The sequence below is a fragment of the Hibiscus syriacus genome, unplaced genomic scaffold, assembly GCF_006381635.1.
Source record: "Hibiscus syriacus cultivar Baekdansim isolate YM2019G1 unplaced genomic scaffold, ASM638163v2 tig00111390_pilon, whole genome shotgun sequence".
Taxonomy (NCBI): Eukaryota; Viridiplantae; Streptophyta; class Magnoliopsida; order Malvales; family Malvaceae; genus Hibiscus; species Hibiscus syriacus.
This window is the reverse complement of record NW_024063077.1, coordinates 305,170-377,258: the sequence shown is the minus strand read 5'-3', so window position 1 is coordinate 377,258 and position 72,089 is coordinate 305,170. Positions and strand designations below refer to the sequence as shown.

The following is a 72,089-nucleotide window of genomic DNA, read 5'->3' as shown; positions in this document are numbered from 1 at the left end:
ATTTGAAGAACTTACTCAAAATTAGAACAAGTTAATTATTTCCTTGTGTGTGTCGGCTGCAAATAAGGTTAAGGTTGAAAGGAATAGAAGAAATGGAAAGGTAAAAGAAAATATTTAAGGTATTAAAAGAAAGAAATGGTTGAAGACATGGAAAATGAAAGGATGAAAAAGGAAGAGGTGACTTACAATTCAAGAAACAACACTTACGGCAACCTTTCTCAAGAAACAATAAGGTTATCTTCTCTTAGTGTAGATGGCTTCTTTGATGTACTTGCAATGGTAGAGCACTTTCCTTGGATTTGCTTTCTTTTTCTGAAATTCTTCTTTTTCTTTTCTTTTTTTGAAATTTTTTCTTCTTTTTCTCTTTTCTTTCTTTTTGTACTCCAATATTTATGTAGGAGTCTTTTTTTTTTGTTTTGCACGCCAATGACACTTTTGTTGTCAATCCAACTATGCTCTGATTACCTCTTGATATAAGGTGATCTACACGCTTTGGTGGAATTGAGTAGATAGCCTTATTGTGTCCCGATCTAGGATTGACAAGTACTGATGTCCTTGAATTATAAGCTTGGGCTGCAATAAAGATAAGAAAGAAATACGATTAATATTGCAATAATAAATGGAAAAATAAGATAAATGATGAAATGAAAGAATAAGGATAGAGATGGATGCAGAATTGATGGTCTTGATGGATGAAGTTGATGGTGTTGATGATGAAATGGAGAAGGTGGTGGTGTTGTATCTCAAGCACGCCAAAGAGGAAACAATGCTAGGAAGCATAATTTCGATCTTCACAAACTTGCTAGAGGGGTGGTAGAAGTGTCTTCAACCCACTAGATATCAATCTAGGAATTTAAGAATCAAAATGGAAGGAATGACGCCACAAGTATATGAATTATACTTGCTTAATCGATAAAGTTCACAAAGAACTTTGAAGAGAAATTAACTCACAAGAGTATGTTTTATATATGAGATGAGATGATTACAAATAATGGCAAGCCTCTCAATTTATAGGAAATGAGAGGGCTTGGCCGAATGGTTACATATGGATTCGGCTAAGTACATATATCTATAGAAATACATGATGATTCAAGATGAAAGGAGAAGTCATGGCTTGGTGATGGTTCGGTTAACCCTTCATGAAGGGGCTTGATGGTTCGGCTAAGGGTGAGGAGACATCTAACTTGGCCGAATATGCATGCTTGTTCACCTTGGCGCCAATTCCCTCTCTCTGGCCGAATAGTGATGTGCCTCCTCATGTTTGGCGCCAAAGCTCTCATGTGCTAGGCATGTGTTGTGGCCGAATAGGCATAGAGCTCTATGTCATGTCTCTTGGTGATTTAAGCCTCCAATGGTTGCAATCTCTTCACCAACGTGCTTCTAGATGAAAAGGCATCTTCATGGGCAGCATCATTCATGAAAGGTCACAATGTTTGGAAAGATAACCTTTCACGTTTTAGTTAGTTTGGAGGTGAATGAGCTAGAGGTAAGCTAGCCATAGGTGAGTTGTAGCATGGTGAACATTATGGCAGCTCCTTGTGAAAAGATACCTCTTGAGGTGGTAACTATTTGCGAAAAGATACGATTTCAAAAATTTTGACTTAGGACATATTTGAAGTGTCCTGAGTGGTGATGATGTTGGTGCACCTCTCCAACTGAATCGAAGTCATCTTGCGGCTCAAATCTTAAGCTCAATCCAGCTATGAGCTCACGAGTCTCCGAACAACTTTTCACCAATAGTTCCTTACGCTCTCCTAAACATCCCAATGTAAGTTTCCTTTCTGTTATATGTTTCATTTAGCTCCAATATATCTCCCAAGTTATAGCAGAATGTGCCTACATACATAACATAAAGAATAAGTTAAGTATATGAACTATATTAATGTGTATAAGAAAAATATGTGTACTGTAGGTTATAATAATAACATATACATTATATGATACTGAATATTATTATTATAACTATAGATTATATGCTTAAATATCAATCAATGATGCTAATCATATCATATAATGAATGAATGCACATGTTTTGATAATTCAAGTATAGTATAATATGCAAATGTATGCTCATAATAATACATAGTGCATAAATGAGTAAATTTAAGATAAAGTAAGGTAGAACTCCCTTAGATTGAACTTTATAGATCTTCAATGATTTGAGTATGTCATGAAGAAAGTTAGAGCTAGACAGGATCACATCACATTACTAGATTAAGGTCCAAACAATTCAGGGAAGTACTCTTAACTAAGTGTCTTGAAGCTTTCAATTCATTCAACAGCTTAACACAATCCAACATTAAGTTGTGTAATGTTTTAATAGCTAAAACATAATTTAGCATATACACATCTTAATAATTGATGCACATTGCATGTTAAGAATGTTAGAATAGTCTCGCATTCATTTAAGCATGATTTATTACATTCATAAAATGACAGCATGCTTATTCATTCATTTGTTAGCTCATGTGCATTCATTTTTAGCTCCTAGACCTTATACATTAGTTTACATATGTTATATAATGATATTCTTAGCTCATGTCAAGCATTCATAGCTCACAAGGTCATAAACATGCACGACAGCAAGGTAATTAGACCATACAAGCTCAATGCATTTGAATTACCTTGTTTTCTTTGCACATATAGGTACATTGGAGCATGACACACATTAGGGCAACTTGATGGAGTATTTGGGATTCATACGCAGCTCGTGGAACACAATGGGAAGCTCAACTCAGCTGGAGGAGCTCAAGGCTAGCTAATCTCAGCTAGTTGGACTATTTGAAGACAAGTTGTTAAAAGTGACCTCAATTGTAGTTGAACATAGCTGAATGTGCTGTTAAGAAGCTTGGGAGATCACGGCTAAGAGCATCATTCATTATCATCCCTTATCTTGCTAGCTAACTAAACACATGCAAGCTTGAAGATAACTTAACTCACGCCCAAGGTTGCTGTCCATTCTTGGTCTTTATCCTATGCATAAGGTTGCGCCACAAGCATCCTAGAGAGTCATGTGCACGCCTTGTGACCAGCCAGGCCATGTGCTATGCGTGTGACCCCATTTAGGCACCAAGATGAATGGCCACATAACCATTCCGCCAAGGATCATTTCTCCTCCAAATTAGAGCCAACTTGAAGGGATTCAAGCACTATTCGCCAAGGATTAAGACTCCATATGCCAACCAAACCAGCACCTATGTTTTTATATTATTTATTAATTAATTATGTCATTTAGAAATGACACAAGGGTTGGCCGAACCACCATGTATCCATTCGGCCAAGTCCCTTCAAAATCTATAAATAGGTTAGTCATATTCATTTGTAAACACACCTTTCTTATAATTTAAAGTGAGATTATTCTATTTTCTTAAGTCCTTGTGACTTTTATAGACTTATCAAGTAATTTATTTACTTGTGGCGTCAACCCCATCTTCCTTTATACTTGTGGATCCTATCTCTCTATAGATGGTGGATCAAAGTCCTTTGTTACCACCCCTTAGAAAGATTTGTAAGGTTGGATATTTTCTCAATATAACATTGGTTCTTCCTTCGTCATTTTAAGATATTATCCTCACCAACCATCCTTTGTTTCATCAACCATACCAAAGCCATACCAATATACTTCCGCTACCATTTCTCATAACATAAATAGCCTACCATTTCACCTATACATCTACCACCAAACCATCTATTATAGTCATTCACTTATGCATGTTGTTTTGCTTCCTTCCTAGATCCACAATCAATTATAGGTAGGAGTACCATACATCAAGTGGTATCTGAGCTTTGGTGGAAGAAGCAACGTGCAACAACAACAGAAATACAAAAATAAGTGCAAGTGAAGTGCAAGAAAAGAAAATAAAAAAATCAACAAAGAAAATTGCAAGCACTTAAAGGAAAAAGAAAAGAAAAGAAAAGTTAAAGCACTCTTCAACAAGTCTCATCACCAAGCCAATTCAAGTAAGCCTTTAAAATTAATTGTGGTGATGGAAGGGTTATAAAGTGACTATGTGTAAGTAACCCCTTTTTTCTCTTCTTTCTTATTTCTAAGTCACCATTTTCATTATATTTTGCATTCCATTCCTACTAACCCTATTACAGCCGACGCACAACAAGTAAATTTTACTTGGTACAATTTTGAGTAAAGTTACTTAGAACTTGAGATAAAGAGATTGAGAAGAAAAAGGCTTGAGTGTGAGAGACTAGAAGATGGCTAGTAAAAGCCTTTAAGTCATAGATTGCAAACACGAGCGGATTGAGTGACATTCAAGTTTCATTGGAGTGAACTCGTGAGGCTTTGTCAGAGTATTATTTGGTAAGGTCCTAAACACATTTCTTTTTTTTTATTTTGCTAACATGTCTCTTCCATCCAACATCTTTGTAGTTAAAAGGACTTTTAACATTCAAAGTCAAGAAGATTAATAATGAGAGAATATCATCCATACAAAATGTCACGTGGGAGATAAAGTTTGTGTGGTGATCATTGATGGAGGACGTTGTACAAATGTAGCAAGTACTCATATGGTGGAAAAGTTAGGTCTAAAGACTTCCAAGCATCCTCATCCTTACAAACTTTAGTGGCTCAATGATGTGGGGGAAGCAAAGGTAATCAAACAAGTTGTTTTCCCTTTCTCAATTGGAAGATACAAGGATGACGTTCTTTGTGATGTGGTGCCCATGAGTGCAAGCCACATTATATTAGGATGACCTTGGCAATTTGATAAGAAGGCCACTCATGATGGGTTTTCCAATGAGTATTCCTTCCAACATCAAGGAAAGAAAATCATATTGGCGCCTATGCTTCCAAATCAAGTCTATGAATTTCAAGTGACCCTTAAGTCACGCATAGAAGAATGAGAAAAGGAAAAGAAGGCGAAAGAAATTCACTCTCAGAAGATGAATATATATGCCAGTTGAGGAGATGTTCAGAAACATTTATCAATAAAGAAAAGCTATACTTATACTTATGTATAAGGAAAGTTTTCTACTTACTAACCCTCCTGAAGGCTTGCCTTCTTCTGTCTCTACTCTTTTGCAAGAATTTGAAGACATGTTCCCTGAAGAAATTTCAGATGGATTACCACTGATTAGAGGAATTGAACATCAAATTGATTTCATTCCCAGAGCCACCATTCTTAATAGACCAGGGTACATAAGCAATCCCAAGTAAACCAAGGAATTACAAAAGCAAGTCAAAGACCTACTAGACAAAGGATATATTCGGGAGAGTTTAGGTCCTTGTGATGTACCGGTTTTGTTGGTGCCAAAGAAAGATGAAACTTGGAGAATATGTGTGGATTGTAAGGTTATCAACCAGATCACTATCAAATATAGGCACCCTATACCTCAATTGGATGATATGTTTGATAAACTTAGTGGAGCCAGTATCTTCTCCAAAATTGACTTAAAAAGTGGCTACCATAATATTAGAAAGAAGGAAGGTGACGAGTAGAAACCATATTCAAGACTAAACAAGGTTTGTATGAGTGGTTAGTCATGCCTTTTGGCTTAACTAATGGCCCTAGCTCCTTTATGCGTTTGATGAACCATGTATTTTAGCCTTATATTAGAAAGTTTTGTGTTGCTTATTTTGATGACATCTTGATATACAGTAAGTCCCTGAACGAGCATGTTGAACATTTCAGATCTATTAATAGTACTTTGAGAGAAGATCACTTATACGCTAATCTCAAGAAGTGTACTTTTTGTATTGAACAAGTTACCTTATTAGGCTCGTTATAAGTTCACGGAGACTAGCAGTGGATCCGGATAAGATTAAGGCAATTAATGAATGGCCAAAACCTATCAACGTCAGTCAAGTTCGGAGTTTCCATGGATTGCTAGTTTTTATAGGAGGTTTGTACCAAACTTCAGTTCTATTGTCGCCCCCTTAATAGAGATTATTAAGAAGAATTCAAACATCTCTTAGGGAAAAGAATAAGATGTAGCATCCAACGAACTCAAGGATTGTTTGACAAAGGCACCACTATTAGCCTTACCAAACTTTGAAAAGACATTTGAAGTTGAATGTGATGCCTCCAAAATTGGAATTGGTGATTTTTTGAGTCAAGAGAAGCCAATCGCTTATTTTAGTGAGAAAATAAATGGTGCAACCTTGAACTATCCAACATATGACAAAGAGATGTATGCACTCATTCGAGTATTAGAGACTTGGCAGCACTACTTGTTAATAAGGGAATTTGTTATACACTTACCATGAAGCATTAAAGCATATCAAAGGACAACACAAACTTAACAAGAAACACGCCAAGTGGGTCAAATTCCTTGAGTCTTTTCACTATGTCATCCACTATAAGAAAGGAAAAGATAACATTCTGGCAGATGCTCATTAACGCAAGTATGTTTTACTTAACACTTTGGATTCTAAACTCATTGGTTTTTCATTCATTAAAGAACAATATGCTACTGACTTGGACTTTAGACAAAAATATAAGTTACGTGAAACATGTGCTCATGACAAATACTACCAACATGAAGGATATCTTTTCAAGGAATGGAGACTTTACATCCCACAAGATTCCATGAGAGAAGTATTAACCAAAGAAGCACATGAAGGGGGACTTATGGGACACTTTGGCGTTGAAAAGATGCTTAGCATCTTGAAAGAACACCTCTTTTGGCCAAAGATGAAAAGGTACGTTGAAAAGGTATGTGAAAAATGCTTAGTGTGTAGAAAGGCAAAGTCAAGATTCATGCCCCATTGATTGTACATGTCTTTGTCGATACCAACCATACCATGGGTAGATATCTCTATGGACTTTGTTTTGGGTTTACCAAAGACCAAGAGTGGAAAGGATTCAATATATGTGGTGGTCGATGGGTTCTCTATAATGGCCCACTTATACCATGCAACAAGACCGATGATGTTGTCCATGTTACAAATTTATTCTTCAGAGAGGTGGTAAGGTTACATGGACTTCCTCGAACCATTGTGTCAAATAGAGATGTCAAATTCTTAAGCCACTTTTAGAGGACTTTGTGGAGAAAATAGTGAACAAAGACGGAAATGACAAGGCATAATTTGTTAAAAGACTCCATCAATAAGTCAAGGACAATATTGAAAGAAGAACTAGACAATATTGAAAGAAGAACTAGACAATATGAACAGCAAGTAAACAAGAGAAGGAAGAAGATAACTTTTGAAGTCGGTGATTGGGTTTGGGTACACTTTAGAAAAGAAAGGTTCCCAAATCAAAGAAAGACCAAACTACTACCCCGAGGAGATGGTCCATTTCAAATTGTGGAAAAGATAAATGATAATGCATATAAACTAGAGTTATCTGGTGAGTTTGGTGGCGTAAGTCCTTCATTCAACATCTCAGACTTATCAGCATTTGAGGATGGAAATGATTTGGGGACTAATCGCTTAAAAGAAGGGGGAATGATGTGATCACGCCTACCATAGATCTAGAAGTCTTGCCTCAAGGTCCCATTACTAGATCAAGGGCCAAACAATTCAGGAAAGTACTCTTAAGTAAGTGTCTTGAAGCTTTCAATTCATTCGACAATTTAACATCATCCAATGTTAAGTTGTATAAAGTTTTAATAGCTAAAGCATAACTTAGCATATACACATCTTTATAATTGATGCACATTGCATGTTAAGCAAGTTAGAATAGTATTGCATTCATTTAAGCATGATTTATTACATTCATGAAATGGCATCATGCTTATTCATTCATTTGTTAGCTCATGTGCATTCATTTTTAGCTCTTAGACCTTATACATTAGTTTACATATGTTATATAATGATATTCTTAGCTCATGTCAAGTATTCATAGCTCACAATGTCATAAACATGCACGACAACAAGGTAATTAGACCATACAAGCTCAATGCCTTTGAATTACCTTGTTTTATTTGCACATGTAGGTACATTAGAGCATGGAACACATTAGGGCAGCTTGGTAGAGTATTTTGGATTCATATGCAGCTCACAATCTGCTCACAAACATCATGGCAGCTCGTGAAACACAATGGGAATCTCAACTCAGCTGGAGGAGCTCAAGGCTAGCTAATCTAAGCTAGTTGGACTATTTGAAGACAAGTTGTTAAAAGTGACCTCAATTATAGCTGAACATAACTGAATTTGCTGCTAAGATTCTTGGGAGATCACGGCAAAGAGGATCATTCAACACTAGCCCTTGTCTTGCTAGCTAGCTAAACACATGCAAGCTTGAAGATAGCTCAACTCACGCCCAAGGTTGCTGTCCATGCTTGGTCTTCATCCTATACATAAGTTTGCACCACAAGGATCCTAGAGAGTCATGTGCACGCCTTGTGACTAGCTAGGCCATGTGCTATGTGTGTGACTCCAGGCACCAAGACGAATAACCACATAACCATTCCGCCAAGCATCATTTCTCCTCCAAATTGGCGCCAACTTGAAGGGATTCAAGCACTATTCGACCAAGGATTAAGAATACCTATGCCAACCGAACCAACACCTATGTTTTCATATTATTTATTAATTAATTGTCATTTAGAAAGGACACAAGGGTCGGCTGAACCACCATGTATCCATTCGGCGAAGTCCCTTCAAAATCTATAAATATGTTAGTCTGATTTATTTGTAAACACACATTTCTTATAATTTAAAGTGAGATTATTCTCTTTTCTTAAATCTTTATGACTTTTATCAACTTATCAAGTAATTTATTTATTTGTGACATCAACCCCTTCTTCTTTGATACTTGTGGTCCCTATCTCTCTATATATAGTGCATCCAAGTCCTTTGTTACCACCCCTTAGAAAGATTTGTAAGGTTAGGTCTTTGCTCAATATAGCATTGGTTCTTTATAGGTCATTCTAAGATATTATCCTCACCAACCATCCTTTGTTTCATCAACCATACCAAAGCCATATCAATAAACTTCCGCTACCATTTCTCATAACATAAATAGCCTACCATTTCACCTATACATCTACCACCAAGCCATCTATTTGAGTCATTCACTTATGCATGTTGTTTTGCTTCCTTCCTATATCCATAATCAATTAAAGGTAGGAGTACCTAACATCAAATAGTATCAGAGCTTTGGTGGAAGAAACAACATACAACAACAACAACAACAACAAAAATACAAAAAGAAGTACAAGTGAAGTGCAAGAAAAGAAAATAAAAAAATTGCAAAGAAAATTGCAAGAACTCAAAAGAAGAAAACAAAAAGAAGAAAAAAGAAAAAAGTTGAAGCACTCATCAACAAGTCTCATCACCAAGCCAATTCAAGTAAGCCTTTAAAACTGATTGTGGTAATAGAAGGGTTGTGAAGTGACTTTGTGTAAGTAACACCTTTATTCTCTTTTTTCTTATTTTTAAGCCACCATTTTCATTATATTTTGTTTTCCATTCCTACTAACCCTTTTGCAGCCAACGCACAAGTAAATTTTATTTGGTACAGTTTTGAGTAAAGTTACTTAGAACTTGAGATAAAGAGATTGAGCGGAAAAAGGCTTGAGTATAGGAGACTATAAGATGACTACTAAAAGCCTTGAAGTCTTAGAGTGCAAACACGAGCGGATTGAGTGACATTCAAGTTTCCTTGGAGTGAACTCGTGAGGCTTTGTGAGAGCATTATTTGGTAAGGTCCTAAACACATTTTCTTTTTTTTTTTATTTTGCTAACATGTCTCTTTCATCCAACATCTTTGTAGTTAAAAAGACTTTTAACATTCAAAGTTAAGAAGATGAACAAAGAGAGAATATATTCCATACAAAATGTCACGTGGGAGATAAAGTTTGTTTGGTGATCATTGATGGAGGAAGTTGTACAAACGTAGCAAGTACTCATATGGTAGAAAAATTGGGTCTAAAGACTTCCAAGCATCCTCATCCTTACAAACTTCAGTGGCTCAATGATGTGGGGGAAGCAAAAGTAACCAAACAAGTTGTTGTCCCTTTCTCAATTGGAAGATATAAAGATGAAGTTCTTTATGATGTGGTGCCCATGAGTGCAAGCCACATTATATTAGGACGACCTTGGCAATTTGACAAGAAGGCCACTTATGATGGGTTTTCCAAGAGTATTCCTTCCAACATCAAAGAAAGAAAATCAAATTGGTGCCTATGCTTCCAAGTCAAGTCCATGAATGTCAAGTGACCCTTAAGTCACGCATAGAAGAATGTGAGAAAGAAAAGAAGGCCAAAGAAATTCACACTCAGAAGATGAACATATATGCCAGTAGAGGATATGTTTGGAAACGTTTATCGAAAAAGAAAGCTATACTTATACTTATGTATAAGGAAAGCTTTCTACTTACTAACCCTCCTGAAGGCTTGCCTTTTTTTGTCTCTACTTTTTTGAAGGAATTTGAAGACATGTTCCCTGAAGAAATTCCAGATGGATTACCATCGATTAGAGGAATTTAACATCAAATTGATTTCATTCCAGGAGTCATCATTCCTAATAGACTAGCGTACAGAAGCAATCCCGATGAAACCAAGGAATTACAAAAGCAAGTCAAAGAACTACTAGACAAAGGATACATTCGGGAGAGTTTAGGTCCTTGTGTTGTACCGATTTTTTTGGTGCCAAAGAAAGATGTAACTTGGAAAATGTGTGTGGATTGTAGGGCTGTGAACCAGATCACTATCAAATATAGGCACCCTATACCTTGATTAGATGATATGCTTGATAAACTTAGTGGAGCCAGTATCTTCTCTAAAATTGACTTGAAAAGTAGCTATCATCATATTAGAATGAAGGAAAGTGACGAGTGGAAACTGCATTCAAGACTAGACAAGGTTTGTATGAATGGTTAGTCATGTCTTTTGGCTTAACTAATGCCTCTAGCACCTTTATGAGTCTAATGAGCCATGTCCTTCGGCCTTACATTGTAAGTTTTGTGTTGTTTATTTTGATGACATCTTGATATACAGTAAGTCCCTGAACGAGCATGTTAAACATTTAAGATCTATTATTAGCACTTTGAGAGAATAGCACTTTGAGAGAATAACACTTATACGTTAATCTCAAGAAGTGTGCTTTTGTACTGACCAAGTTATCTTCTTAGGCTTCATTGTAAGTTCACAGGGACTAGCAGTTGATCCAGAGAAGATTAAGGAAATTCAAGAATGGCCAAAACCTATCAACGTGAGTCAAGTTCAGAGTTTCCATGGATTGGCTAGTTTTTACAGGATGTTTGTACCAAACTTTAGTTCTATTTTTGCCCCCTTAACAGGGATTATTAAGAAGAATTCAAACTTCTCTTGGGGCAAAGAAAAAGATGTAGCATTCAACGAACTCAAGGATTGTTTGACAAAGGCACCACTATTAGCCTTGCCAAACTTTGAAAAGACATTTGAAGTTGAATGTGATGCCTTCGGAATTGGAATTGGTGATGTTTTGAGTCAATAAGGGAAGCCAGTCGCTTATTTTAGTGAGAAACGAAATGGTGAACCTTGAACTATCCAACATATGAAAAAAGTGATGTATGCACTCATCCAAGCATTAGAAACTTGACAGCACTACTTGTTACCAAGGGAATTTGTTATACACTTTGACCATGAAGGATTAAAGCATATCAAAGGACAACACAAACTTAACAAGAGACACACCAAATGGGTGAATTCCTTGAGTCTTTTCCCTATGTCATCCACTATAAGAAAGGAAAAGATAACATTGTGGTAGATGCTCTTTCACGCAGGTATGTTTTACTTAACACTTTGGATTCTAAACTCCTTTGTTTTTCATTCATTAAAGAACAATATACTACTGACTTGGACTTTGGAGAAAAGTATAAGTTATGTGAAACAGGTGTTCATGACGAATACTACCAACATGATGGATATCTTTTCAAGGAAGAGAGACTTTGCATCCACAAGGTTCCATGAGAGAAGTATTAACCAAATAAGCACATGAAGGGGGACTTATGGGACACTTTGGCGTTGAAAAGACACTTAGCATCTTGAAAGAACACCTCTTTTGCTCGAAGATGAAAAGGTACATTGAAAATGTATGTGAAAGGTGCTTAGTGTGTAGAAATGCAAAGTCAAGAGTCATGCCCCATGGATTGTACATGCCTTTAGCGATATCAACCATGTCATGGGTAGATATCTGTATGGACTTTGTTTTGGGTTTACCAAAGACCAAGAGTGGAAAGGATTCGATATATGTGGTGGTCGATAGGTTCTCCAAGATGGCCCACTTTATACCATGCAACAAGACCGATGATGTTATCCATGTTGCAAATTTATTCTTCAGAGAGGTGGTAAGGTTACATGGACTTCCTCGAACCATTGTGTCAGATAGAGATGTCAAATTCTTAAGGGATTTTTGGAGGAATTTGTGGAGCAAAGTTGGCACAAAACTACTATTTCTACTACATGTCATCCAAAAACGGATGGACAAACAGAAGTGGTTAATAGAGTTTTGTCAACATTACTTAGATTCATCTTCAAGAAGAACATCAAAACTTGGGAAGAATGTCTTCCACACGTGTAGTTTGCTTACAACGAACCATTCATTCAACAACCCAATATTCTCTATTTGAGGTAGTGTATGGTTTTAACCCTTTAACTCCTTTAGACTTACTTCCTTTACCTTGAGATCAAATAGTGAACAAAGATGGAAAAGACAAAGCAGAATTTGTTAAAAGACTCCATCAACAAGTCAATGACAATATTGAAAGAATAACTAGACAATATGAACAACAAGCAAACAAGGGAAGGAAGAAGATAACTTTTAAAGTCGGTGATTGGGTTTGGGTACACTTTAGAAAAGAAAGATTCCTAAATCAAAGAAAGTCCAAACTACTACCCCGAGGAGATGGTCCATTTCAAATTGTGGAAAATATAAATGACAATGCATATAAACTAGAGTTGTCCCGTGAGTTTGGTGGCGTAAGTGCTTCATTCAACATCTCAGACTTATCATCATTTGAGGATGGCAACGATTTAGGGACCAAATGCTTAAAAGAAGGGGAAATGATGTGATCACGCCTATCTTGGATCCAGAATTCATGCCTCAAGGTCCCATTACTAGATCAAGGGCCAAACAATTCAGGGAAATACTCTTAACTAAGTGTCTTGAACCTTTCAATTCATTCGACAACTTAACACCATCCAATGTTATGTTGTATAATTTTTTAATAGCTGAAACATAATTTAGCATATACATATCTTTATAATTGATGCACATTGCATGTTAAGCATGTTAGAATAGTTTTGCATTCATTTAAGCATGATTTATTACATTCATGAAATGACAGCATGCTTATTCATTCATTTGTTAGCTCATGTGCATTCATTTTTAGCTCTTAGACCTTATACATTAGTTTACATATATTATATAATGATATTCTTATCTCATGTGAAGTATTCATAGCTCACAAGGTCATAAACATCCACGGCAGCAAGGTAACATGCCTTTGAATTACCTTGTTTTCTTTGCACATGTAGGTACATTGGAGCATGACACACATTAGAGCAGCTTGGTGGAGTATTTGGGATTCATATGCAACTCACAATCAGCTCACAAACATCATGATAGCTCGTGGAACACAATGAGAAGCTCAACTCAGCTAGAGGAGCTCAAGGCTAGCTAATCTCAACTAGTTAGACTATTTGAAGACAAGTTGTTAGAAGTGACCTCAATTGTAGCTGAGCATAGCTGAATGTGCTGCTAAGAAGCTTGGGAGATCACGGCTAAAAGGATCATTCACCACTAACCCTTGTCTTGCTAGCTAGCTAAACACATGCAAGCTTGAAGATATCTCAACTCACGCCCAAGGCTACTGCCCATGCTTGATCTTCATCCTATGCATAAGGTTGCACCACAAGCATCCTACAGAGCCATGTGCACGCCTTATAACCAGCCATGCTATGTTCTATGTGTGTGACTCCATTTAAGTGCCAAGATGAATGGCCACATAACCATTCGGCCAAACATCATTTATCCTCAAAATTGATGCCAACTTGAAGGGATTCAAACACTATTCTACCAAGGATTAAGACTCCCTATGCCAACCGAACCAGCACCTATGTTTTCATATTATTTATTAATTAATTATGTCATTTAGAAAGGACACAAGGGATGGACGAACCACCATATATCCATTCGGCCAAGTCCCTTCAAAATCTATAAATATGCTAGTCCCTTCAAAATCTATAAATATGCTAGTCTTATTCATTTGTAAACACACATTTCTTATAATTTAAAGTGAGATTATTCTTTTTTCTTAAGTCCTTGTGACTTTTATCGACTTATCAAGTAATTTATTTACTTGTGGCGTCAACACCTTCTTCATTGATACTTGTGGTTCCGATCTCTCTATAGATAATGGGTTCAAGTCCTTTGTTACCACCCCTTAGAAAGATTTGTAAGGCGAGGTCTTTTCTCAATATAGCATTGGTTATTCATTGTTCATTCTAAGATATTATCCTCACAAACCATCCTTTGTTTCATCAACCATACCAAAGCCATATCAACATACTTCTGCTACAATTTCTCATAACATAAATAGCCTACCATTTCACCTATACATCTACCACCAAACCATCTATTTGAGTCATTCACTTATGCAGGTTGTTTTTCTTCCTTCCTTGATCCATAATCAATTAAAGGTAGAAGTACCTTACTTCATTAGTATCTTGAAAAGACTCACAAGGTATGCCTCAGTAGCTTCCTGGAGAGCCAACACAACATGGCTTTGGAAATGTAAACCAGTCTGCAAAACAAATCCACATGAAATGAGGTTAAACCGAACCAATTCTCAAGGAAAAGAATATCCCATAAAAAAAGAACCATCTTGCACCTTGAAGTACTATGCAATTTCACGAACAAGCCTCTGGAAGGGCAATTTCCTGATGAGAAGTGTAGTACTCTTCTGGTACTTACGAATTTCACTGCGATGATAAAATATGTGAATTCAATAAGCCTAAATAATAAGAGAACCAAAGCAATGAACAGGAGTCTCTTTAGAATGTGAAGGGAAAGAAGACTAACCGGAGGGCAACAGTTCCAGGACGGTAACGTTAGGGCTTCTTCAGACCATTGGTGGTTGGGGAAGACTTACGGGCAATGTGATAGAAAGCAACACGATTCAGAAGTTAATATACAAGAAGAGAAACCTATAATTGAGGTAAATATTCTTTTAACAAAGGAAAAAAAAAGCAACCTTAGTTGTGAGTTGCCTCCGAGGAGCCTTTCCTCCAGTTGACTTACAGCAATTTGGTTGGTATGGGCCATCTCTGCAAATAAATTAAAAACTTTCAATTTTGATAGAATCTTGTATCTACATTTTCTCAACTACCAAAAAACAATACAGAAAAGCTATATCTCCATTGCAGCAGATCGCTAAACAAACCCTAATGCTCCATTAGGGTAATCTAAAACTCCCTAAAATCTAGACAATCATAAATCAAAACAGATAACCGAACACTAGCCTCCCAGGGGATTTCAGACACACCAAAAAAATTCCCAACTTATAAATTCAAAATGTTACTAATAATTTCCTTCCATATATCCTAATTCAATTGATAATTTATAAGAAACATAAGTCAAACAAAATAAAACAAATACTATGAGACCCTAAAATTAATATTAGATAACTTATGAAGAAGAAAAAGAAAATTAAAGAGAAATGAACGAACCCTAGAATTTTTTGCTTCCTTCTTGGATGAAACTCCCAATGTATGCGTGATGGTAAGAACCTGAAAGCAGTAGCCCTTGAGAGTTCTTTATAGAAGATTTGGAAATTGGCTACCTAATGCCAATCGGACGGTTACGAATAATTATCTGTGTGTTTCTTCTGTAAGAAATCTGACAGTCAAACTGTCAAAAGTTGTGTTTTCTCTGCCTGAATGGACGGTTAAAATTAACCTAAAGGGTGAAGACGCAGATCGTCTGAGATGAATAATAGATCCTCATTGGTTGCATGGAAATGCTTTTTAAATCTAATTATGGGGTGTATTGATATATCACTTAACTATTTAAGTATGGTTAATCAAATCATCAATATTTAACATTAAACGAAGGAGGTATAATTATTAAAAATATATATAATTACATATTTTTATCTATAATGCGTATATATTTTATTATTTATTTTTAATTTTAATTTAATTAAATAAATTTAATATCCAATTATATGGTAATATTTGTTTCCACCTAATATGCAGGGTACAAATAGTATTACAAATGAATAGAGCATTCCGTACACTATTTGTGACTCATGCGTTTATTTTCGTTTGTTAAGCTAAATAAATAAGTTTGAAAAAAAAATTATGTTCATTTAATAAACAAACGAACGTAAATAAATGTGTGTTTTGTTCGTTTACAAACTCATTTATAAGTTTGTTTATTGACTCATTCGTTTATATTCATGAAATATCTTGTTTAATGACTTGTTTATAAAAGCTCGTTTACTTCTAAATTTTTATATTTTATATTTTAAATATCGGTGAATGTAAGGATTAAATTGAACACATGATAAAATTTGAAGTTTAAACTATGAAGTTTAAAGAGTTTAAGTGTTAGTAGTGTAATCACTACAATAAATTTTCTTATTGGTGGCATTTAAAATATTGTCACCGGAACTTACATTTACGTCACTATTTGTATTTTGTGACATAAAATTTGATGTCACGACGAACGTCACCCTAAGTGTGTCACTAAATGTCAAGAGTGACAATGTATTTATTTTCATCAAGTATTATCATACATATATTGACATTAATATATATTGTCACCTTATAACTTGTATTTAGTGACAACTAATTACGTCATCAAATAAATAAAATTATGTCATTGATTATTCCTATCGTCACCGATAATACTATATTTTGATTTTATAAGTGACGAAAGAAATATTGTCACATTGTTAGTGAAGTTGTATATGGTCACTAAATAATAATATAAATGTCGATAATACCCAAAAGTTTATAAATTATAATAATTACCCAAAATTTTTATAAATTATAATAGTTGCCCAAAACTTTTATAAATTACAATAGTTGCCCAAAACTTTTATAAATTACAATAATGCTCAAAATTTTACAAATTAAATAATGGACCAAAACTTTTACAAATTACAATAATGGCCCAAAACTTTTAAAATTACAAAAATGGCCCAAAACTTTTATAAATTACAGTAAAAGCCTATATACAATTTAAAAATTAGAATAAAGGCTTATCTTTTTACAAATTACATTAATGTGCTAAAAATGTACAATCATTGCAATTCAATTGTTTCCCTCTAAAATGCAAAAAAAAAAAAAAAATTGCAACATCTTGGCCACAATTCGTAAGCTTTCATGCTAGTCTTCAACTATCTTCCCTGATCCATTACCTCTCAGCCACCATTATCGCTCATTGTTTCCAAATCCTGACAGCTATGAGCAAATAAAACATATTGCTTGATAATGCCTGATAAATTATTTTTAAAAAGTTGAATAGGAATATGTCATTTTAGCACATCAACAAAATAAATGATGTGACAACATGAACCAAAGGATGAGATATAGGGGTGTTCAAATTTTCGAACTAATTCGGTTAACTGATCGAATCGAATTAGTTCGATTAATTCGGTCGGCCACCGAATTAATTCGGTCGGTTAACGGTTAAGAAAATATTTAAAATTCGGTTAACGGTTAATTCGGTTCGAAATCGGTTAATTAACCGAAATTAAATTTTAAATATATTATATATAACATATGGGCTCAGTCCAAACCATTTAAAACTTAATTAATAATTTAAGATCCTATAACTTTTAAACCTAAATCAATATTAATTAATTAAAAAAATTATATAAATTTTTATTTTATAATTATATATTATTTAAATTAATTGTAAACTGTTTTTTTGAATTAAAAAATATTAAATATATTATATATAACATATGGGTTCAGCCCAAACCATTTAAAACCCAATTAATAATTTAAGATCCAATAACTTTTAAACCTAAATCAATATTAATTAATTAAAAAAATTATATAAAATTTATATTTCATAATTATATATTATTTAAATTAATTTGAAACTGTTTTTTTAATTAAAAAATATTTAATTTTTATATAAATTAGAAAATTTAAAAAAAAAATCGGTTAATTCAAAAATTAACCGAAATTTATTTGGTTCGATTAATATTTCCATAAAAAGTTCGATTCGATTAACGATTAAAGAAAAAAAAATTTGATTAATTCGGTTCGGTCGGCCACCGAATGAACATCCCTAATGAGACATATAAAAGATTCATTGTCGTGCATACACAAATTGATGATCGTACTAAATCAACAAGACACATAAATGCACAATATGCACGCATAATCATATACCCTGATAAATACCAAAAGAATAAAAATGAAAATGAAGACAAGAACGAAGTATGTACAAATTGAATAGTTATGTTAATATAAACGATAGGATTAATTTAAACTCTCAACAACAACTAAATCAAGTTTTTTTTTCTATTCACATAAAATAAATGTTGTCTTTACAAAAAAAAAAAAAAATAGAGTGACAATGCTACAATAGATAATTATGATTCTACTTTTTGTGGGTATACTTATTTATCTATTGGTCTCAACTTAAAAAGTTAGCATTTCCAACCCTTAATATTAGGTATATTATCTATAAATTACAACTAGCAGCAAGTAAATCAAATAGAAAAACATGGTGGTTGCGGTTTTATTATTTTTACCTGAACGCAATATGCCGAACTAAACCGATTTGTAATACACAAATAGTAATACAAATGTCGCCACCTAATACGTAGGGTACAAATAGTAATACAAATTAACAGAGCGTTCGGTAAATTGTTTGTGACCCATTCCTTTATTTTCGTTTGTTAAGCTAAATAAATGAGTTTGGAAAAAATATGTTCATTTAGTAAACGAACGAACACAAACAAATGTGTGTTTTGTCCGTTTACAAACTCATTTATAAAAATTTTTATCGACTCATTCATTTATGTTCATGAAATATCTTGTTTATAAGCTTGTTTACTTCTTATTTTTTATATTTTAAATATTGATGAATGTAAGGACTAAATTGAATACATGATAAAATTTGAAGTTTAAGGATTTAAGTATTAGTGGCGTAATTTTACCATTTTTAGCTTACAAATGAACATGTTCACAAACGTTAAATGAACTTGTTCACGAACATATAAACGAACATATTTGTAAACATGTTCATGAACAATAAACGAGCAAATACAAACACCTTCAAAAATAAATAAACTAACACGATATCAAAAAAAATTAACTAATGACCGAAAGCTTAGTCATAAAGGAAAAACTTAAAACAATAATCGTTTAATCTTCATTGGATTTAGCAGTGTGTATCCATCTATCAAAACTATCTTCTTGCAACAACAACTTGATTATTTTCGGTGGGTGGGTGTATGTTCTATGTCCAAACGATAATCCCCATGTCAATTTCGTCATCATAACTGTTACTTTATTTCCTTCTTGAGAAATAAAATCAAACTGTATATTCCAATCTCTATTACTCAGATCGATGATATGTAGAATCATGGGAGGTATGTGTCATGTTAATACCTTTTTTTAGCAATTAAAGTACTTCTTTACTATATGTTTCTACTTTAATGTCTCACAAATTCATTTTTCATTCTAAAACCAGTCCCTTATAGCCACCCCCAAAGTTTCGAATTCACAATTGAACAACATCCAATACCTTTCGCAAAACCTTGTACCCACCGTCTATTAACATCATGGATAGTTCCATCGTATACTGTCATATATTGCAAAAAATTGTTTATTATACTAACTTAATACTTGCTCATACCATTATTAAATTAAATATTATTATTTTTAAATAAAAATAAATAATTATTTTTTATATTTTTATAAAATTTATATTAAATCTTTCTAAAAAATATATTTTCAATATTAGAAAAATATTTTCAAGTATTCTAATTAATTTTTAAAATAATATTATTTATTAATTTTTAAAATCATATTATTTATTAATTTTTAAAATATTTTAAATTGTTCTAAATGGCTACCTCCTCCATCAGATTTTTTTTAAATTTAATGTTGATGGTGTTGTTCGAAGTGATGGGATGGCTGGTGGCATAGGGGGTATTCTTAGAAATTTAGAGGGCTATGTTTTAGCGACGTTTTCAGAGAGTATTGGGCCAGGCCCCTCCCCTTTAACAGAGTTGAAGGCTATTAAAAAAGCAATTGAAGTTTTTTATTCCTCAATCTGGTCTACTAAAGGCAGGTTGATTCTCGAAAGTGACTGCAAAACTGCCTTGGAATGGATCCACTCTCCATTACTTGTCCCGATGTTCTTTAGTAATTTAATTAAGGAGATAGAGTCTTTTGTTTTGTATAGGGCATTGATAGTAAAGTTCATTTCTAGGGGTTGTAATTGGGAGGCTCACAAGTTAGCTAAGGAAGGGATCGGTTAATTGTTAGCAGCTATATAGGTTGTTCTAGAATCTTTTGAGGTCTTCGTCACGGATGTTTTGTAAAGGTTTTGTTATGTAATTTTGAGAAATCAATAAATTGATGTACTCTTTTCCCCCTTCCACTAGGTATCCCTATCCTCTTGAAAAGGGATAAATATGAAGAGGGTTTTAATGAGACCTCCTACTTCTATAAAAAAAGGTACTAAAACGAAACAAAAGTGATATTTTATGTACTAAACATGTAGTTTACCTTTTTAATATTTACTTAATAAGAATAATTTTAATTAGTGGTATATTTCAATATACGACATTCATTGTTGAATTTTCCAATATGAAGACTCAAATATGAAACTCTAAATAAGGATAGGATCATCTTGATCACTAGACTAGTTTACATAATTAAAAAACTTGTAACATTTTCTATATATTCTTAATATTTTTTGTTAATGATAGAAATAATTGAATATATTATAAACTTACATATTAAATTATAGTTAATAAAAATTTATTTATCTTTTGATTTGAATTGTATTGCTACTTTTATACTAAATAAATTCATTTAGTATATACAAAATTTTAATCGTGACACCAACACGACGCAAATGTTACAAATATGAATGCGAAAATATGTAAAATTCTTTATATCGCAATTTAAAGGAGTATACATATATGAAAAATACCATTTTTGGCATGCTTCCAATGGAATTTAGCATTTCTTGGTGTTTGATAAACTTCCAGATTTGACTGAGTTTTCGGGAAGATGATCAACACGGTTCCATCCACTACATATAAGCCTGAAATGAAAGAATCAGAATTCCAGAAATTTGCATACATTCAAAACCTCCTTACAAGTCACCCTGGCATTAATAGCATGCAATGATGAGCAAAGTTGCACCAAATACGGAGTTACTTCAACATTCACAAATAGAGAAACAATTGTTTTACAGTCCCCATCCATGTTGGCGTACGGCCCGTGCAGTATATCAAGATTTGGTAGAATGTAACCCGAGCTACATTTGCATGGAGTAAACGGTGATATTTCATCAACAACGTCAAACCCATATGCTTGCAAAGGCTTCTTCCAGCGCCCTCTTCTTGCTCAACTCTATACTCCATCCTCCTGCTCTTCCACTTCTTTCTGCTCGGTGCCTCATCATCTCCTCATCATCAAGAGCATAATCGTGCATATCCAACCCACTGGCAAGTGGTACAGGTTGTGGTGCCATGCCTGTTGGTCGTGGTTGCCCTCCAGCAACTGTTGGTGCATATTGACCTTGAGCACTAGCTGCGAACCCTGCTTGAGAGCTCTGGCATAGGGCCAGTTTAAGTAAACAATCAATCAATTTATATCATGTTACATGTTGCATGCAAGAAAAAAAGAGTCAAAAACGAATATAATATAAGAAATTGAAAAGTTCATACGTCGAAGTATCCAATTATTATTTTGACCAAAAAAAAAATAGAAGTCACAATAATTTTGCTTTCAAAGAGCTGCAGAAGAAACATTATTTGAGAAATATGGAAGCTAAGATCCATCCACTCCAACAATATACAGCAATGATGAGCAATATATATAAGTTGTCTTGCATCTTAATTAGAACTTGAAGTAAAAGAAATCAAAATGCTCTAAACATTATTTCGAGGAAATATCAAAATAAATAAGGAAATATTAGTTATGCTTTGTGAGTTCGATAAATGAAGAAAACTATAGTAGCTGAAAATGTCCAAATCAAAACTAGCAGATTGCTATCGAGATATCAAATACATGAAGTCATGAACACTAAGGTTAAACAAATTAAAACTTGCACAAGCACATATTTTCTCTTCTTCTTTCCAGTAATGGGAAACAAAATAAATAAATTCCTGAAAGGGAAAAACTCACAAACTGTCAAATATACCACCACCATCCATCTAAAACATCAAACATTTGAACTGGCTGTTACTTGGTCTACTTTTTTTGTTAGAATGAACTGGCTATTAGTCATTTTGCTCGAGCCCGTAGCAATATGAATGAGATTAAGAGATTAATAGCGACAACTTTAACTACCGAGATTGACCAAGGCAGTGTTGTAACAACACATGACCAAAGTTGTATATGATCAACCGATGATGCATGCTTTAATTTAGAAACAGAATTCAACAACTACTGGTAAACGTCTAAAAAAGCAAAGACAACAGGATTTTCTCACCCCATCAGTATCGGCCTGCGTAGCAAGTCCCTTACTTGCTGCCATTGCTGCAGCTAAATCTTCAGCCTGTTCATCAAAACAACTTATATTATTAGCTTAAAAATAAATTTTCCATGAGATAGTTTTGTAAATAAAAACAGAAAGTGAAAGGTACCTTCCGAGCTTGATTGATCATAATCAGCTCAGCATTTTCCTTCTGATACTTGCTAATCTGTTCTTCAATAGCTTGAACATCAATTCCTTCAATCAATTTAAAAACTGCCCAACAAAACCACAAATTAGTTTGTTTAACAGAAAAACCCAAATAGTTTGGAATATGGAATAAAGCAAAACTTACTCATATCTTCCACTTCTTCCATGTAATCATTGTATTCTCTCAGTGATGGGAAATCCTCTTCTCTTTTATTGTATCTAGTTTTAAAAAAATCCCAAAATTAAATTAAAAAAAAAACACCAATAAACTTTCTGAATTAGTAATACAGAATAGCAATGGAGAGGCAAGAAAAACATAGGAATTACATGTTGTTTATTCTTCTACGAATTTGCATCTCCTTGTTGTGGGGATTGGAACTCGCAACTACCATGGCTTTCGTGTTTTGGGATTTTGACTTTTTGTTCCGCTTTGCTTGGCAATTCGGATTTGCAAAAGCTGTAATTGATTGTTTAGCAAGATCGATCGGAGCCCTTCTAAATTGCAAGTAATTTTGCTCTTCCGGCAACCATTTCTTCAAGTACTACAAAACCAGACTGAAACAAAGCAAAAACAGCGATGGAGTTGAGTGATACAGATTTTTGGCCGGAAAATAGTACAAGGGCTTTTAAAATTGAAAAGAAACAAATTTATATGTATATATATGTACGTGGGGGATTTTAGGATACATGAAGAAGTGAGAACATTTTATCAAGAAACAATTATAATTTGTATTGCCAAAAATGAAAACTTGCGAATACAATCACAGTCAAAACCAAGCCAATAAAACTTACAATCAAATACAAAAACTGGATCTAAAAGCAAAAAAAAAAAAAAAATTAACAAATCAGCACATACTTTAACAGATGTTCAAGCATCTTATGAAGTAACTTAATTGTTAAAACTTCTTTCAGAATAAGAAAAATACTACCGATGAAGTTTCCATAATAAAAGAAGCTCGCAAACAAAACTTTCAAGTAAAAGGAAAACACCATTTACATTTTGATTCCTATTGCTACTGCTGTATCAAATTTATGTCCCATGTCACAAACATGTGTTTAAGAGCTGGAAATGGAGAATCAGTGGAGTTTTGGAATGATATATGGCTGGGTATGGTTCCACTGAAGGAGAGGTTTCCGAGATTTTTTGCATTATCGAATAACAAAAGGGGTAAGGTGGCAGAATTCAGGATGAACAGTAATTCCGGTAGGGTTTGGGATATACAAATGAGAAGGAATTTGGTGGATTGGGAGGTTGAGCAAAGGTTGCAGCTTATTTCATTGTTGAACAGCACAACTCTTTCTTTATTGGAGGAAGATTGTTGGATATGGCTTGGTAATGGGGAGGGTTGTTTTTCAGCTAAATCGTGCATCACAAAATTTTATGATCAGGAGGGCAATGATGGAGAAGAGGGTATTTAGGATAGGCACGTTTGGGCAGGGGTTGCACCTCCACGTGTAGAAGCTTTTGTTTGGCAAGCTGCACATCAAAGAGTAGCAGTTAAGGAGGAGCTTTTGACGAGAGGTGTGACTGGAATTGATGATCTTTTATGTCCGATGTGTGGGAAGTGTGAGGAGTCAATTTCACATCTGTTTTTGCATTGTGAGGTGGTTTGGTTTCTGTGGTCTAGATTTTTGAGGGACTGGAACGTTTCTTTTGTGGTTCCTAGGAAGATGATAGACTTTTTAATTTTGTGGGATGATTTAGTTCCGAGATCAACTATTTGGAAATTCATTCCAAGGGCGGTGTTGTGGTCGGTTTGGAAATGCAGAAACGATATTATTTTCCAGAAAAAAAAGGTGGATTCTACAATGCTGTTCTTTCTTGCTAGATTTAAAACTGCTATTTGGTTTGGGGTGAGATTTAAGGATGTTAAAGGTCCTTTCGATTCTCTAGTTGGGGATCTAAAACTGGCAGATTCGAATGAAAGACAGAAAAAAGGGTGTTCTCCTCCTACTAAGTGGGTACCTCCTCCAGAAGGTTTCCTTAAACTAAATGTTGATGGGGCAATGGCTAAGGGATGGGACAAAGGTGGAATAGGTGGTTTGATTAGGGATGACAGGGTTTGTTACTTGGTTCATTCTCAGAAAAAATTGGAGGTGGTCCTCCTATTCTTGCAGAGCTAATGGCGATCAAAAGAAGATTGACTCTCATTGAAGAAGTAAGTTCTTCTCCAAGACAGAGGATTATCTTGGAATCGGACTCGACCACGGCTCTGAAGTGGATTAAAAATCCATATCTATGTACCCCTTTATTTCAGACCTTGGTTAGAGGTGTAGCTTCTAATGTGGAAGGAAAGGGCATCATTTCAAGACATATTTTGAGAGCTGCTAATTGGGAAGCGGATGAGTTAGCAAAGGCTGGTATTGGTTGATCTAGTGGTAATGTGTTGAGGTTCTTAAGTTGTTGTGGTTTGTCAGTTTTTTAGGTTTCTGGTTTTACTGCTGCAGTATGTATTATGTTTTTAAGTCTTATGTTACAAGCAGTCTATGATTAGGAATTGGTTGTACGTTATGATTCAGAGCAATAAAATTCAGAGGCACTCTTTTCCTCCTTCCTATGTCCTTCATGTTACTGATATAACATGTAGGATTTGAAGGGGGATTTTAATGAGGCCTATCTTCTATAAAAAAAATTATAATCCATGCCACTATTCGTTGATATCTTAACTGACAAATCACAACAGCTAAATGCTGACTTTAGCTTCAATACACAGTCCATACCTGAAGTATATTCAAATGTAAGAGCTAAAAATAGGACAATCTATAATTTCTTAAAATAATAAATTGAAAAAACAAAAGAAACAAATGAAGAAACATATAATAATGCTTAAATCCAACACAAGGGGTAGAGCACGCACACATCCAACACTAAAATAATTATCAAACAACGAATCAACACAAACAAAGACAAGGGGAGAACACACACAAAGAATTATACATCAATCAAATATCTAGTTTAAAAATAAGGGAGAGAACACACACATAATACTTACCAATATATATATATAAATCTATTTAGACAATAGAGGGAGAAGAAAACAACTTGAAAGGTTTTCAGAATTATCAAAATTTTAGTAACCTGATATTAAAATAATAATTACATTATTATTGTCAATTATTAGAATATTGCGAAATTAATAGAAACGGAAACCGAGCACTAAAATCTTTGGATGAAAATAATAATGAATATTATTATTTGGAACTGTTTTTGAATGAATAAAATATTATCAATTCCATTTTACCCAAACTTCTAAAGATTCAAGAACTTCAGGAATTTGACAAGCATTCTATCTCTACTAAATATTCGACCTTGACTAAGAGATCACCCATTTTAAAGCACATGATTCAATATCACTAATAATAAGATATACTAATATTCATACTTAAAAAATTAATATTATTATAAATATGTTTTAGGCCTTCAAAGTAAAAAACCAGAGAAGATTTGAGTTTGACCTTTAGGAACTTATAACTCAAGTCCACGAATGCGATAATTGAACAGCGGCAGTGGCGGCGCTAGGGAGAGAAGATGACAGAGGAGGTGCTAGGGAGAGAAGATGGCAGCGGCGGCAACTCTCGAGGGTTCTTCTCCTTATTTTCCAGTTAACGCAGAGAAACACTTTGAAACCCCCTTTTTTAAAAATTGATTTATTTCATTTTTACTCCCTTTGTTTTGCCACGATGGAAATAAGACAACTCTTATTTCCTACAAATATATTATTTTAGGGTAAATTATACGGGAGACCACCAAACTATAGTCAATAATCAATCTTACCATCGAACTATTTTTATCTCAATTCAACCATCAAACTTTTTAATTGATTCAATCAGACCACTCTCCGTTAAAATAAAACGGAAAGTCCGACGTGGCTGCTGATTAAGCTTATTGTTTCGAGGTTGGACATGCACTACACCACGTCATGGACATGCAACACGCCACGTCAATTAAAACATAAGAAAAAAACAATTTAAAGGGCACCCAAAGTTTAAAATTCAAATGTTTTCTCATTCTAAAAACCCTAACATAGCTGCTGAAAATAAAAGAAACAAAGAGTGAAGGAAGAACAAGAGAAGACTGCTTCGAAACATGAATGAAGAAAATGAGAATCGGATGTGCTTATGTGGAGTTTGTTCGATGCTAACAACCGGATGGACTGACGAAAATCCTGGTAGGAGATTTTAGGGTTGTGGAAATTATGGAAAAGGGACTTGGGTTTTGACTTCTGTTCTTGTTTTCTTTGTGGGAGTGATAGTGGGAATTATAATCATTTAAGTCTTCTTTTTTTGTCTTCTTTGTGGGAGTAAATTAGGATAATATTATGCTATGTGTTGTTAACTACATTGTATCGTTTAATAGACTTGTGTTAGAATTGAAGATGCAAGACTTGTGTTAGAATTGAAGATGCAATGTATGTAACCTGTTATTTTCAGTGTAATGCTTTAAGTATTAATGAAATGAAATGTTGAATTTGTGAGATAGATTTGTCTTAAGGAAATGCTTCAAATATAAGGATATAAAACATACAAAAAATGTCATTGAATTCATTTTCAAGCCAATATATGACATACATTGAATGTTTGATCAATACACATAAGCAAATAAACAAAAGATTTAGAGAACAATTGTTTGGACATATATAAGCTCTTTTCAACTATCACTACAAAACCTAACAATATCAACTGATAAAAGCACTATAATGTGTATGGTCAAATGCACTACTCAAAATATCAAACAAAAGGTCTAGTTTTGTGGAGATGGTTGGCTGCTAGAAGTATCACTTTTATGCCTCTTTGGAGATGACTGGCTTAAAAAAGTTTGCTGCCTAATGTGGACAGTGGGGGTGGGCATCCATCTAACAGTATAGCCTTGTGAAGGTGATTGTGCCTTTGGACTAGTGCTTTGATTTTGCATCGCAGCTTGATTTAGTGTTGGAGCTTGTTGATGGGGAGACGATTGAGTGACACAACTATCTTGACTCAATGGTACAATGGAAGTGGGAATGCATCTAACATTATAGACCCCTGCAGGTTGTTGTGACCTTGAACTACTTGTTTGATTTTGCATGACAGCTTCATTTGATTCCCCACACTTTCTACATAATATTTTAACTCCCTCCTTGTCACCCTACGAGTATAAGGTGGTGCTTCATCAGCCTCCCTTCTTCTGTTCTTGTGTGGTCTTCCCGGTGGCCTTCTCAAGGTAGGTGGTAAGATAGACTCCATTGTTTCAATAGGAGTCCACTGATTAGGACCTTTTACCGGGTTGATAAAATGTGAGTATATGTCCATTTGGGTTTTCACTAAGTAGCATTGGTCCAGAAAGTTTTTTAGTTTTTCATGATTCATGACTATGACAAAAATTGCATGTATACAAGGAATACCTAGATTAAAAAACAATTAGTTATTATAAAAATAAAGAAAAGAAAAAAATTAGCATTATATTAATAAAACATTAAGTTACCTGTTAGTTCCCATTTTCTACCTGAACAAGTTCTAGTTTCAATGTTGACACAATGCTGATTTGAAGGACCACATGAAACTTGGTATGTTGGTCCACCAGTATGAATGGGCCAACAACAATATGCATGAACAATATGTAATATCAGTATTCAATTATGCAATTACAAAATGCATGAAGAATATGTAATAACAATATGCATGAACAATATGCAATAACATTATGTAGTAACAATATGTAATAACAATATGCATGAAGAATATGTATTAGCAAGTTAACCAAATCATACATAAGCATTACCAATATGCAATCAAAACAAATGGCAAAAATATACAAAGTTATACCTATTTTCTTGTGATATTGCATTGCATAGTTTCTTCTGAATTTTAGGGCATACAGATCCAACAAACTTATTAGCTTGATCATTTTTTTTGCAATTCTTTGCGTCAACATTGTTCTAATGGACTCCAACAATGTAATAATTGGTTTGTATCTAGCTTTAAGTATCAACTAATCACAAAATGAAAAAAAAAACATCTTAGATTACATAATAACAATATTTTTAAAAGTTGTATGAATTTGTTTGTCATATTCACCTTATTGAAACACTAACAAAGATTGTTTAACAATATGTCTGACTTGGCTTTGAAAGAGAAGTGTGACTTTGACCACATTTTAGGATCCTTCTCTGACAACCACTTGTGTGATGTCCTTGATAAAAGCTGCATGAAAAAAAAATTATTTTTATTATAATCTTCATCAACATGAACACATGTAAAATAACAAGTTTACCAAAAATATATATACCTTCATTCCTTCCATGAAATATTCAAACTCCCTAACATATGTTGCCCTAGCAACCATCCATAGTTGGTCATTCAATGCTTTCTCCTTGTGATGACCATTGCTCTTAAAATTTGAATATAAGTGTCTCACACATGTTCTATGTTCTGTATTGGGGTACAATTCTGCCACAGCTTCTACCAGCCCCTACACAAAGCAAAATAAAAGATTAGAAATCAAAATTAGAATGATTTAAAATAAATAAAAATTTTAAAAGTATGAGAATAAATACCTTCTGTCTATCAATCATGAATGTCAATATGTGAGAATTATTCAACTCCAAATCATTACCCAGTAATTCTAACAGAACCACGATGATTGATTCTCACTCTCTACAACTGCAAACGCTAATGGATAAATAGAGTGATCTGCATCAACTCCAACAACGGCTAACAGATGACCCCAAAAATCCCTTTAGGTGACACCCATCCAAACATATAATTAGCCTACACTCTGATTTGAACCCATCATTCATTACTTGCATACAAATATAAACCCTCTTGAAAACTCTCTCATCCAACTGACAAACAGTGGTTGTGATTGGATTTGTGTACCTAAGCTCATTTAGGTAATCATACAATTTGGTGTACTGTTCTGTGTGGTTACCATGCAGCTTTTCAAGGGCTATGAACTTAGCTCTAGAACACTTAGATGTAGATACCATGATGCCATAATCATTACGCATATCTTGCTTAAGGGATTTAACATAATAATTGGGATCAACATGGAATGATTGAAAATAATGTTTTGTTATCCACTTAGCAGTTATATTAGCATTTTCAAACCCCTTAAGACATGTATGTTCATCATTCAGTGACTTAATTTGCGAAGTACCATCACTAGGATCTTTAGGGGCAAGTGGAGAGGCCCATAAAACCCAAGGAAAACCTGCCTTACATCTTACTTGGATTCTTGTGTTGTCATTTCTTCTAAACTTCACATTATACCTATTTTTAATTGCATACATTCTGATTGCTGCCCTTAATATTTTCTTGTTAATAAAGATCAGTCCAATCTTTAATTTAAGGTTTGTAATATCTGTGGTAGTATTAAATTCAGGGTGTCTAGGCTTCTTATGTGAACCATCACCATCTGACTCATCTACACTGTATAATGAGTCAGAATTTCCATCTTCAGAGTCACTAACAACCTTCATTTCATCACTTTCCACCTCAGTATTCAAATCACATAATTCAAGTTTTGAATTTTCAAAGTCATTATCACTACCAGAAAAGTCAGATTCATCACTACTTATCTGTGGGGCTTCATACTCAGAATCTATCCTCACCTCAACAGGTTCTGGTTCATCAATTTCAGGTTCATTAATTTCTGGCTCAGCTGGTTCTGGTTCATTAATTTCAGGTTCATTAATTTCTGGCTCAGCTGGTTCTGGTTTATTAATTTCTAGCTCAACTAGTTCTGGTTCATTAATTTCTGACTCGGCTGGTTCTGGTTCATTAATTTCGGGTTCACTAATTTCTGGTTCAACTGGTTCTGCTTCATCAATTTCAGGTTCATTATGTTCAGACCAGTCTTGATTATGTTCATTAAGTCTTTCAATGCCTTCCAAATAAATGTGAATGTTATGGTCACTAGGTAAAACCCTAAGCATTTCAAGGATATCACTATCAGTTAAGAGTGGTTTGACCTCTAGTGGAATGTTTGACACTTACCAAAATATCTTAAGTGAATAACTAATTCCTAATTTGGTTATCATATCAATAATTACAAAGATGGACATTTCATCAGCATCACAGTTATCAAAGTAGTCCACTAGTATGCCAGTGTATTCCAGCCTTGGTCTCTTAACAAAAAAACCCCATGATGTACTACAATGGTAAATTTTCAAGAATTCAAATCTGTTAATGAAAAATTTTCATTATTATTCAAATAATTAAAGAATATTTAACTACAACTGAATATACTAACAATATATCAAAATAGACAAAAAAGAACTTTTCAAATAATAGATTCAAGCACATAACATGTGGGGATCACATTCAAAATACTATACTAATAGCAACACATAACATGTGGGGACCATAAAAATTGCAAAGTTACATGTTTGTACATGTGCATTGCAAAACTGATATAAATAGACAAATATAATATGTGAAAATATTAACTACAAAAGTGTAAAAGTGATATTAATTCCCTAAACCCCAACATAATATTCATGCAGTACATATATTCTATCACAACATATATTCTATCAATGGTCAACATATATTCATGCAAAAGTCAACATACTGAAATTCACTAAACACATATATTCATGCAGAACATATACATGCAATACTCACATTCATTGATTTCATGCAAAACATATCTATTCATGCAAACAAATAATTCTATCACAACATATATTCTATCAATGGTACAATATTTTTTCCAAATAAACATAACATAACATATATTCTATAAAACAGTAACCATATATAGTAGTAAACCCATGTATACTAACAACAAATCCATTCGTGAAATCAGTAAGCAGTAAGCATAAGAAAAAGCCATATAATCTCATATATACTATTCTCATTCGTGTAATCAGTAAGCAGTAAAACCATTTATACTAACAGTAAACCCACTAAACTCATATAAACTCATATAAACTCCCTAACATATATACTAACAGTAAACCCGCTAAACTCATATATTCTCATATATACTATTCTCATTCGTGCAATCAGTAAGCAATAAAACCATTTATACTAACAGTAAGCAATACACCCATATAAACTCCCTAACATATATAGCATTTTAATATGAGAAACCACTAAACAGTAAGCAGAAGAAAGTTTTCGAATTTAACATAAGAAAATAAGAGTTTTCAAGTTTATTTTGAGGAGCTTCAAAAATATTTTTTAAAACGGAAGAAGACCCTAAAGATTTTTTGAGCGCTTATCATATCTCGCGTTTGAGTCTTCTTCCACACGATAATATCTACTACCCGTTGTTAAACAGAAGAAAACCCTAATGATTTTTTGATCAAGCGAGTGTTTACCCAAAATCCCACAAAATAAGATTTTTTAAAACTTTCCAAGCCTTTCGATTCCCCTAAAACCGAGGAAAGAAAAGATCTTTGTTTCTCTAAATCTCTCTAAACCAGTTTGATTTTTAGAAGAGGAGGTTGAAGGCGAATAGGTTTTCTGCGATAAAGGCGAATGGGTTTTCAGTGATGAAGGCGAATGGGTTTTCAGTCTTTCAACGAGTGTAATGCAAAAGGTATGAAGGAAGGAGAATGGGTTTTGTGTGAAAAAACCGAATGGTTTTCCACGTGTGTACTCAGTTGGCATTAATAATAATATAAAAACATCGCCGTTAGTTTATAACAATCACGTCGGACTCTCCGTTTTTTTAACGGAGAGTGGTCTGATTAAATCAATTAAAAAGTTTGGTGGTCGAATTGAGATAAAAAATAGTTCGATGGTAAGATTGATTATTGACCATAGTTTGCTGGTCTCCCGTGTAGTTTACCCCTTATTTTAACAGCATTAAGATGCACGCCATTAAACCTGGAATTTAATCCCATAATACAAAACGACAGACTATGGAAGAGCTTGGTATAAATTAAACTGGGAAATTTAATGTTTAGTCCCTAAATATACTGAGATTTCAAATATGGCTTCGAATTTCGTAAAAGTTTAATTTAATCCTCCAAACTCTGAATTTCATGCAATTGAGTCCTAAATATCAAACTTAAATAGTTTATAGAATTCGATTAAATTGATCGAAACATCTAAACTAGATTTCGATACGTTACACTAATATCAACCTTTATTAGAAACAAGTGTAAAAACACAATTACAAAGTAAAAGTCTCACTGTGACCCACCACTGTTTGTATTATCTTATAACGAAAGAGTCTTTTTGACATTATTAACTAATCTAAGTCCCTAAATGGATTATGATAATACAACTTTTTTCTTTTCATTTTAACGGAAAAAACATGAGATGATATATGGAGAGAAAGTGGTAAATGCTTAAGCTAGTAAAAATAGAAATTATTAGAAAAATATAAAATAATTGAAATAAATAAAATTAACAACATTAAGATTTTTTTAAAAAGTACTAAAATATTTAAAAATTATAAAATATTCTCTTGTCAATTCAAGTCACTTGATATTCCTTAGATAAATTTACAATGGAATCAACCTTGGATTAACTATTTCTTATAAGGTTCTCTCATGTGTTTTAAAAATAATTGGCAAAGTCCGTGCCTAAGTGATGCCCGTGACTTAATATTTTTTTTTATCTTTTTATTGCTTTTGATAACTTTTAATAATTTAATTCTTTTACTATTTTTATTATTTAAATAACTTTTGAACACACACCATTAAAATACGTTAAATTAGTAATGCAATCAAGATGTCAAAAATTCGTCAATAATACATTTTTTCCATCAATGTTTATTGGTGTCAAGTATTAAGTGACACAACCCGTGATAGTTTTAAAAAATTTCATATAAATATAAGATATATAATAATTAGATGATACTAGCTTTTGTCATCTTAAACCATTTTTTGTGACATAGATCAAACGTCACCTTTTATGTTTTCTAAAATTTGATGAATTAAATTGTCACAAATAAAGCTTATTTGTGTTCAATTTGTAATGTCCCTAATTAACATTGAGTCATCATAAATATATTAATTTCATTTGTGACAATTTTACAACATCACTATTTTATCTAATTGTCATTGAAATATTTCCCTCCAAATATTTTCTTGGTGTCAAATATATAGTGACGAAAACCAATGACGTTTTTTAAAATTGTCAAAAAAGTTATACCATTATTCACTAACTGTGACGAAAACATGTTCATTTGCAAGATAAACCAATGACATTTTTTAAAATTGTCAAAAAAGATATACAATTATTCACCAATGTTATACATAGTGTCATATAGAAATTTTGTCATTAATGGATAAATTTGTTGTACTTAATTTTACCATTTTTATCTTGCAAATGCACATGTTCACGAATGTTAAATAAACTTGTTCACGAACATATAAGCGAACATGTTCACAAACTTTAAATGAACATATTTACGAACATGTTCACGAACGTAAAACGAGCTAACACAAACACCTTTATAAATAAATAAACTAACATGATATTAAAAAATTAACTAAACATGAACACCTTTAAAAGTAAACTAACAAATATGAACACAACTTTATTTGTTCAAACTCGATTCATTTGCAACCTTGGGTATGTTCCACTAAACCAGATCCCTTTCTTGATAATATTACACAATATAACAGTTAATGAAAATAAAAAAGAAAATAAGAATTCTAATAGGAATAGATGAGTCTACAGCGAACGTCACGCGCCGAAACACACCACTAGTGCAACATACCGAAACACACCACCAACCAAATTACCCATATTAAGTAAATACTAAGAAACTCAAGGACCACTCCATTATTAATTTATTTTAAGAATTTAGTTAGACTAGTCATTTGGGTTAGTTTCATCACATTTTGTATTCAACTTATATAATGGTAACACAGTAAAATCAATATTTTTCAAGTACTGACATGAGAATTGGTTGCGGAAGTATGGTCGATATGGCAATGTTTTGGGCTTATGAAATAAATGAAAGGGTGGGATAATATCTTAAATAAACTAAGGAAGAACCAGTGCTATAGGAGAGCAAATAACCATCCTTATAAGTCTATTTAAGCGGTGATAGAAAGGACTTGGACCCACTAGATAATAATCTGGGAACCACAAGTATCAAATAAAAAGGATGGACGCCACAAGTATAGAAATACTTGATAAGTCAATAAAAGTCACCAAGGACTTGAGAAAAGAGATAAATCTCACTTGAATAAAATATATGAAATGTGTGTTTACAAAGGAATAGGACTAGCCTATTTATAGAAATGAAGGGACTTTGGCCGAAATGGATACATGGTGGTTCGACCAGCCCTTGTATCCCTTTAAAAATACCTAATTATTTGAAATATTGTCTAGAAGCATAGGTGATGTTTCAGTTGGAATGGAGAAGGTCTAATGATTGGTCGAATAGTGCTTGTGCCTTCTCAAATTGGTGCCTAAAGGAATCAACATGGTCTTTGTCTGAATGATGATGTTGGTTGGATGCTTGGCATGCCTAGGGTAAATTCACATGCATGGCACACACTTGCTGATCACATGGGCACGCACATAGGGTTCTAGAAAGGCTTGTGGTGTAACCTTGTGCATAGGATGAAGGCTGGTCATGTGTATCATCTTGGGCGTGCATGGGTTCTCCTCCAAGCTTGCTTGAGTGTGTAGCTAGCTAGCAAACAAGGGGCTGGTTGTGAATGAGCTTCCTAGCCGAGACTTCCTATTTTCCTTAACAACTCTCCTAGCTACCTTCAGCTGTCCATTTTTTCACCTTTAGCAACCTAGCTTTATTTAGTCTACTAAGCTGAGTTTAGCTAGGCTTTAGCTCCTCCAGCTGAATTGAGCTTCCCATTGTCTTCCATAAGCTACCATGGAGATTGTGAGCTGATTGTGAGTTGCCATAGAGTGACAAATACTCCCTCAAGCTACTCTAATGTGTGACGTGCCTCCATGTACCTATATGTGCAAAGAAAACAAGGTAAATTATTGTGAATGAGCTGGAATGAATGCAAACACATGTTGCCAAATGAGAATACATGCTTGTGAGCTATGGATGGCTATCATGAGTTGAATATAAGAGGTTTATATATGAATGAGCTAATATATATGACTTGTGAGCTGAATTGAATAGAAATGAGCTAAGAAATGAAAGAAGAACATGCTGCCATTTCATGAAGGAATTGAAATTTATCTAAATGAATGCAAGACTAATACAACTTACTAGTATGCTTAATAAGGAATGCAACAAGTACTATAAAGATGTGGATTAATTATGTAAATTACTTAATTAATATAATTCATAACTAACAACCTAAGCATGATATCATCATCATATGTTATTAGTTTATAAATGACCAGAATGATGCAAAGAAAGTAAAGTAGTATAAGGTCTAAGAGTACTCCCTTGAAGGCTAAGTAAACAATGTATGCAAATGGTGAGAACGAGATTGCATCAATAAAGGAAAAACTTAAAACAATAATCGTTTAATCTTCATTGGCTCCAGCAGTGTGTATCCATCTATGAAAACTATCTTCTTGCAACAACAACTTGATTATTTTCGGTGAATAGTTTATGTTCCAAGTCCAAACGATAATCCCCATGTCAATTTCGTCATTATATCTGTTACTTTATTTCCTTCTTGAGGAATAAAATCAAACTGTATATTCCAATCTCGATTAATCAGATTTGTCGTAACCGCTTTTCGCCCGGGCGGGGAAAGACCGATATCGACTAGGGTATTCTATTTGAAAATTGTTTTGAAAGCTAAGGAGTCGCCACCAATCATTTAAGGTGAGATTGGAATACCATAAAAACCGGATGATTTTAATAAAACATTTTGTTTTTTTATCAAAATATCGAGTTTTGAGGTCTGTGAAAATCCAAAAATTAGGTTCGGGAGTCAGTTACGCGTGGGGAAGGATTAGCACCCCCACAAGCGTCCAAAAATTGGTACCTAGTTGATTACCCTATATTTAAAATCATAAATTTGGAGTTCGATCTTTATTTAATTTAAACATCATTAAGGATGCAAAGTTGAAAAGGGTATTCGTTTATTAAGACCGATAGCATTCGCCCCCGAGCATAAATGCGAGAGATCAACTATTGTGCCTAATAACCGAATATTACCTCATTTTTAGAAAACATGATGTGATTTTGAAAAGGATGTCGACTTATTCAAGGAATTACCAGTAGTCACCCCTGAGAACGATCGCGGGAGATATACTATTAATTCCTTAATAAGTGAACAGTGCCTTAGATTTGTAAAAAAACAATGCAATCAAACAAAATTTTATTTATCCTAATTAAACTAAAAGTAAATTAAGGCTTATTCTAACTTAAAGTGTCAAATTATGAAAATTAAGGAACTTAGGGCTCAAATCTGAAATGTCAGTTCTAATATTAAAGTTTAATACTATACATTAAAATGTATTAAATATTCACGAATTAGAAAATTTCTTTTGATAATTTTAAAATGATCGAATATCACCCTTAGTCAATTTATTTCGATTAGAGTCAAGGGATGCTTATGAGGTTATCATGTAAAATTAATGAAGATGTCATGCAAAACATATGTACACACAAATGCATTTAAATTAAAATGAAAATACATCAAAATATTTAATTAAAGATAAAAGTAAGACACATACATCAAACATAATAGGGAACCATAATGTGAACATAAAAAAATCAAATGAAAAACGTGACCCATAAATTAAAACAAAATGTAAACAAATTATGGACAATAAATTACAATAAAAAATGCATATTAAATTAACAAGTCAAAGCTTAAATTAGGAAACAAGTGGGGAAACAAATAGTATAATGACTCCATAAAAACTAAACACCATACGTTAGAGAAATAAGTAGCTTAAATTAGGGAAAGTGGAAAAATATTATAATGATTCCATATATTATAATCAATAAAAAACTAAACCTCTATTGCTTAAATTAAGGAAATAAGTGGAGAAACAAATATTATAATGATTTCATATATATTATAATTAAAAGCTAAACCATTATAGCTTAAATTAAAGAAACAAGTGGACAAACAAATATTATAATGATTCTATATATATTATAATTAAAAAAAACAAACTACTATATCTTCAACAAACAAAAGTGGTGATTTTTTTACCAATACTAAATTATCAACTAACTAATATATATATATATATATATTCATAGATTAATGTTTAATAAAAATAATATATATAAATAATATATATACGTAAATTAATAAAAATAATTATAATATATACATAAAAGTATTACTTGCGTAATATGCATATATGCTATAATATATATATATATATATATATATATATATATTATATAATATGGATAATAAAATAGATATATATATTCTACATACTATGTACAACCTATATATATATAATACACTTAAATAATATAATATATATGCTTACAAAATATATTACAAAGTAAGTGGCATAAAATATATTATGGGAATTACCATACTTTTAATATATAATATAAAGGTAAAGTAATCATACATAAAATATATATAAGACACCACAACCAACACACTTTTAATATAAAATATAAAGGTAAAGTAAATATACATAAAATATATATAAGACACCACAACCAACGTGGGTCACTCAAAAAAAATATCACATAATTAATAAAATATAATTTTAAACATAGGGCACAATGATCAACATTAGCTAAAAAATAATCCTATCACTAAAGTTGAAGGGATCTGATGCTGAATATAGGGATTAAAGATACAATTTTACCATTTATTTATCTCAACCAATATTAATGAAGTAAGAATAAAAGTACACAACTAGAACAACAATTTCGAAACTGAAATATAAAAACTGCGAAATCGATGACTAAAGTACAAATACGAGGTGAATGTAAGGGATTAAACTATGATTAAATCCAAAATTATAAAACATAAAGAAAAATGGCAAAATAATGAAACTGATCCCTATCAATGACTATTTTGTAAAACACGCTGAAATTAGAGGCATTTAAGATGCATTTATTCCATTAAATTAGCCTATATAACACCATTTATCATTTTTTTTGTTTCATTTTCATTTGGTTACCAAAAAAATGAGAGTTCTCTCAATCTTCGACTGATCCCTTACCGGCCAACCTAACTTGCCATCCGACCGCCATTCCGGCCACCACACACGGTGGCCGGAGCTCCAAAATTCACCTAAAAAAACCCCAAAGCCTAGATCTACTATCCTAGACACCAAACTAAACCTAAAAATTCCCTAAACAAACCCAAACAACAACAAATCTAAACCCATCTGTTTGGTTTCCTCGAACTCCAACCACCGTGAAGGCTCCCTTCGACTCAAGTAAGCTAATGCCTGACCCTCTTTTAGACTCACATATATATATTTTTTATTTTTGCATGGAAAGAGTATATTTCTATATTTTCGAAACTAAAAATATACCTTGAAAATAAGTGCTATTTTTATTGCTTTCTGAATCTGGAGTCCCCCCTTTTACATTTTTTTCGTTCAGGTTATATAACCGATTCTACAATAGGTTTTTACTTTCTTTTTTTTTTGTTTTTTCTGAAACATCATGATTGAAGTAAAAAATAGATTGAAATCACGGGTTTGTCTTGGTCTTAATGTTTGACTTGTGAATCCAATTGTCAGTTGGTGGAGAAGACTGCGATAGTGCCAGATTCGGTGGCCTGGGCTCGATCTGGACGGCTCTAGCAAGGCACCGACAACATCCAAGGGGGAAATCTTAACTGAGGGTTGATCTAGACCGTCCATCTCCAACTTGATCATGCGGTTGAGATTAGGTGGCTGCCTTAGAATATGTTAAAACCCTAGTTGGTGTTGGGTTTTCATCCTTAGGTTTGCTGAACTGTAATTTGGGTTTGAGGTATTTGGGCCGAATCTGTAAATAAAAATATTATTTTAGTAATCTTAAATAATAATAATAATAATAATAATAATAACTTAATAATAATGGGACGAAAATAATTGAGGGTCGACAACTGCCCCTCTTTGCTCATTCTTGTGTTAACATGAATAGGGCAAAGACGAAGAGACAATGCATTTTTCGTCCGGTCAACTTCAATGTTTAAATTATGATAAAGGATCTGTTCCGCTGTCACTCAGGGAATATAAGATCTGGGGATATTGATATAGTCCACTTTTCTTCAAGGAAGATTGAATCAGGGTAGACTTGTTCTATTATCACTCATAGAATATCAAATCTTGAAAGAGAGGGATCTGTTCTGCTTCTTCTGAGGGAATATCAGATCTGAGAAAGTTGATCTATTGAATCAGGGTAGACTTGTTCCGCTGTCACTCAGGGAATATCAAATCTTGAAAAAGAGGGATCTATTCCGCTTCTTCTGAGGGAATATTAGATCTGGGAAAGTTGATCCATTGAATCAGGGTAGATTTGTTCCACTGTCACTCAGGGAATATCAAATCTTGAAAGATAGGGATCTGTTCCGCTTTTTCTGTGGGAATATCAGATCTGAGAAAGTTGATCCATTGAATCAGGGTAGATTTATTCCGCTGTCACTCAGGGAATATCAAATCTTGAAAGAGAGGGATTTGTTATGCTTCTTCTGAGGGAATATCAGATTTGAGAAAGTTGATCCATCGAATCGGGATCGATCCTGAAAATTAAACATTAACCTTTATTAGTATGTGTTTGAGGATTCAAAAACATCATACCTGAAAGTCTCGAGATGATAATCTTTGGAAGAGATTTCTCTTGTGGAAGCTTGTCTTGCCCCGACCAATCATGGAAATTCGAATTGGTTATTTCTATGTTGGGTCTTTACATCTCTGTCATTTCTTTTAAGAGAACCTGCAAGCACTCATTATTATGCATTTTATGTCATTATCCTGTTTATGCCTAAAATGTGTGCAATGATGCAGTTATTTTGAGAGTATTTTCTTTTGATAACGACCTTGTACTTAAGACTGATTTGGGCACGAAAAAATCAACAGCAGTTCATCTCAATCAACAATCCTGGTTGAAAATTCTTTGGTTGAACCTAACTCTGATTCTCTTTACTCTTTGAACCCCTGTGCTTCTCATGACCAACTATTTGATTAATGACAAGATTTCTTGGATTATCCCACATTGTTGAGCCTTTGTGTGTATCTTAAGACCTTAATTTCTTGTGGCCCACCATTGCGTAAACCTCATACTAAGACCTTTTTCAGCTTCGGAATACCTGTATTTTTCAAAACTTTTTGTACAATAACGCACGATGATCTCTTGTTTCCCGAGCTAATCTACATGTTTTCACTTTTTAATTAGGATGCTTGCAATGTGGAAAAAGACCTTTTTTATTTAAAAATAAAGATTTTTTTGGTAAATACATGGCAAACTTTTAACTAGAATAATCAAAATAAAACACAGTAGGCGTCGTCAGATATCAATAGTACGAATACTTTTGAACTGGCACGCCGTAGGAAGACCTGAGTGTAGCTTCTGTCAAGGGTATCTTGAGGATTGTGGTAATGCGTAAGGGTGTAAAGTTCCCCTGTACTGCCAAATTCCTGACTGTTGGATGTCGTAAGCCAGTGTTTGAATCTCGTTTACTTTCTTGTTACCCAAGCTTTGCGATTTCCAACCCTTTCTTTGATTACCAAAACTAATTCAGAATTTCTGCCATGCACAAATTCTGAATTTACACAATTCTCAAGCCGTCCTTTATGAGTTTTCAACCTGAGACATTTTCTGGTTTGAAGACGCTCGTTACGGGTTTTCATCTTGAAACCTCCTTTTATTTTATTTTTCTATTTTTTTCTTTTCATTTTTTCTAGTCTTTTTCATTTTTTTTCAGGCAAAATATTTCTTGACTGCGTCAGCATTCACAGGGTTAGGTAACTCTGGTCCATCCATTTCGGTGAGGATTAAAGCTCCTCTAGAAAAGGTCTTCTTTACCACATAAGGTCCTTCCCAATTTGGCATCCATTTAACTAGAAAGTCTTTTTGAATTGACAAAATCTTTCTTAGCACCAGGTCTCTTTCTTGAAACTCTCGTGGGCGAACTTTTTTGTTATGTGCCCTTATCATACGTTTCTGGTACATTTGCCCGTGGCAGATAGCTTTTAATCTTTTTTCCTCAATCAGATTCAACTGATCATACCTAGTTTGCACCCATTATGCTTCATCTAGCTTAACTTCTGACAACACTCGTAGTGACGGAATCTCAACCTCGATGGGCAACACAGTTTCCATCCCATAAACTATAGAAAACAGAGTTGCCCCAGTGGACGTCCTCACTGAAGTTCGATAGGAAAACAGAGCGAATGGTAGCTTCTCATGGCAGTCTCTATAAGTCTCAGTCATTTTCTGTATGAGCCTCTTGATGTTCTTATTGGCGGCCTCTACCGCTCCATTCATCTTTGGGCGATAGGTGGTAGAATTATGATGTTTAATCTGGAACTATTTATATGCTGACTTCATCATCTTGTTGTTTAAATTCAAGGTATTGTCAGTGATGATCCTTTCTGGTAGCCCATACCGACAAATAATTTCTCTCTTCAAGAACTTGCAAACTGTTGACTGAGTAACATTTGCATAGGAGGCTGCTTCTACCCATTTAGTGAAGTAGTCTATTGCCACGAATATGAAACGATGACCATTAGAAGCTTTGGGTAAAATTTGCCCAATAACATCCATGCCCCACATAGAGAATGGCCATGGAGTAGTCATTACATGCAATGAATGAGGAGGGGTATGGAGCTTATCTCCATAAATCTTGCATTTATGACATTTTCTGGCGAAATTGATACAATCAGTTTTCAAGGTTGACCAATAATACCCAAATCTCATTATTTGTTTAGCCATTGCATGCTCATTAGCATGGGTACCACATACTCTTTCATGCACTTCTTCAATGATCGTTCTAGCTTCTTTGGCATCCACACAACACAGAAAGGCATGATCGTGACTTTTCTTATACATGATCTCGCCATTAAGAACATATCCTACGGCCATTCTTTGAATAGTTCTTTTGTCATTTTCAGTGGCCTGCTCGGGGTAACTTTGATATCTAATGTATTGTAAGATGTCGTAATACCAATGATTTCCATCATCTTCCTCTTCTATGCCATAGCAATGGGCTGGATACCCATAAGCTTGCATCGTAATAGGCATCATGCTTGAATGTTCATTGACTTTAAAGGCTGCTGCCAAAGTGGCTAGGGCATCTGCCATTTGATTATCTTATCTGGGAAGAAAAATGAATATCACTTTCTCAAATTCCTTAATGAGCTCTATGACCAACTTACGGCATTCCACTAACTTCGCATCCTTTGTTTCTCATTCACCTCTGAGTTGATAAATTACCAGGGCTGAATCCCCATATACTTTAAGTTTTTTCACTTTACGCTCAATGGCAGCTCTAAGACACAGGATGCATGCTTCATACTCGGCCATGTTATTCGTGCAATCAATGTTCAATCGACTAGTAAAAGAATAGTGTTTTCCACTAGGTGAGTCTAGAATTGCCCCAATTCCGTGCCCCAAGGCGTTTGAGGCACCATCGAAATTCATCTTCCACTGTTCATTAGTAGAGGAAACTTTCTCTTCAGTTGAAATAACCATTAAATCTTCGTCGGGAAAATCGAAGTTCAGTGGTTCATACTCTTCAGAAGCCCTACTTGCAATGAAATCGGACACAACACTTCCTTTAATTGCTTTTTGGCTTACATATTGGATGTCAAATTCATACAATAAGATTTGCCAACGAGCCAATCTTCCAGATAAAGCAGGTACACCCATTAAATATTTCAGAGGATCAAGTTTAGATATCAGCCAAGTAGTATGATACAACATATACTGCTTGAGCCTTCGGGTAGTCCAAACTAAAGCACGACACAACTTTTCTATTGGTGAGTACCTCGTCTCACAATCAGTGAACTTTTTACTGAGGTAGTAGATTGCTCTTTCTCTTTTCTCAGTTTGGTCATGCTGCCCTAATACGCACCCCATTGAATTCTCAAATATTGACAAGTAGAGGATTAATGGTTTGCCTGATATTGGTGGCATTAAGACTGGAGCATTCGACAAATATTCTTTTATTGCTTCAAAATCTCCTTGGCAATCAGAGTTCCAAACCCCTGTGTTATTTTTACGGAGAAGACGAAAAATGGGATCGCACTTTTCAGTTAATTGCGAAATAAATTGGGAAATATAGTTTAATCTTCCCAAGAATCCTCGAGCTTCTTTTTTTGTTTGTGGGGGTGGTAAATCCTAAATAGCTTTGACCTTGCCAGGATCTACTTCAATCACTTTTTTGCTTACTACAAACCCCAAAAGTTTTCCCAAAGTTACCCCGAAGGTACACTTGCTTGGATTGAGTTTTAACTGGCATTTTCTTAATCTTTGGAAAAGTTTCCTCAGATTCTCGATGTGTTCTTCCTCCGTTTTAGCTTTAACAATCATATCATCGACATAGACCTCTATTTCCTTATGCATCATATCATGGAATAGTGTTACCATTTCCCTTTGATAAGTTGCTCATGCATTCTTTTGCCCAAACGGCATCACCTTGTAATAGGATATGCCCCACATGGTGACAAATATAGTTTTTTCCATAAAATTTGGATGCATCTTTATTTGATTGTAACCTGAAAACCCATCCATAAACAAAAATAGAAAGTTTCTAGCCGTATTATCCACCAGGGTATCTATGTGTGGCAGAGGAAAATTATCTTTCGGACTGGCCAGATTAAGATCTCTGTATTCGATGCACATGCGGACTTTCCCATCTTTCTTTGGTACTGGAACATCGTTTGCTATCCATTCCGGATACTTGGCTATTTTCAGGAACCCAGCATCAAATTTCTTCTTTACTTCTTCTTTAATTTTAAGTAGCATTTCAGGTCGCATTCTTCTGAGCTTTTGTTGTACCGGTTTACATAAGGGCTTTATTGGCAACTTATGTACCACTAACTCAGTATATAAACCTGGCATGTCCTCATACGACCAAGGAAAAACATCTATGTACTCTCGAAGTAGCTCAATCAGACTTTGTCGTCCCTCAGCAGATATGATGGTGCCAATTTTTATCTCCTTTTTATTTTCCTCTGATCCTAGATTCAAGATCTCAATGGGCTCTTCATGAGGTAGAATTTGTTTATCTTCTCTCTCTACCATTTTTCAGTAGTTCAGAAGGTAAGTCGCTTCCCTCATCACTATCATAACCTCCAATTTCCCCTTGACATATGGGTAGCTCGAAATTTATCTTCAGGTCAGAGTCATCAGCATTCATACTATTGATACCGGAAGTCCTGAAAGAATAACGAACAAAAGGATATATATATATATATATATATATATATATACAAATACATGATGATCTATCCATATGAAAATAGAATGAAATAATAATATATAATAAATAAATAAATAACGAGAAAAATGCAAGGGATGATGTTGCCATTTTGTGAATTAACAGGAATGCATCATTTATTAAAATAAAAATAGATAGATTAACCCCTTACAGAAGATCACTTATTGTCCCGGGGTTTAGACAATAGGGAAAGTTTTTATGCATTACTCTGAAACAGTTTTGTAAACTACAGGTAATTCTTATGTAGTCCAATTGTTTAGCACAAAGCCTAGTGGTACAGGGTAGATGCCCATAGCCATTCCATCTTCGATTCCTTCCTCCGATAATCACATTTATACCCAAATCCCTCAAGGCATTTTCAATAACAGGCTCTTTAGATAATCGGGCCCCCTGAAACATGTGGCCTCCGGATATGAAGGTGTTACACAGCGGTGAGAAAATCATGGGCTCCCACTTAATATCCTCCCCAGATAACCTGGCTTTTCTCCTTTCATGGTTCTTTTAAACATTTTTTAACTTTTCTTTTAAGGTCGGACGATATCCCAGACCAAAACGATCTCGCTTAATATTGGGAAAAACTAGACTAATATTTCCCTGTAAGCGACTTCCAAGCCCTCTCCCAACCTTGGCTCCTCTTCCCAAAGTCATTTTCAGTTCCATTTTGGTACAGTTGGACAACCTTGGCTTTGGAATTTTCTTTCTTTCAGCAACAAAGGTGGCATTAACAAATTCCAAGGCTCTGAAAGAGCACTCGACCACATCTTCATTTACTTCGACATATGGGGAGGTAGTAGATATGGAAGCAATGATATCTTCCTCAACATTAAGGCATACCAAACTCCCCTCAATTACAAATTTGAGTTTCTGATACATAGTGGATGGCATGGCTCCTGCCTGGTGGATCCAAGGCCTTCCTAACAAGCAGTTATAGGAGGGCATTATATCCATTACAAGGAATTCGACCTCGTAGGTTGATGGTCCTATGGTTAGAGGAATATCGATCTTCCCCAGTACCTCCTTCTTTGTTCCGTCAAAAGCTCGAACAATGCTTTGGCAATTTCTCATGTGTGTACTGTCGACCGGGAGTTTCTTCAAGGTTATTAATGGCGTCACATTTAGGGCAGAGCCGTTATCGATCAGTACTCGTGATAACACATGTCTCTTGTACCTGATGGTAATGTGCAGGGCTTTGGGGTTGCCCATCATTCTAGATGGGATCTCGTCATCAGAGAAAGAAATAAAGTTATCCGCCTGAATATTTACAACCAGTCGATCTATCTTTTCTACTGGCAGATCTTTCGGTACGAAAGTCTGATTCAAGACTTTCAGCAAGGCATTTCGATGTGCCTCAGAACTTAATAGTAGAGCCAGGATCGAGATACGAGATGGTAACTTGTGTAGTTGTTCGACGTTGTTGTACTCGCTATGCTTCAAAAAATTTAAAAACTCCACAGTCTCGTTCTCTGTTACTGGCTCCTTAATTGTTGGCTCATCATCTTTCAGCAATATCTCAACCATTTTCCCTTTATCAACGATTGCTCTATTCTCAAGCTCACAGGTCTGGTTGGGAGAATAACATCTCCCACTTTTGGTAAAGTGGCCGCCTACCTCATCCACCTCTTCCTTAGCAGCCTCGGAACTTTCAATATTCTCTAATTAGCATTCATACCTCCAAGGGACATGCTTGTTATCCTTATAAGGAAATGATGATGGAAGCGTGATCACCACTTTAGGGATTAACCTTTCCATAGTCCGGGCTTTCGGTGTGATGACTAAAGGGCAGTTAGTATTGTAAAGTCCCTTGGATGTGCCTTCGGAAGCGCAAATCTCTACCTCTTTCTCTTTCTTAGCTTCATTGTAAAATTCCATGTCTTTACTATCCATCAGCCTTTGAACCAAGGCCTTGAACTCATCACAATATTCAATAACATGATCTTCACAATGGTGGTAGGGGCAAGCATACTTATTCCCCTCATCATTAAAGGTCAACCAGCCTACTTTGACCATTTGCCCCCATACCCAATACTTGGGTGACTTTACTTCATTGACTCTGGTTATAACCTCATTTCCTCTTTCTTCAATGACAACATTAACCCCTGCCCCTGCATGGTTCGGTAGTGGATTCTGAGCCACATTAGGCTGCTCGCTATCACCGAAATTGATGACATTTATTTGCCTTAATCTTTGCACTAACTTTTTAAAGGCTAGACAGTTTTCAATTGAATGCTCTGATGCCCTCGCATGATACTCACATTGAGCATTGATGTCAAACCATTTTGGGTAAGAAGGTTGTATTGGAGAAGTGTGGTAAGGTGACACCACATGTTTGTCGTACAGGATCTGGAATAGTTCTTTATAGGTCATAGGGATGAGGTCAAATTGAACCCTTTTCCTTTCTTGTCTTGGTTCTTTCACCCCTTGTTTAACAGGATTTAGTGCAGACGATATGGTGGTTTGAGGTCGAGATACTGTAATGTTATTAGAATCATATTTCTTCACATTACTAACATCATTATCCTTCCTTCTTGCTGGAGGTTTTCGGCTAGATTCTCCCCCGTCTAGCTTCCCGCTTTTGATCGCCATCTCAATCATTTCTCCTGCGTTGACTATATCATCAAAATTCTTGGATGAATTTCCAATAAGATGTCCAAAGAACGGGGCCCTCAGAGTATTTACAAAAAACATATTAGTTTCTTCCTCCTCTAATGGTGGATGAACTTGCACAACTATATCTCTCCACCTTTGGGCATACTGCCTAAAGCTGTCGTTAGATCTTTTTTCCATACTCTGTAACAAAATTTGGTTTGGCCTCACATCTTTTATGTGTTTATATTGCTCTAGAAAAGCCTTGGCCAAATCCTTCCATGATTTAATTTGAGTTCGACTTAGCTGATTGTACCAACGGATTGCTGAGCCTGCCAAGCTTTCTTGAAAACAATAAATTAATAGCTAATCATCTCTCACATAGCCTGTCATTTTTCTACAAAACATGGTAATATGTGCAGAAGGACAACTGGTGCCATCAAATTTCTTGAAATCTAAAACTTTGAATTTTGGTGGTAGTACTAAATCAGGGACCAAGCTTAGCTCTCTGGCGTCGATTCCATATAAGCTAACATCTTCTTTCATAGCTCGAAATTCATGCTTCATTTGTTCCCATTGTTTCTTGAGCTCCTTATCATGTTCTTTTTTGTCTTCCTCATCCAAATCAGGGACGTCTTTAATTGGTTGTGGGTTTAAAGAAGAGCCATGTAGGTTTACTTGTATTCTTTATGATTGTGTAGTTGCTCTTTGTTGTGCTTTAACATGAGGTGGTGTAAAGCCTGGGGGTATAGGGGTTCTTCAGAGGTAATACCAATAGTTGGAGCTATAACACCAATATTTGAAGCTTTTCCACGATCCACTTGTGGTACAAAACCTAGGGGATAGAAAGGTTCTTCGATAGTAGCACCGACAACTGGGGTATCTTCTCTTTCAATATTTCTTCCTCGTAACATACTCGCAAGTTTCTCCATCAAATCATTCTGAGATTTTATCATTTGTTCATGTATCTCCTCCTGAACTTTCTTAAAGCTCTCCTACATGTCAAGTTGAGTTTTTTCGATTTGGACGATCTTGTCTTCTATTTTCTTTGTTGACTGATGAGTACCGTATGGGTGTGAGATGTATGTCAGGATAACTACAAATGATTGAAAATTTTATTTTATTATTTTGTCAATTTTAATGAATAAATTGTTATAATGTAATCATTAAGATTTTGAAAATTTAGAGAAAACAAAACATATGAAAATACAAATGCAAATGTAACCCAATATTGATTCAAAATACTTAGTTTATATAAAAAGTACTCAACAACACACAACATCTAAGCACTTAGGCAAATAGATTATATCGACATAAATACTAAACATAGAATCTTGCCCTATTTCCTAATCTTTCGAGCTCTATCATCAATCCCATGATGCACCGTTCTTCCTCTATTTCTGGAATCACAAAAATTCTTAAAGCTGTCGCTTCTTCAGATAACTCGTAGACTTGGCGAGCTACATCGCGAGCCAGACCCATTGCTCTCTCCATTGCTTCATGTTGCCTTTGAATGGTATCCTGAGCCTGTCGTAGAGCAATTCCAAGCTCTGGATTAGTTAATGGTCGGCTCTCTTCTAGCTGTTGGATTCGTTGATGGCATCTATTCACTATGACTTCTAATTTAGTAATCTTCACTTTTAAGGCCTCGTTTTCTTGCATGGTTACCTCTTGTGCAGATGAGTGGATCAACCCTGCTCCTTCTAGCTCCGCTATCTTTTTCTTTAACATCTCATTTTCTTTTTGAAGATTGTTGTAAGGGTTCCGAAAAGTCTCATCAATACTAAGCAGTTGTGCCTCAAGTTGTTCAATCTGTGCCCGCCTTTGTGCTAATTCCTGGTTGGCCTCATCTCTTTGCTCTCTCAGTTTTCGAGCATGTTGTATGGCTCGTTTCTTTTCTTCTTGGCCTCTTCTTGCGCTTCTTTCTTCCCTATCGAGTTTTATCTTTAGGGTTTTGGCAGTATGATGTAGACCATGGGCTCTCATTTTCTTCTCTAAGGCCCAGAAATCTAGGTTTAGCATCAAAATTCTCCTAGACCTTCTCTTTCTCTTTGGCCAATTATTTTATCACTCCATCCTTCTTAATCATTTCGAGTTCCTATATTGTCTTCTCTTCCGAGAAGCTTCTCTGTTCTTTTTCTCTCTCTAGATTCATCAGTCGCATTTCCTCTTTTAACAACTCAGCTTCTGTCGGGAGCCTCCTCAATCGCTCCTTCATAGTCAACTTGTCCTCTAAATTTGGCTTAGGTGTGTTGTTGTTAATTCTCTGCGACCTCCAAACCTCATTGGCCGACGTGAATACAGGCTCTATCATCTTGAAACTCATCCATTGAGGCTTCTGCCAAGCCGCATAGATCTTTGAAATTCGCTCTCGGTAACCCGGAGTAGAGAAAGAAAACTCTGCCTCTTTCAGGTTGTGGGTAGCTGGTACGAACTATCGGGTATTGAACTGTCTGAGTACAATTAGCGGAGTATACCCGATTGCTCCCCATAATCCGTGCAGCATTACAAAACTATCGTTACCGTACCTGAAAAGTATGTCCTCTTCGGGTAACCAGTAAGCCTTCCATACTATCTCAGTATCTTTCATGTTACAGAGAGCTTCAACCCAGTCTTTCCTCTTACGATGCTCGGGGATTTGGCATTTGTTGAGGAAATCCATAAGAGGTGAAAAATTTGATTGATGTCTCAGAGCCCAACCTTTCTCGACTATCCAGGAGTGGCTCCACCACCAAACTAGTAATAGTGAGACACATCCGGTGAACTGACCTCCCCCCAATCGTCTACACTGGTTCAGTGACAAGAATATTTCCGCAAGGATGGCTGGTGCAGGATTCTTTCTAGCGATAGCTTCAACGAAATCGATTAAGGCGATGTCAAAGTGATCCTCGTTCCTGGGAAAAATTACCAAACCATATACCGCAAGGGCGAAGTGATCTCTTCTTCTTTTCGATGAAGTTTGCTCGTAAATTAAACTTTTCAGCTGAGCCCATGAGATCCCCTCATCACGAATGTACTCTTCGACCCACTCCTTGGTCTTTGCCGTCAGCGTGATCATCTTGTTTATGAACCCTTTAGGTCGAATTGCCTTGGTGTAAATGGAATGTCTTCTAACATTCGGGATATTCAACAAAGTTGTATACTCCTCCAAGGTCGTGGTCATGTCTACTTTACCAAAAGTGAAACACCTGTAAGCTGGATTCCAACACTCGGCAAGGGCTCGAACCACCACTGAATCTATTGGTGCTCTCAGTAGCTCTATAATGTCGCCGTATATCCCTCTGAATAGTGTCTTCTCATTATCATCCCAGGTAGACCAAATTCTTGATAACTCAACCCAATGTGCCTGTCTGACTCGGATAGTTACCTTTTCTGGCAAAACTGAATCTTCGGTAGTGACAAGGCTATCCCCGAATCGTGTCTGCCCATATTCAGACCAGGTCTGAACACTAATTACATTCTCAGTCCCATCGAAAGACATTGTTGCCTTAAGCTTTTATATAATAACTAGGTGATTTGGGAATCAATACCGTTTATGAAATGATGTGATATGATAATGATACATGCAATCAGGAAACAAAACAATAAGTTAGTGATATTAGAATAATTTAAAAAATCAAAGAATAATTAATGAAAATTTAAAGTATCGAATGCGAAATAATAAAAGAAATTTAAAAATCCTAACATCATGTAATCTAGTTCTTCTAAGTTATCTGCATGGCTTTAACGGGGTAGGCTTACTAAATTCTTTATATGAGGTTGGGTTCTAGAAAATGATTCCCAAGCCATCTTTACAACCTGCTAAGGTTGCCCCCCGATTCTGGCCCATTACAGACTTGCGAATTGGGTTCAGCTCAGGGGATCACACCACTAAAAGTGTACCTCGGATCTGGTATCTGGATAGGCAACTTAGGGTGCTTTCCAGAGATACTTTGTCAGACCCACACAAGGAAGCCCAATGCTCCTCGTGAGGTGTGACGTTTCTCTCTACTTAGGTAAATAGGGGTTGAGCTCGGGTTAGAACTTATGATATGCAACACTCCTAAATATTTCACAGAAGTGTAAGCATTAACCAGAGAGAATCTTTTTTTAAGACCATAATGAACCATATATTAAATAATATCGAACTCAAAATTTCCAAAATCATAAATATAGGGTACCCAACTTGTGGCTAGACTCTCAACTTGTTTAAGAAAAACAAAAATCCCCAGCGGAGTCGCCAAGCTATCGTAACCGCTTTTTGCCAGGACGGGGAAATACCGATATCGAATGGGGTATTCTATTTGAAAATTGTTTTGAAAGGTAAGGAGTCGCCACCAATCATTTAAGGTGAGATTGGAACACCATAAAAACCGGATGATTTTAATAAAACATTTTGTTTTTTTATCAAAATATCGAGTTTTGAGGTCTGTGAAAATCCAGAAATCAGGTTCGGGAGTCAGTTACGCGTGGGGAAGGATTATCACCCCCACAAGCACCCAAAAATTAGTACCTAGTTGATTACCCTATATTTAAAATCAGAAATTTAGAGTTCGATCTTTATTTAATTTAAACATCATTAAGGATGCAAAGTTGAAAAGGGTATTCGTTTATTGCCGATAACATTCGCCCCCGAGCATAAATGCGGGAGATCAGCTATTGTGCCTAATAACCGAATATTACCTCATTTTTAGAAAACATGATGTGATTTTGAAAAGGATGTCGACTTATTCAAGGAATTACCAGTAGTCACCCCCTAAGCACGATCGCGGGAGATATACTATTAATTCCTTAATAAGTGAACATTGCCTTAGATTTGTAAAATAACAATGCAATCAAACAAAATTTTATTTGTCCTAATTAAACTAAAAGTAAATTAAGGTTTATTCTAACTTAAAGTGTCAAATTATGAAAATTAAGGAACTTAGGGATCAAATATGAAATGTCAGTTCTAATATTAAAGTTTAATGCTATACATTAAAATGTATTAAATATTCACGTATTAGAAAATTTCTTTCGATAATTTTAAAATGATCGAATATCACCCTTAGTCAACTTATTTCGATTAGAGTCAAGGGATGCTTATGAGGTTATCATGTAAAATTAATTAAGATGTCATGCAAAACATATGTACACACAAATGCATTTAAATGAAAATGAAAATACATCAAAATATTTAATTAAAGATAAAAGTAAGACACATACATCAAACATAATAGGGAACCATAATGTGAACATAAAAAAATCAAATGAAAAACGTGACCCATAAATTAAAACAAAATGTAAACAAATTATGGACAATAAATTATAATAAAAAATGCATATTAAATTAAACAAGTCAAAGCTTAAATTAGGAAACAAGCGGGGAAACAAATAGTATAATGACTCCATAAAAACTAAACACCATATGTTAGGGAAATAAGTAGCTTAAATTAGGGAAAGTGAAAAAATATTATAATGATTCCATATATTATAATCAATAAAAAACTAAACCTCTATTGCTTAAATTAAGGAAATAAGTGGAGAAACAAATATTATAATGATTTCATATATATTATAATTAAAAGCTAAACCACTATAGCTTAAATTAAGGAAACAAGTGGACAAACAAATATTATAATGATTCTATATATATTATAATTAAAAAAAAACTACTATATCTTCAACAAACAAAAGTGGTGATTTTGTACCAATACTAAATTATCAACTAACTAATATATATATATATATATATATATATATATATATATATATTCATAGATTAATGTTTAATAAAAATAATATATATAATTATATATATATACGTAAATTAATAAAAATAATTATAATATATACATAAAAGTATTACTTGCGTAATATGCATATATGCTATATATATATATATATATATATATATATATATATATATATATATATATATATAATATGGATAATAAAATAGATATATATATTCTACATACTATGTACAACCTATATATATATAATACACTTAAATAATATAATATATATGCTTACAAAATATATTATATACCGTATATGTTTACAAATTACAAAGTAAGTGGTATAAAATATATTATGAGAATTACCATACTTTTAATATATAATATAAAGGTAAAGTAATCATACATAAAATATATATAAAACACCACAACCAACACACTTTTAATATAAAATATAAAGGTAAAGTAAACCTACATAAAATATATATAAGACACCACAACCAACGTGGGTCACTGAAAAAAAAGTATCACATAATTAATAAAATATAATTTTAAACATAGGGCACAATGATCAACATTAGCTAAAAAAATAATCCTATCCCTAAAGTTAAAGGGATCTGATGCTGAATATAAGGATTAAAGATACAATTTTACCAATTATTTATCTCAACCAATATTAATGAAGTAAGAATAAAATTACACAACCAGAACAACAATTTCGAAACTGAAATATAAAAACTGCGAAATCGATGACTAAAGTACAAATACGAGGTGAATGTAAGGGATTAAACTATGATTAAATCCAAAATTATAAAACATAAAGAAAAATGGCAAAATAATGAAACTAGTCCCTATCAATGACTATTTTGTAAAACACGCTGAAATTAGAGGCATTTAAGATGCATTTATACCATTAAATTAGCCTATATATAACACCATTTATCATTGCTTTGTTTCATTTTCATTTGGTTACCAAAAACAAATGAGAGTTCTCTCAATCTTCGACTGATCCCTTACCGGCCAACCTAACTTGCCGTCCGACCGCCATTCCGGCCACCACACACGGTGGCCAGAGCTCCAAAATTCACCTAAAAAAACCCAAAGCCTAGATCTACTATCCTAGACACCAAACTAAACCTAAAAATTCCCTAAACAAACCCAAACAACCATAAATCTAAACCCGTCTGTTTGGTTTCCTCGAACTCCGACCGCCGTGAAGGCTCCCTCCGACTCAAGTAAGCTACTCACATATATATATTTTATTTTTGCATGCAAAGAGTATATTTCTATATTTTCGAACTAAAAATATACCTTGAAAATAACTGCTATTTTTATTGCTTTCCGAATCTGGGAGTCCCCCTTTTACATTTTTTTCGTTCAGGTTATATAACCGATTCTACAATAGGTTTTTACTTTCTTTTTTCTTGTTTTTTCTGAAACATCATGATTGAAGTAAAAAATAGATTGAAATCACGGGTTTGTCTTGGTCTTAATGTTTGACTTGTGAATCCAATTGTCAGTTGGTGGAGAAGACTGCGATAGTGCCAGATTCGGTGGTCTGGGCTCGATCTGGACCGTTGGATGGGTCCAAATCGGACGGCTCTAGCAAGGCGCCGACATCATCCAAGGGGGAAATCTTAACTGAGGGTTGATTTAAACCGGCCATCTCCAACTTGATCGTGCGGTTGAGATTAGGTGGCTGCCTTAGAATATGATGAAACCCTAGTTGGTGTTGGGTTTTCATCCTTAGGTTTGCTGAACTGTAATTTGGGTTTGAGGTATTTGGGCCGAATCTGTAAATAAAAATATTATTTTAGTAATCTTAAATAATAATAATAATAATAATAACTTAATAATAACGGGACGAAAAAAATTGAGGGTCGACAAGATTGATGATATGTAGAATCATGGGAGATATGTGTCATGTTAATACCTTGTTTTAGCAATTCTAGTACTTCTTTACTACATGTTTCTACTTTAATGTGTCACAAATTCATGTTTCATGCTGAAACCAGTCCCTTATAGCCACCCCTAAGTTTCGAATTCACAATTGAACAACATCCAATACCTTTCGCAAAACCTTGTACGCACCCCGTCCATTAACATCATGGATAGTTCCAGCGCATACCGTCATATAATGAGAATTTTTTAATTATACTAAACTTAATACTTACTTATATCATAATTAAATTAACGATTATTTTTAAAATAAAATTATTTATTTATTTATTTATATATTATTATAAAATTTATATTAAATCATTCTAAAAATATATTTATAATATTAGAAAAATATTTTGAATTATTCTAATTAATTTTTTAAGTATTTTAAATTGTTCTAATTAATCCATAAATCATATTTTTGAAACTTAAATTAAACGTTAAATATGATTATAAAAAAGTTTAGGTACTAAAACGAAATAAAAGTGATACTTTATGTACTAAACGTGTAGTTTACCTTTTTAACATTTATTTAACAATGATAATTTTAATTAGCGGTATATTTCGATATACAATATTCACAGTACAGTAGAATTTTCCAATATGAAGACTCAAATATGAAACTCTAAATAAGGATAGGATCAACCTGATCACTAGACTAGTTTACATAATTAAAAAAACTTGTTACATTTTCTATATATATATATATATATATATATATATATATATATTGTGAACGGTAGAAATAATTGAAAATATTATATATGTATATATTAAATTACAGTTAATAAAAATATATTTTTCTTGTGTTTTGAATTGTATTGTTACTTTGAATATAGAAAATAATTTTTTTTATATAATTGAATATATTATATACAAATTATTTGTTTAGCTTACGTATATGAAAAAAATACCATTTTGGCATGCTTCCAATGGAATTTAGCATTTTTTGGTGTTTGATAAACTTCTAGATTTGACGTTGTGTCGAAACGGTTTTCTGAAAAGGAAAGGGGTCTTGTTTCGAAATAATTTTTGATGACCGGTTAACAATAAAATGTGATTTGAGGAGTCGCCACCAGTATTTAATTAGAGTGTGATTGACACCCAAAAATGTATTTTTCATTTTTTAAAAATATTCATTTTAATTAAAACAACAAATTTAAGGTCTATGCTACCAAAATTTGAGTTCAGGAGTCGGTTATGTGTGGGGAATAATTAGCACCCCACATTGCCTTAAATCGATACCTAGTCTATTAATAAATTGACTTTGTAATGAAATTTACGAGTTTGAGTCTAATTTAATTTAAGATCCCCTACACAAATATTCTTTGAACTTTTGGACGAAACATGAAAATATTTAATTATTTCCTATCGAGAAAAATTGATCTCTCATACCTTAAACAATCGATTCTTACTCCAATGGAGATAAAGAAATATTAAAAATTCCATTCTAAAGTTCATTATTAATTCAAAATAACAACACCCAAAATAATTTTAAGAGAGAAAATAATAATATCTAATTATTTCCAATCGAGAATAAATGACCTCTCATACCTTAAAGCAGTTATTTACTGCTCCAATCGAGATGAAGAGATATCACCATTCCATCTTAAAAATCAATATTGATTTGAGAGAAAACAGTAATATCAAATTATTTCCAATCGAGAATAAATGATCTCTCATGTTTTAAAGCAGTCATTTATTACTCCAACCGAAATGAAAAGATATTATTATTCTCAATATCGATTTGAGTGTTATTATTTTGAAAACCCATTGAAAAACACATGCAAAAATAAAGCAAATTAAAAGCATATATCAAGCAAGTATAATTAATTTTTTATTTTACCAATATTTAATGAGAATAAGGATGTTCAATTATTTAAATACCTCGAGATGTGACCTTAGATTCGATATAACAGTATTTTCTCGGTGAATTTAATTAAAATAACATGATATTTTCCCAATTTCTGAATTTTAAAATAGATTCGATTTAAATCGTGTCACTAAATGTGATATACTTTCGTTTTAAAATTATCGAAAGTGACTTTCTTATATGTTAAGACAATTAGTTTACGACAATATTAAAATGAATGAATGTTACCCTTAGTCAATTTATTTTGATTCGAGTCAAGAGATGCTTACGAGGGTATCATGCAAAATTAATTAAGGACTAAAATGAACTAACATGCAAAAATTAAAATAAAATGAAAATAGGACTAAAATACAAACAATCAAACCAACATCTCAAAATTAAAATAAAATAAAGCATAAAAGTGACTAAAATAGAATAAATCTGAAACTTGAAAAGACACACAATAATTATACCTAAAGGCATCCATGTATAAACAATGACTAAAATATAAAGCACGTAAAGTATAAAGACCAAATTAAAGAGAGTTGTAAAAGCTTTAATGAAGACCAAAATAAACTAGAGGGGAAACTGACGTGACACCGACATAAATAAACCCATTTTAATTTCATGAACGAAACAAAGAGATTACAAATACAAGGGACTTAACATAATTAATCCAAAAACACAATTGAGGTACAAAGTCAGAAAATAACAATAATGGGACAAATAAAAAAAGGCTAAATAAAACAACAATCCCTACATGTGATTGTTTTGCGAAAACGTGCTTAAGTTTGGGGGACTAAAACTGAAATAACCCAATACCCAATATATAAAATCCCCTAATGAAAAATCTAACCTAAACCTAATCACTTTTAACAAAAACTGAGCCGCCTCATTCTCTGAGAGTTCTCGAACCCTCTCTTTTGCCTCCCCAAACCGAGAGCTCCAAAGCTCTCTAACCTCACCGGCCACCACCACCTAGGGCTCCGATGAGGATCCGAGACGCTTCAAAACCTTCCCCCCCTTTTTTTTTTACCAAAACCAGAGAACCTCTCTCCCTCAAAAACTCTCTGCCTCCCCCGTCGATCAAAACCAAACCCTCCTTGATTACCGTAAAACAGTGGCCACGACACCAAACCCAACCGACAAAATTATCCCTTCAGCCCCTATACCCTCCAAATATCATATGTTTAGAGCCTAGAAACCAAAAAGCCAGCCTTAAAACCTCTAAAAGACCCCACTATTATGACAAAACCCAAAACCCCCTAAGGCTTAGATCCCTACAAAAAAGAAACCCAAAACCCTAAAACCACTCAACTACGACTAAAGGTGAATACTTTACCTTCGAATCGATTGTGTTTTGACTCCGAGCGATGTGATGAGGCTTTTCGAACGGAAAATGTAAGTTTTTCTTTTCGGTTTCTTTTTGGTTTTTCCCTTTTTTTAAACCCCCAAACACTCTTTTTTATCTCTTTTCCTTTTTTTCTTACAAACTCTGAGTTCTTTTTCTTCTACTTATTTTTTTTCTTTTTTTAGAACCACATTTAGAGAGAGCATCAAGGTCTCTTATCACCCTGAAATCATCATTTCTTTTCTGTTTGCATGCGGTTCGATTGTTTGTTGCAGAGAGACGATGATGGTGGAGGTGACGGTGTAGCAGGGCTACTTACTGATGGCGACGTGGAGTGCTGGCAGTGGACATCAGGAACGGAGATAGGAGATTGGTGCAAGTCGTAACTTGCTGAAGGAATATTAGGGTGAAAACCCTAATTTTGTAATATTTGGACCGTTGGATCTAAAATAAGATCCAACGGCTCTTATTCAAGCGGCGCTGGGCAATGAGAAGATAAACCCTAGCAGACTGGGCTTCTGAATGAGCTATATTCTTGCTGGGCCTGTTAATCCTCTACAATGGTTTGGGTCAGCCTTGAATTGTAACATTCGAGACTGTTTTGTATTGGGCTAATTGGGTTTGTAAAGCCTAATATTATTATTATTATTATTATTATTATTATTATTATTAAAAATGGGACGAAAACAAGTGTTGACAACTATCCCTCTTTGCCCATTATTGTATCAACAAGAATATGTCAAAGACAAACGGACAATGGGTTTTCGTCCGGTCAACTCCGTGCTATGAAATCTGATAAGGGATATGCTCCACTGTTGATTCATTCCACTATTCTTCAGGGAAGATTGAATCGGGGTAAATTTATTCCATTGTTCCTCAGAGAATATCAAATATGGAAAAAAGAGGGATTTGTTTCGCTGCTTCTTAAGGGAAAATCATATATGGAAATATTGATTAATTCCACTATTTTTCATGGAAGATTGAATTGAGGCAGACTTGTTCCAATGTTACTTAGGGAAGATCAAGTATTTGAAAGAGAGGGATACGTTCCGCTTCTTCTTGAAGGAAAATCTGATCTGGAAATGTTGATTCATTCTACTATTTTTCAGGGAAGATTGAATCGAGGCATACTTGTTCCACTGTTACTCTGGAAAGATCAAATATTGAAAGATAGAGATCTGATTTGGTACTTCTTGAGGGAAAATTAGATATGGGGATGTTGATTCATTCCACTATTCTTCAGTGAAGATTGAATCGAGTCATACTTGTTTAACTGTTACTCAGGGAAGATCAAATCTTGAAAGAGAGGAATCTGTTCCACTTCTTCTTGAGGGAAAATTATATTTGGGGATGTTGATTCATTCCACTGTTCTTCAGGGAAGATTGAATTGAGACGGACTCATTCCACTGTTACTCAGGGAAAATAAAATCTTGAAAGAGAGGGATATGTTCTGTTTCTTCTTGTGGGAAAATCATATCTGGCACATTGATTCATTATATTGTTCTTAAGGAAAGATTGAATCGAGGCAGACTTATTCCATTGTTACTTAGGGAAGGTTAAATCTTGAAAAAGAGGGATATGTTCTGCTGCTTCTTGAGGCAAAATCAGATCTGGAAAGGATGATTCATTCTACTTTTCCTTAGAGAATATTGAATCTAAAAGAGAGATATATGTTCTGCTGCTTCATGAGAGAAAATCAGATATGGAAATGTTGATTCATTTCACTTTTCTTCAGGGAAGATTCAATCGAGGCAGACTTGTTCCATTGTTTCTTAGGTAAGATCAAATCTAAAAAAGAGAGATTTTTTCCGCTACTTCTTAAGGGATATCAGATCTAGAAAAGTTGATTTATTCCACTGTTCCTCAGGGAAGATTGAATCAAGGCAGACTTGTTCCATTGTTACTCAAGGAAGATCAAATCTTGAAAGAAAGGGATATGTTCTATTTCTTCTTGAGGTAAAATCAGATCTGGAAATGTTGATTCATTCCATTATTCTTCAGGGAAGATTGAATCGAGGCATACTTGTTCCATTATTACTCAGGGAATATCAAATCTAAAAAAAGGATATGTTCAGCTGTTCTTGAGAGAAAATCTTGAATCTGAAATAGAGTGATTTATTTCGCTGCTTCTTGAGGGAAAATTAGATCTGGAAATGTTGATTTATTCTGTTGTTCTTCAGGGAAGATTGAATCGAGGCAGACTTGTTTCACTGTTCCTCAAGGAAGATCAAATCTGAAAAAGAGGGATTTGTTCCACTACTTCTTGAGGGAAAATCAGATATGGAAATATTGATTCATTATGCTATTCTTCAGGGAAGATTGAATCGAGTTTGATTCATGTAACACCCATATTTCGTATACCTTTCCGTACACAAGATACATATGTCACATCACTTTATAAAACTTTTTCCATTTGAAAACCCGTAAAAAAAAATTTTCTATTTGATCAACTACAAATATGATATTTATAGAAGCAACATACTAAAATTATCACTTAAGAACAATACAAAATATTTACTATAATTTAATTACATGTCAACTGAGTTTTCAAAATGAATATAATTGTTAAAATGTTATTGATGAGTCAACCTTTAATTGATGAAAGCTGCTGCTACTGCTACACTCCTTACACAACTAATCTTTGCCTTTACCTACACGTGAAATAAACACACGTTAAGTATTTACTTAGTGATACATAATACTATAAGGATATTAAGATTATACAACAGTATCTTATTAATATTGAATGAAGAATTTAATTTCATCATTAATAAGGACCAAATACACCATACTCAATTAAACCATAATTCTTTCATACCCTCATAGAAATTATTCCTAATATGCCCGTCATACTCATTCTTCTGTATATTTTCCCATTTATTCTTTATTTACCTTGTGTACATTTAACGTGATTGTATTATACATGTATTGCACCAAGATGCTAATTAATCATGTATCTTTTGTAATCATTATGGCGACACCTTAAATATTGTTAATACACCGTTTTGTATTTTCCTTCAGATATCCTTTCATGCCTATTATATTTTGTTTACGTTTTCTTTATAACATCCATTCATACTAGTTATGCATTATGGTACATTATATATATATATATATATATATATATATATATATATATATATATATATATATATATATATATATTATCCCTTCATATCATTTATATACTATTCATATCACAATACATGATAATTCCTTTATTCTTTCACCCAAAGGTATTTAACATTTCATCTAACTTGCATATTTGACACTTTTCTGTCAAATGCATAGCTAGTCCATTATTCTTTTACACAACAGTGTTTAACCATTCATCTTTTACTCAATAGTGTTTAACCGTTCATCTAACTGGCATAATTGATGCTTTTCTGCCAATTGCTCATTTAGGCCTTAAAGGCACTTAGCCTTTCATCTAACTGGCATAAATGACACCTTTCTGTCAATGGCACAGTTAGGCCTTTAATCTTGTATTTTAGAATAGTTTCTACTATAATAATTATCCATAATATCAATGAACTCTCTCAACTCATTATAAACTCTATAGTTTACATCAGTAGTGTTAATACCGTCATTTCTTAACCCTTACTATAATTTAGATGAATTACATTCCCACTACTAATACGAAAATTCATAAACTTATTATGAATTTCTTAGTTTTTGAACTAATTTGTATCATCCATAAGGGTTAGATAAGTCCCTATTATTGAAACCAAACTTCTTTCATAATTCTTATCATAAACATCCTTAATATTTCCAGCATACCTTTATTTTAATTTTTCTTTAATAATTATTTGTTAATTTCACTTATGGCATCCTTTCATGCCTTAATGCATCCGTTCATGCATTTTCAGTTATGGCATCCTTTCATGCCTTAATGCATTTGTTCATGCATTTTCAGGTATGGCATCCTTTCATGCCTTAATGCATCCGTTCATGCATTTTCAGTTATGGCATCCTTTCATGCCTTAATGCATCCGTTCATGCATTTTTAGTTATGGCATCATTTTATGCCTTAATGCATCCGTTCATACATTTTCAGTTATGGCATCCTTTCATGCCTTAATGCATTTGTTCATGCATTTTCAATTATGGCATCCTTTCATGCCTTAATACATCCGTTCATGCATTTTTAGTTATGGCATCCTTTCATGCCTTAATGCATCCGTTTATGCATTTTTAGTTATGTATTCAGTTTAGAGTAATTCATACTCTAAAAACTCATTCATAATACTCTTTCTATACTTCTAAGAAATAACTTAGTCAATACTATTAAATATACATTAATTTAAACATCTCAATAATTATAATAATGTACTCACTTGACTTTCCTTGCTATGTATCCGAAACGTAAGGCTGATTACTCCAGTATTGTGCCTTTACCCTTAGTTTTGTTAGTCTCCGGAGCTTGGTTCCGATCTACTCAAGCATCCATTAAATCATGTACCATATCCAATTGTTAGTATATTCTTTAACCTTGTACTTTAAGAATATTCAAAATATCATTATCTCAATTTCTATAACAATTTTAACCTATTTTGTCGTTCCAAGCTAAATAATATCGATACTACTACCCTGGTTTCGATACTTCTATACTATGGTATTGATACCCCCTTTTGGTATCAATACCCATTTTAGGTTCGATGCTGCCTGGTATCGATACCCTTACCATGGTATCGATACCCTTACCATGGTATCGATACTACCATACTATGGTACCAATACCCCTTCTGGTATCGATACCAATTTTAGATTCGATGTTTCTTGGTATCGATACCCATACCATGGTATCGATACTACCTCATCGGTATCGATACTGATCCAATCAGAATCAATACTACTCAGCTAATTCATCCCATTTTAGCTTATAGTATCGGTAGTATTATATAAATACCGATACCCCTGACCAGATTTTCCATTTTTACCTCGATTATTACACAATTGAGGTCAATTTTTGTTAGGATTACCTCCCATAATGCTACTAAACTCTTCATTACTTATACATACTAACTTTCCCTCATTTAGTTACTTAAAACATCTAGCATCCTTCAATATCATTTGATTCTAAGAATCACACCACATTTTCTAACTTGTTTTTAAATTCATCCATCGCTTTTAATCTCTCATTTACCTCTTTTACAAGTCAAAACTACTAGCAAACATCAATAAACACTCATATCTTATCATATTATTTCAAAACCCATTTTCTATAATCTTCATTATTTCCCTTATCTCATAGTTTTAATCCATCTAATCTTTCCTTAAGCTTCTATTATGATCAAAGCTTCAATAACTAACCAGAAATATAAGGATAACCCATCCAATTAAAATCTCACCTTTGTTATGGGAGAGAGCTTTTCCACGGGGAAGAAGAAAAAAATAGAGAGATGGCTTTTGGTAATTTCTTTCCCTCTTTCCCCCTTTCTCCCTTTTTCTTTAATATCTTATTACAAATGAATTTTAAATTCATTTTCCCCTAAAAGGACCAAAATGCCCTCTTAATTTATCTGTTGATACAATTTAGTTCAACACACTATTCCAAATCATTTTCTCATCTTTTACCATTTATTCAAATAAATCTTCAAATTTCAAATCTTTTCAACGTAGTCTCTAACCTGATATTTGGGATATTACAATTCACTTATCTTATCTTCGAGAATATCAAATCTGAAAATTAAACATTAACACTTGTTAGTATATGTTTGAAAATTTTAAAAATTATACTTGAAGATTTGGATTTCGAGGTAATCTTTGAAAATTGAAATTTTTGTGTAAAAACTTGTCTTGTGGCCACCACAAATGGGAGTCTTCCTCTTTAAACAGGATTATTTGTATTTTAGGTTTGAAATCTAGCTTCCACTTGTTGGAATTTTGATATCATGAATCTTTTCTTTTCATTGGAATATCTGTAAAAAACATATGTTTATGTGTGAAATGCGAATGCAATGTAATGCATTTTGTTTTATGCAAATGATTTTCTCATGTATGCATAAATGTTGATTCAATTTTTCTTTGACTCCAAAGTGGGGAACTAGGTCTTCTTCCACTTGATCATTCTTCTCTAGGGTTTAGTCAAATATCAGTGTAGCAATTTATAATTTCAAGCTTGCAACTTTGGAGAACCATATGATCATCTTATGTTTTTGCATATTCTTAGCCCCTCATCTACATTAAAGTCCCAGAAGAAATGCTTCTTGAATTCTTGATACGGTCAGTAATATGACTCTGATGCCTTTTTTGTGCTTGAATTAATTGCGCTATCAGAGTTGTTTTCAGGATTCTATCGTTAGTTCATGCTCGATTGATTTGCTTTACAAGGTAAGATCTGCTCAAATTCATGGTCTGTCCCTGTCACCCCAAGTTATGAGCCTCATTCTCAATGTCTTTTCGGTCTAAACCTTGTTATCTCAATATGATATGGGTTTCTGATCATGCCCCAAGGTGGGTATTTTCATGGTTCCTCCCTACTTGGGTGCCAAAATTCATTCTTGGCTAGTCACACTCTTACATTCTTGTTATGGGCTAGAATATGTGCCCCTTTCAAATAAGGTGCTCATCTACTTCTTGATGGGTTTCTAATAATGTCACAAGGAAGTGCTACGAGTTTTATCCTCCAGTTCTTTTGATATCTCGGACTACTGCTTTTAAGAATGTGGAATGCTTCATCATTCTATCATTGCTTATTTTTTTCTCCAATAGAGACAGAATGAGCCTCTCTCGTTTCAAGGACCTTTCGCATTTGAGATTGTCCTGTTTGAAAATGTTTTTCTCATTTTTTTTATTTTAGAAATCAAAGAACGAAAGAATTTTGTAAATTATTACTCCTTAATTCAGGCTCACAATTGAAGCAAATCATAAACACGAGTTCACATAATATCAAAAGAATCAATATTTCTTTTAATATTTTCAAAGTTATAGCTCTTTGACAAGTGTCAGAATTTTATGGGTTGGCTTCAGGTTGGCTTTCTATTTTATGAGGTTCCAGTCATCAAAGATGTCATTTCTTTCTTGGTTCTTATGAACATTATAACATGCCTCTCTTTCTTGGATTGGTGTTTTAATCGGATGCGGAAAAAATGACGTAATTAGCCTATTCAATTACTAGACTTTCTATAACACTTCTATTTTAGTTCTCTGAAATCTTCCATTTGTTCAAGCTTCATAGACTTCCTTATCAAAGGTAGTGCAGAGACATCAATCTAAATAAAAAATTCCTGAGTGCTTGTGTGAGGTCGACTATAACTGGTGTTCCTCAATTCCCTTAGTCCATTTTACTGAAACTCATTGTTAGATAAATTTTATTTAATTTGCCATTGTTTGGTTAGATCAATTCAGCTTTATTGTATATATATTATAATGGCCTTTATCGGGCTAGCTGAAGGTTTAATCTCATCAAAAAGTCTTCGACTTGGCAATCGCAGTGGAGCAAACATCAAGTTGCCGAGTACCCGAGCAATGCTATGGTTTGAATGTAATCTATTCATAAAGACGGGGATGTTGTGTTTCCTCTGTAACCAATTTCTTTAGTGGAATAGCTCAACTTTATTATATAATCCATAATAATTATTTATTAACCTTTTGAGTATTCAGATTTAGAATTTCTTAAGCTCATCGAGAAGAACTTGTTATAATCTATGTGTCTTTGATTGTCAGACAATCCTATATTTAGATTTTAGGGTTATAATTGTCCTGTACTAAATTCATCTACTCCACCATTCCATTTTTGAAGATTAGGATTATCACTAAACGTCCTTAACAGAAATGTAGTATAGTCAGTTTTTACAATATCATACACAAGAGATGCCTTATGTTGTCTGCTCCTGTGCATACCTAAATACCAAGCCTCTTGTTTATTTCCTTATGAGAGGAGAAGGCTATATTGGTCCCTATAAAATAAGGGTATGATGCTCGAGTGTATCTTCTGGGTAAGGTCAAGGGTCCTTATTTTTTCAGTTTTTGAATCTTGTTACTTTGTGAAATATCCATAATTTTAATCATTTGAAGAGTTTTTTTTATTAAGTTGATATTCAAAGAACTGTAAGAGTGCGAATTTGATTCAATGCTTACCATCTTTAAAGTAACATAAATTACTTTAAATATCCTTACAAAAACGTCGAGAAAGAACAAAAAACATATTTAAACAATATGCTGCAAATAGAATAAATCTGTGGAAGAAATGATCTCTTTCTAATTAGGATGCCCCAATACTCATCTAATATAGTGGCACTTGACTCAATCGGATCCTACATATTGTGCTTTGATGCCCCACTCGAGTTCGTCATCAACTGTTCCACCAATTCTTACATCAATGTCCTAATTTCAATAAGCATCTCTATCTCCTTTAACAGCGACCTACAATTCCTCGTAGAATGCTCAGATACCACACAGTGGAAATCACAGACGCTATCTTGATCATAGTTGTGGACAGAAGGTTTTGGTGTCACTTTTGTTGGCTTCGGCGTGAGATATTGACCTTTAATCAAATGAGGGTATAGATCTGAGATAAAAGTTTGGAATACTTTCAAAGTATTTCTCGATCGTGGGACTTTCTTTGGTCGGTCCGAATGACTAGCTGCTCCTTTTCTTTTACGGCTGTGGGGGCTCTAGACGTGACATTCGTTCACATCATCAGCTTTTTCTTTTTGATCAGTTAGGCTTTCGGAAGTGACTTTTAAGTTTCCTCTATAGATTACGTTTTCAATTAACTCCTCAATTGTCACAAGATCCTCAAAGTCCTTTGTTGAACTTGCCAGTATTAACTCACGGAAAGGCACTGGAAGAGAATTTTGAAACATACAAGATATTTCTTCTTCTATCATGGTAGGCTGAACTTGTGCTGCCACCCCTCTCTATCTTAGAACATATTCTTTAAAGCTTTTAGTGGTTTTCATTCTTATTTCTTGAAGGTCTTGACATTTTAGGGCTAAGCTTTTAATATATCGATATTGCCCCAAAAAGGCGTCAGCTAGATCGACCCACCTTTTAATCTGCTCTCTGTTCAAACAGTTAAACCATACTACAGTTGGCCCAATGAGACTATCATAGAAGTAATGAATCAACATATTATCATCATTTAAGTACTCTTTCATCTTTCTACAAAACATTTTCAGATGAATTAGGGGACAACTAATGCCATCATATTTCTCAAAATTAGTCACCTTAAATTCATGTGGGATGACCAAATCAGGACCAAGATGAGTTCTCTCGCTTCTAGTTATTTGTGGGAGGCATCAACATTTTTCACAGCTCTAATTACTTCCTCCAACCTTTTGAATTTATCTTTAAATTGCTCATGATTAATGAGGCTTCTCCTTAGGTTTTAGTAGGATGTTCCAGATTAGGATGCAATTCTTGACGCATTAGTCTGATAATACTGATATCCTTTATACACTATTTTCTCTCCATAAACAACCTTGGTTTCCATCACCTGGATCACTTGGCTAGATACAACTTGAAGAGAACACAATGCTTGATCCCTCATATCTTGTTGTAACCCGGTCAACTACTCTTGCAACCTCTCTTATGATCCCTCATGAGGTCGCTTCATTGTTTCCATTTGTTTATACATGATGAAGAAGAAGCAGTATGAATGAACGATCTTGGTATTACTGTCATATAACCCTTCATAAATTGTTTTCATGTTTTCATAACTAATGCATGTAAAATGCTTAAATAAACAAATGCGATGCAAATGCATGTATGCAAAAGGTGTCATTCCAGAGTGAGCATCTTAAAACAACTTTCATTGAACAAAAAGTTTTTGATACATCAAACAACTTAGCACATAAGAAATAGTTGTACCTCCTAACTTTTCTATTTCTCTCAAAAGCCAAGTTAACTTCCACTCATGTTTGGGTATTGAGTTGTCAATCTGATTCAATTCTCTTACAAAGCCACATAAATTAATTAACTTGTAAGTCACATTGAGTTGTTCATTTTTCCTCGAAAGAAAGTATTCATTGTTATGAAATTCTTGTGCAATATCTTCATAATCATCTATAATCCTCATCAATCTCTTGTTCTTGCCTCTTGTGGCTTCTAGCTCATCATCAATCTTATACTTGTGGCGCTGATATGAAGCTTCCAAGTTAGATATGGACATATTCAACATCTGATTTTTGGCTTGACACATTCCTAAATCATTAACAGTTGTATTGCGCCTTTTTTCTGTAATATGTAAATCATAAGAAAACTTCTTGGCTTGACCTTCATGCATCTTTCAATTCTTTCTTCAGTGCTCAGCATCGTTTTTCAATTTAGTGACCCCTGTTATCCACTTCTCTGGGGTATTTTCCATGCCAACATTTTTAAAAGCTTGACTGATCCTTTGAAAATAATCACACATAGCTTCCACCTTTCTATTCAATTCATCACTTTCACTCCTCCAATGATGAACTTGAGCTTCGTACTTTAGTAAACAATCTTCCTCTTGGATGCCCCCACTGATACCTTTACCTTTGAAAAATTTTGGCTCCGTCTTAATAGGACAGTCAGTTACCAAACTATGTCGACCTTTCATCTCGAACTCCAAGATTCCATGATCCAAAAGATATTGGACTCGATGCTTGAAGGTGGTGCAATTCTCAATGGGACATCCTTGAGCCCCAGAATGATATTCACAATGAACATTGACGTCATACCAATTTGGATAAGGAGGCTGCCAAGGTTTCACATAATGTGGGGCCACCTCTCGAGCTTCTAAAAGCTTATCATACAACTCCTTATATGATAAAGGGACATGATCAAAATGAGATACACCTCTCGGCTTGGATTGAACTAGAGTCTTCAGATTTATTTCTCCTGACGCTGAGAGTATACTCTCAAATACCCATGAGTTCTGATTGTATGGGTTCTTTTCATTTTTCTTAACTTCTACATTTGTCACCATTTCCTTGGTATCTCCAGACAAATTGTTGATACGAATGGTGATTGTGTGTGATTTCTTAGATTGGATATGATTAGCTTGTTCTAAAGTAGTCCTTTGTGTACTTGACATCACATGATCGCTTTCGTCGAGCTCTTTCCTTTTTTTTACAGAAATCTCTTTTCCTTTGGCCAAAACAACTATTTTATCCATCATCTTGTACATTTACTCTCTCATCTCTCTTATCTCCCCTTACTATTCGTCGGACACACGATCCTTGGGCTCATAGCTCTCCACTATTCTCAGAGTTCCCTCAAGATGCCATTCCCTAGATGTGTTATAGTTTACTTGATCATGAAATCCTTTGTCCATCAAGAACCTTTTACTCTGATGACCACTCACAAATCAACACCTTGATTATGCCATGATCATGTGATGCAAGCAATAAGAAAGGCAACATAAAAACAAGTTAGTACATATAAGATAACAAAATGACAAGAATTATTATAGAAACAAATAGAAAAATAAATAAATTAATAAGCTAATGCAAAACGAGAATGCAAATGCAAATACAAATACAAATACACAAAGTGTTAATCCCCAAAATCGATCACCATAAAACAACCTTCATATAGACAACAAGATTTCATTACATCGGGTAGTCAAAATAAAAATTATGATTCTTCACTTTTTTATTTTCTTGAGTCATACTCTTCATGGAATCTAGCATTGCACCCAAAGTTGTAGGGGTACTTTATCACATTTAACAACGCCTGAGGTCCTTAAATTATTTATGGTTGAATTATAAGATCTATATTTTTTTGAAGTGGTTTTCATGCCTTTGTAAAGGGTCTTACTGTCCTTGATCTGACTCCATCTATCTCTTAAGGAAATATTTTGGCTTTGGTGCTTTCAAAGGAAGTCTTTAACCAGATTAAAATTCCTTTATTCACCGGATGTCTTTCTTAATTGATCGTTTGAACATCATTGGATCTCTTGGTTTTGACTACATGGCTAATAATTTCTTATTTCATTATGAACAATCTCCTTACTTAGTAAATCACTTGTGAGTCAACACCTTGTTTGGTTATGATGTGAAAATGCAAATATAAACATAAGACAGATAAAAATTACAAAAGAAATTATTAGTACCACTTAACCAAAAAACCAGAAAAATATTCACGAAAAGAAAAGATCCTACCCAACATGGTATCTACCCAGACATGCTTATATAACAGTTCTATCGAAGCATGTTTTCTATGCATGCTTTGTTCAACATATAAATCCTAACCTCATGCCATCTAGTTTGCATGCTTATTTGAAAAAATAAACCTAATTGCATGATCTTTAGTTCGCATACATTTATTCAAAAAATAAAATTACACTACAAAAATTAAAAGGCTCAAAAATGTTTTTCCTTATGTACTCTCCACACAGGATCCTTAAGATCCGGGTAAGGATCTATCTGTGTTATAAGTTCATTATATATTGGGTTCGACTCTAAAGTAAGAGGTCCTTGAATTTTCCTTGTCAATGCCCACTTGGGCTGCTCTCAATCTTGGCCCATCACAGGCTTTCGGATCGAGTTCAATTCGAGGGGGAACACCTCTTTATGTCTATACGGAGGTGAAAACCATCACGAGGACCATAAGGCATGAGCCCCAAAAGCGATTCATTATCCCATACAGAAGTGAAAACCGCACGAGATATTAGTTTCTCACTCCTACTTACATAGGATGGAGTGGGGTTTTAGGTCATTTTATGCAAATGTAGTTGTACAATGTGTGAGGAAAAGCGAAAACAAAGCAAACAACACCAAACAGAAGTCTCAAATTCTTGAACATTCATTAACTCTGAAAACATATGCAAACAAATAAGTACAACTATGTAGTTGTTAATCAAATTACGAGTGAAAATTTTATTCAAACCTCACAAGGGATCAAAAATAAAATTAGAACGAACTTGTAATTTTCATTTGCAAAGACAATTAAATAGTCTACTAATGGCCTGAGTCTCTAAAAATAATCCCCAGTGGAGTCACGAAGATACTTAAACGGTTTTTCGAAGAGGGAAGGGGGTCTCGTTTCGAAATAATTTTTTTATGATTGGTTAACGATAAAACGTGGTTCGAGGAGTCATCATCAATCTTTGATTAGGGTGTGATTGGGGACCCAAAAATGTATTTTTCATTTTTAAAACATTTAATTCAATTAAAACAACAAATTTACGGTTTGCATTACCAAAATTTGAGTTCGGGAGTCAGTTACGTGTGGGGAAGGATTAGCACCGCCACAACGCCCTAAATTGGTACCTAGTCAATTAATAAATTGTCTTTGGAATGAAATTTATGAGTTCGAGTCTAATTTAATTTAAGATCCCCTACAAAAATATTCTTTGAATTTTTGGACGAAACATGATAATATTTAATTATTTCTTATCAAGAAAAATTGATCTCTCATACCTTAAAGCAATCGATTCTTACTCCAATCGAAATAAAGAAATATTTAAATTTCATTCTAAAGTTCATTTTTAATTCAAAATAACAACACCCAAATTAATTTTAAGAGAAAAAATAATAATATCTAATTATTTCCAATCGAGAATAAATGACCTTTCATGTCTTAAAACAATCATTTATTATTTCAATCGAAATGAAGAGATACTACTATTTCGTCTTAAATTTCAATATCGATTCGAGTGAAAACGATAATATCTAATGATTTCCAATCGAGAATAAATGACCTCTCATACCT

The 72,089-nt window shown here is 34.0% G+C and overlaps 4 protein-coding genes across 4 annotated transcripts; 1 reads left to right on the top strand and 3 right to left on the bottom strand.

The window, feature by feature from the left end:
• Positions 1-21,188: 21,188 nt before the first annotated feature.
• LOC120160078 lies at positions 21,189-26,388 on the bottom strand. The gene is made up of 6 exons (XM_039170526.1): positions 26,234-26,388; positions 23,105-23,332; positions 22,923-22,996; positions 22,740-22,843; positions 22,586-22,651; positions 21,189-21,703 (listed from the first exon to the last, which is right to left on the bottom strand). Exons 2-6 carry the CDS (start codon positions 23,167-23,169, stop codon positions 21,449-21,451), a joined length of 564 nt encoding a protein of 187 aa, XP_039026457.1. The 5' UTR covers positions 23,170-23,332; positions 26,234-26,388; the 3' UTR covers positions 21,189-21,448.
• LOC120160094 lies at positions 23,828-25,149 on the top strand. Its single transcript, XM_039170538.1, has 3 exons — positions 23,828-24,110; positions 24,216-24,815; positions 24,863-25,149. Exons 1-3 carry the CDS (start codon positions 23,828-23,830, stop codon positions 25,147-25,149), a joined length of 1,170 nt encoding a protein of 389 aa, XP_039026469.1.
• A 19,143-nt stretch (positions 26,389-45,531) lies between the features above and the next one.
• On the bottom strand, positions 45,532-47,814 carry LOC120160093. Its single transcript, XM_039170537.1, has 3 exons — positions 46,772-47,814; positions 46,045-46,669; positions 45,532-45,924 (listed from the first exon to the last, which is right to left on the bottom strand). The coding sequence occupies exons 1-3, from the start codon at positions 47,812-47,814 to the stop codon at positions 45,532-45,534; spliced, it is 2,061 nt and encodes a 686-aa protein (XP_039026468.1).
• A 1,119-nt stretch (positions 47,815-48,933) lies between these two features.
• On the bottom strand, positions 48,934-49,599 carry LOC120160092 (myosin heavy chain, embryonic smooth muscle isoform-like). Its single transcript, XM_039170536.1, has one exon. It carries the CDS (start codon positions 49,597-49,599, stop codon positions 48,934-48,936), a length of 666 nt encoding a protein of 221 aa, XP_039026467.1.
• Positions 49,600-72,089: the final 22,490 nt, after the last annotated feature.

Excerpts from the sequence above, each read along its gene's own strand:
- LOC120160093 (XM_039170537.1), bottom strand. The coding sequence starts at position 47,814 with ATGGAAAAAAGATCTAACGACAGCTTTAGGCAGTATGCCCAAAGGTGG. Across the intron at positions 46,670-46,771 it reads AAAGCCCGGACTATGGAAAG|TTCCGAGGCTGCTAAGGAAG; the intron begins GTTAATCCCTAA and ends GAATATTGAAAG. Across the intron at positions 45,925-46,044 it reads TTGACGGAACAAAGAAGGAG|GCAGGAGCCATGCCATCCAC; the intron begins GTACTGGGGAAG and ends TGGATCCACCAG.
- LOC120160094 (XM_039170538.1), top strand. The coding sequence starts at position 23,828 with ATGTGTTTAAGAGCTGGAAATGGAGAATCAGTGGAGTTTTGGAATGAT. Across the intron at positions 24,111-24,215 it reads AGATTGTTGGATATGGCTTG|GGGTTGCACCTCCACGTGTA; the intron begins GTAATGGGGAGG and ends ACGTTTGGGCAG. Across the intron at positions 24,816-24,862 it reads ATGGGACAAAGGTGGAATAG|AAAAAATTGGAGGTGGTCCT; the intron begins GTGGTTTGATTA and ends GTTCATTCTCAG.
- LOC120160092 (XM_039170536.1), bottom strand. The coding sequence starts at position 49,599 with ATGAGAGCCCATGGTCTACATCATACTGCCAAAACCCTAAAGATAAAA.
- LOC120160078 (XM_039170526.1), bottom strand. The coding sequence starts at position 23,169 with ATGGTAGTTGCGAGTTCCAATCCCCACAACAAGGAGATGCAAATTCGT. Across the intron at positions 22,844-22,922 it reads GGAAGAAGTGGAAGATATGA|TTTTTAAATTGATTGAAGGA; the intron begins GTAAGTTTTGCT and ends TTTGTTGGGCAG. Across the intron at positions 22,652-22,739 it reads TGATCAATCAAGCTCGGAAG|GCTGAAGATTTAGCTGCAGC; the intron begins GTACCTTTCACT and ends TTTGATGAACAG.